Below are 63,495 nucleotides of genomic sequence, written 5' to 3'. Positions count from 1 at the left end.
AGTTGTAGATATTAGTGCATTGCATCTTATGAGGAAAAATCCATTTTAAGTCCAAGAGGACTCTTACCTTTTCATTTACATTTCCCCCACGATCTCATCATCGTTTTTTCTATTTCCTCTGCCCCCTTGCTTTTCTTTTCTCCTCAAGACAACTACTTGCTGATGAGCACAATTAATACCTGAGAATTGTCAAGCAGTAACTAGATGTAAATTACCAGCTGTGAAGAAGGTCAAGTAGGGCCAAACAAATCTAAGAGAGGAACACTGTGGTCTGTCTCCAAGAAAAGCAATGAAATTGGACTGTGCTGGGGTGCTTATTAGGCTCTGATCTTTTGTTACATTAATTATCACATAAATTGCAGTACATGAGCTTCCCACCTTGAATGTCTAGTATCTATCAAGACAAATTGGACATGAGTGACTGTCCTAGAGCTCAGGGTGCTTGGTGTACTCTTCATTGTGGTCTTCGACAGAGGGTGTCTCAGAGTCTTCCTGGAAAAAAAAAAAAAAAGTTGTGGTTGCTTCCCCAATGACAGGCTGGCTGCCACAATGCCGGTATGACTTGAGCTTTGGGGGTACAGAGGTGGAGATGATAGAAGACATATTTTCTGTGGCAGGATTGTAAAGGAAGGAACAAAGAAGAGATGCTTTTCAGCAGGAGAGATAAAACTGTTACAGGTCAATTCTCCTGGATAACTGATCAGGCTCGTTGTGGGTGAGATGGCACTCCCAAGAATTCAAGGAATCTCATCTGGCCTTGCTTTTGAGGTAATTATTGGAGAACTGTTTGGCATTCCTGTGGAGAATAAGTAGAGCTGAGATACAATCTGGATGGTGAGTGAGGTAGTGAGAGGCCTTTTGCTACGTAGAGCTGATGTATAAAATCTCGAGGGCTTCATCTGTTATGAGGATCTGGCAATACTATCACACGGGCTGAGATCAGTGACAAGAACTCTCAGCACGTGTTGTGATGTCTCCTTACTCCTTGTGGATCCCTACCACCAGCCTTTGTGTCTCGGATCTTAGCATGACAAGAGATCCTTGTGGACTAAGACAAAGATTGTTCTGAACCCAAGAGGAAACTAGTACTGGGAGGCAGCTTGGTTGCAGGATGCCTGGCTGGCATGGTTGGTTATCCCCTGGGAGAACAGACTTTCTTGTCCCTCCCCCAGCCTCTAGAATTGTCCTAGAGTTCAACTAGAGGCAGCTGTATTTTGCTGGCCTCCTCTGCCTAAACCCTACTGTTTATTGGTAGCTGCTGGGTTGGACATGACTTCTCCAGAGCAGGTCCTCCTCCCCTTCCCCTGGGGCTCCAGCCTCTCACAGTAGCTTTCATCCCAGCCACAAGGCATCTGGCACGGTGAGATGGCTTGGAACAAGCAGCCAACCTTGTACGGCAATAACCTAGCTCCCAGTAGCCGCTTTGGGAACCTGTGGCGGGCAGCCTTCACTCTCACGCTTCTCTTTAGGCTATTTGGCCTCTTCTGTGATCCACTTTCTAGAAATATAGGAGGTAAATGTCTTTCTGAATCAAGAATGGGCCTTTCTAGATCTAACTAATGAGGGATTTCTGTGAGCCTTCCTAGAAATGGTATTTGGTGGAGAAGCATTATGGGGGAGGTATTACTGGCAGGTGGGTAGGAGTAATAGTAGTGGCTGCACGCATCCATATCTATGGATGCTTAGACAGAAGCTGTGTGAGAAGACACCAGTTTCTCTCCAGCAAGAGGTACCTGAAATAGTCAATTCTTCAGACGATGCCTTGGGGCTCAATGTATCTCAGAGTATCTGGGCTCTCATGGATAACAGTGCAGCTCCCCCATTCCTGAGGCTAGAAGAAGGAGGACACAAGGAATGAGCAGCTTCCTAGGAGTGGGGGGGCTCTGCAGTCTGAGTACTGTGACCACTGCCATACTGCAGAATCCAAAAGGACATGGAAACATACTTCTTTTTTTGAGATTAAATGATTACACAAATTTCATGGTATTGTGGGATAGTGATGCTTAAAGTTACCAATACACTTATACCTTCACGAGGTACATTGTCATTATTGTGGTCTATAAAGCTTATGGACTCTACAAACTTTGACGCTACAGCTATTTGGAAACATACTTCTTGATCCAGTTATTTCAAAGCATCAAGTTAGGACATTTGCAAAAGAGCATTTCTGAGTCCCAGACTATTACCTTTAGTACAAACAGTTAAGTCTATGATCTTAAAAACTGTTTTTGGAAGCTTCCAGTTGGGATATTTGAAGCAGAGACTTCATGGGTCCAAGCTATTTCCCTTAGCAACGCTGACTACTGACAACTGTGCAGGTCCTTTATTGACAACTGCATCTCTTCTTCTAGGTATGCAGACAAGAGCCTGCAGCCTGCCAATGCCTAGTATCCAGAACAGTACCTGACTTGGATCCTGGTTGGTAGGAAGTAGTCAAAGGCAGGTGTGGACCCTCTAGAGATAAGAGCTAAGAATTCAAAGCAAATAGCCCCAGGGAGGAGGTAGAGAGCAGAATAGATTGATTAAAAAGGGCAAGCTTACATCTCAGGGACGAAGACTCAGGATCTCAGTCCTAGGTTCCAAGCACAAATGTCTCTCCACAGCCTGTTTCTAAGGAGGGAAACCAACCACTAAACCCAAAGAATGGGTTGATTCTTTTAGACCCACCCCTTCTCTTTCATATTCTCCTTTGACGTACAAAAAACACGTTAAGTGCGTGGTAAATATGAAGTCCCCATGCTAGTACTTGGAAATGGAAGAGACAGGGACTAGTTGGCTCCTGTTCCCACAGAATACAGTCACATTCATGGCCTTTCTCCCTTCAAAACTTGCTCTCTCATTTCGTCCCCGGTATAGTCTAGGTACTGATGATACATCATACATTTCTTCCATCTCTGATCTCTTCCCATTCTGCTTCTGCAGCCTGTAGAGAATTTTAGGTTTTGCAGGGAGAACAAAGTAATATTTGGTTGTCATATGTAGAATTCTGTGATACCCTGAGAGCTTGGACAGGAGGAAGTAAGTGCTCCAGTTCCTCTTGTAGATATTTTTTTTTAATGAGTATGTCTTGATCTAATAAATTCCAACTGACTGTGGGTCTTGCATTTACTCCAAGTCTTTGGGCTCTTATTTGCTTGATTTCACCTAAGGTGAAGTCAAAGGGACTTTGAAGGATGGAGGAGGCAGAGGAAGAGGAGGTGTGGGAGGACGCTGTATAATGGAGCTAAGTGAGGGTTATATGTCTTGCTTTAATTTTCCCCAACACTTTAGATTCTGAGGAACCTGAAATGCTTTCATGCCTTTGAATATTAAAGCAATTTAAGACTCTTTGCAAGCATATAGTAATCCTAAAATGTAAATATTCCTAGGAGAGGTTATATTTAGTTAACAATTAATTTGAGGGGAAGGTCTCATAAACAGGTGACTGAGACCTCCAAAGCCACACCACACCTACTTAGCCACTGTATTTATACCTATCCCTTGACTAATCTAGAGCTGATGACAATAGATATATTTTTTATCCAAGCATCTCCAACCTCCAGCTAGTACACATTTTGCCCTGAACCAGCTGCAACATAAAAACATATGGCTAAGATCACTTCAAATTTCCAACTTAAATTTTCTTAAGCATAGCGTTTTCCCCTTAATTTTCCTTTGAAAAGGACTAATAATACTAATATAAAGCTCCACAGTACTCACGTGTGTTAATATTCCAAACTGCACTCAAGTTTGGGACAGGTGTGTGTGTGTGTGTGTGTGTGTGTGTGTGTGTGTGTGTGTGTGTGTGTGTGTGTGTGTGTGTGTGTGTATGTGCGTGCGCACATTCACGTGCATGCCCGCATGTTTGTGTGTGTGAGAATCTGCATTTGCAGCATCTGTCAAAGGGCTCCCTCTCCCAACAGAGAGCCAAAGTTTCAGAGACTCTAGCGATAGAACTCCATCAGCATCACTCCCAACCTGAGGGAGAGTACGCACAGATCTCTTCCTCTCCTCACGGTCAGTTTTCTTTTTGTGATTAGTAATTGGCTTGGCTTGGTACGCTGTGATCTATTAAAAAAAAAAAAAAAAAGCCAAACATTCGGAAGGCTAGCTGCAGTAACACAATTTGGTTATAATTTATGTTGGCCCATGACATATATATTTTTTTTAATGATTTGGTCTCTAAGCAACTGATCTCTTAGCAACAAGAAGCACCTTTATAAAAGATGGCACACAAAGAGTGATTGCCAGAAAAGCTACCCGGTTCTTAAATCAGCCGCGCATCATTAGCAAAACTCACCAGCTTCGAGTCCAAAAACTAGACGTGACCAGCAGACGCAGGTAAACTTGCTATTTGCACATTTTTCCTGGAAAAAAAGACAACTCATGCAACTATTGAAAAGAACAAAATTCTTTTAAATATGCTCATTCTTGAGATCTTACTAGTTTGTTTTGGCTAACTTTTTAATAATAGAATGTATTCTTTGAAATAACTGCTTCTGGAGTTGTAAAAGTTGGGCATAAATTTTATTATCAGAAAACAGTTTATTCAAAAATTATTTCACTGTAATAAGAATGGAAGTTTTATTTCTGTAGAGTTTCATTTGAAGGGACAAAAGAAAATCAACATTGTAGGAAAAAGAAAGAAAAAAAAAAACGTTATCCCAAGTGGTATGCATTATTAAGGAGATGAGTGTATTTTTTTCTAATGTATTTTTAAATTTAGTGCTAAAGTATTTTAAGAGAAAATAACTGACTTTCAAACTTCAGCTGTTTAGAGTCATTTCCTATAGCAAGTGACAACCTTTTGTTGTAAATATTCAAGGACTGAGTTTTCTGTTTCTTAGCACAAAACCAAGTGTTTTTCTACTCATTTTCATTTTATTAAAAAAAAAATCATTCCCAAACTAAAGATAAGAGAAATTACAACCATCTATATCTTGTGAGCCTTTTTTTTTTCCTTCAGGTACTTAGAAGTTGAAGACTTAAAATGCTTTTCTAGAAAAATTGGAGCTAGAAATGTGAGATAATTATCTCATCTCTACCACTTCAATTAGTACTATATAATTACAGACTGACTTGGGGGGGAGGGGGTCTCAGAGCCCAGAAGAGAGATGAGGATTTTATGGAAAGGACATAGAAAGATCTTCCTAATTGAACTTGGAAACAATGTTACACAGAGATACTACAGATCTAAAAACAGACTTTATAGAGGATTGCAATTGTCCACAAAGACATATTTGAGATGGTGATGCTGACTTTTGCTTTATGTATAGAAACTGCTGTTTAAATAGAACCACATGCTGACATTATCTCCGGCCAAAAAAGGTGGGGGTACTTTGTTTGAATGCAAAGCTTGGGGGTTAGGGGAGTTACAATCAGGACAATTCCAGAACTCTACTAAGAAAAGTAACCTGAACAGTGCAATATAATTACACTTGATTTAGAAATCAGCTTATGATTTGTATTTCTGTTATCAAGACTAACTTCAGACAGAATTTCGTCTTTTGATGGTTTTGCGTAGCATTAATAATCTGCTAGAGAAGCAGAGGAACATTCAGCTTTGTCCTTTAGAACTAAATATATATTTTGTACTCACACTGTGGGTGATTGTTATGCAAAGGTGTTGATGGCTTTAAAGTTAAGGAAGTGGGATAAATTACTGTCCAGTTTGGTTGGTTGGTTGGTTGGTTGGTTGGTTGTACCCAAATATGTTTCCAGGTTTAAGGGCACCAGTCTCCTAAATATTCACAAGGATTAAAGGCAAGCAAAATCAGGGTAACATTCATATTCCAAGTGGCACCTAACATTTTCATGGTGGATTTTTTTTTGGGGGGGGGGAGAATGTTCAAATCCAGTCACTGTCCTTTGAGGTTCATAATCTTTTGAGTTGTGTTCATACATAAGGATTCAAAGGGACCAGTAGCATGTCATTTGGCTGCCTTTGTCATCTGATCGAGATGGACAAATAATTGCAAGACTTGAGATGATACTATGAAATGCTGTCAGCAGACTGTCCACAGAAGCCTAAGGCAATTCATTCTAATGTTGGAATTAGCTATGTCTGACACGCATAACATATGAATGAATGAATGAATGAATGACCTCACATTAAATGAAGGAATTAAAAATAGCCTCTCAAGCAGGGAGAGCTTTCCAGGAAAAAAGTTTTCGTTTCACAAATGACACTTATCACAATTCTTATTTGCTGTCTAAAAATCCTAGACAAACTTCCCTGCAAACCTTTGGCTAGAGTCAGTTTTGAGGCAAAGTGAGGGCAGGTAACAGTGGGCAGGTCCACTGTCAAAACAGTCCTGCCAGGTGAGAGTTTGATGCTGCCAATGGGTTCCTTTACTCTAGATCTCTTGATGTTGAAAAGAAATAATACTGGAAGGAACCTGATCAGTTATTACACAACTGACCTGTTGACAGAAATGTCTTGACCACTGGAAATAAGCCATGTTTGGAACAATGAAGTTTTTCTGTGGTGAAAGGAAAGTAACACTGGAACAGCCCCTCCAGATAGGGAACTTTCCAACTGTGGGACAATTCACAGGGTGAACTTTTGTTTAACCCTCATAACAACTGCGCAAAGAGATTGGTATCTCCCTTTTGCACATGTGTTAAACAAGCCAGGCTTAGCAGTTTGCCATGCTGTTAAGAGTGCACAGCAAAGTTAAGGTATAAATGCAGTGCAGTCTGACTCCCAAACCTGTGCTTTTTCCTTGGGCCACAATGGCATATACATCTTAAAATGATATATGAACCCGTCCCTTCAGTCTTAGTAAAGAATAATGGCTAAGGACTGGTGCTAGGGGGTAGATACTCAACCATCCTCACAAAAGAGACTTGGGCTGGAGTGACTCCGATCCTGCATTGTCAAAGTTGCCACAGTCTAGTAACTAGAGCTGACATTCCATTAGGCTGGGGCACCAGTGGTCAGGTGGCAATGTCACATGATGCACATCTCAAATGAAGTTAGGTAGGGCTTTTTAAGGTATCCTTCCGGTGAGAACAGTCTGAGACAGGCCTCTTAGGACATTTATAGGAGCTGAACTGACAGGAAACCACATTAAAATGCAGGGTCAAGTGCTATGCCACAAAGGAAAAGTGTAAGAGCCGAAGTGCTGAGGTGGGTAGGTGGGGGAGGGTGTGTGGTCGTAGGAGAAAGGGAGGAAAGTCTGAGAACACAGAGCTTTCTTTCTTCCAAGGATCTTGCTTCCAACTTGCAAAGCTGTAGTGCCCCCCCTCCCCACCCAAACTTACAGTGCTGCTCTCTGACTAAGGGATGAACCTTACATAGGTTCTTTAATAATATTTTCCTGAGACAGGATATGGGTACGTGTGGAGTCATGAGTAAGTGTAGGGCAGTAAGTAGTACCTAGCCTGGGAGTAAACTCCTGCAAGCACCCCTCTCTCGTTTCATGCTCACATCAATCAGCTCAAAGACTTTAAAAAAAGTCTTCCTGCCCAAAGCCGGCAGTTTATGTAGATGTGGTACTTGAACTCAAGACTTTTTTGAAAGAGTATTGGGGGGTAGGGTATGTAACTCTGTAGCTCTTTCTAGGATGGCCCTTGTGGGCAGATACAGACTGTCTCTGGTGCAATGTAGAAGTAGCCAGTCTTGAACTTGGCATGATCATCCAGTGAACTAAGATGCATAGGTTTACTTGCTACAGTTGAATCTATCTCCAGAAGACGGAGTAACACCCCAAAAAGGTTAAAAAGGTAACTTCTTCTTTCTTTCCGATTACTTCCCACTGAGAACTGGGTGATCCTTCTAATTATACACCAGATGGCTGATGGACAACTTAGGAAATGAACCTACTGGTAGGTTCCATTTTTTTATACAGAAATGAGTGAATTTTGTATAGAATGTCTAAGAAACCTTCATGCCTTTGACCTCTTTGGCTCTAATGTCCAACCAGATATGCCTAGTCTCTTGACTTTCCTTCCTGGCATGTGGTGCCATGACATCCTGGTACCATGGAGGACACATGCCACCACATCCCTCTCCCTAGAACAATACACACCAAGGCGCCTCTCAATCCACAATTCTAGGTAGAAAACAAAGGGCTGTCTAACCTATTTGACTTCTTTAAAAGCCTATAATTCAGACTTGAGGTTGCTAATTTGGACTTCTCATTTTGGAAAGGTGCTGATTTTCTTAAGTCTATGCAGTTAGAACTGAGGATAGATAGAGCCTAGTTTTCTTTGACTCCCAGTCCAGTGCTCATTCTTCTGTTACACAACAGTTGTTCCTCAGAAAAAGATAAGAATTCACTATTATCCCTATTTACAAGTGTAAATTACATAAAAATTACTAAATCTGTGGAACTGACATAACATCTCTGCAGGATTAACAATTTTTATTCTCCCTGCTGACTACAAAAAGGTAGAGATCAGTGTTAAACACAAGAGAGTATTCAAAAGCAGTTTAGTTTGTTGATCACATATTTACTTAATGAGGTATGTTGGGGGGAGGAATGTCCCTACCATTTTGAAGCCTAGTGTCCAGATTATACATTTATGGAATCCCTGAGAAAGCTAAATCAGTGGATACCCATATGGCTAAAATCATCATAGCCAAACCCAACACCAAAAATAAATACTCAAGGACCCTGAAGTGTACGAGTGGATTATTCTTCTGTTGGAACAAATGTGTTATACATACATACATTATATATATATATATATATATATATATATATATATATATATATATATAAACCTATAGCTAATTCTAACCTCTCATCATCATACTTGATCCTGGTAGTAGTTCAGAGGAGGATCTAGTTAAAATACTCTTAAGGAGCAAACCTGAAAGCTACAATTCTGTTAACAGTTCTATAAGCTTAGTGAAAAGTTGAGAACTTATAGGCAGAGTTCAAATTCTGTGCTAGAAACTATTTACATGGATCTTCTTATTTAATATCCGTAACCTGTGATATTGGGATTCTGGGTGCCATTTTCCAGGTGAGAAAGCTCAAATCCTCCCACACTTAGGGAACTTGCCAAAGAAGGGAAGACCATAAGGTGTTCATATGTACAACTGGTCTTTATTACACTCAGTTAAGGTACCTGACACTAGTCTAGAAGCTAGTGATATAAAGTTAAATAAGACATGGTCCTTGTCTTGAAGAAGCTCACGGACTAATGCTACTCATTCCCAGCTAATTTGGGAACTTCTGCTCTTTAGGGTTTCAGTTTAGTAATAAAGTACTAAATAAACCCTAACAGATTTACTCTAGGACACACATCTTGAAGTTGGGAAAGGTTAGGGAAGAAACAGGATAGGAAAACATAGTTATGGTTGGGAATAAGGAGAAAAGTCAAAGATGGATTGAAAATGGTCAGTTAGGGGAGGCAGAATAAAATGGGCGAAAGTATATAGGAAAGTATATAGAAAAATTACCAAACTCTGGGTTTCTTCTCCCGATTAAAGATGATCTCTGTGGAAGAATGATAAAAAGATGAGGTTGAAAGTATACAACACTGATAGAAAACCCTAAAGACCAGATTAAGCAATTTAGTAATGGAAAATAGGGATCTCAGTACCAAGTTATCTGCTAGTGCAGATTCCTGAATTTTTTAAAGATCAGAGTATAGATACAACAAACATTGCAGAGGAAAACATTTTTGTACATATAACATTGTTCCTATTTGGGGGAATAACGTAGAGACTCTGTCTTTGAAAATTATTGAAATAAAGGAAAGGGACAATAACCACAGAGGACAGAACTCAACCTGAGACTAGTACAGAAAAACCCATGTGCTGGGCTCGATGATCAGATAGAGGAGGAAAATAAAGGAAAAAAAAAAAAGAGTAAAGACTTGGTATATCTAGAAGTAAAGATAAATTTGGGGATTAGCTAACTGTTCAAGTAGAAAATGATACTTTGTCCATGAGATATATTTTTATATACCTTCATATATTTCCTAAATCTGTCCATCCTTGGAAATGTTAAATATGCACCCTCTCTGACTAAAAAGGGGAAGACACACTGGTCTATGAAAAACAAAATGTGTTCTCAGAGGAGATGGGGCGCAATCTTGAAAACATCTGCATGTTAAGATTCAAATTACCAGGGCATCAGAATGATTTCGTGGGAACAAGAGAACCATCCTAGACAATCCAGGCAGCCTTGTGGCAATAGCAGTCAGGTAACTGGTAGACACGGCAGGAGGGATCTCTAATGTCCCAACAGGTGCTTGAAAGGATATCTCATAAACTGCAAGGCAAAACAGAAGACTCAAACAACAGACTGAGTAGACAAAGAATTGGGATCAAAGATGGGTAAAAATATATAGCCTACCCTTTAGATGTGAACCAGAAACATACCTGGATGACTTGGTTCTTAGAAGATACAAAGACAGCAGAGAAGTGAGAACTACTTCAATTTGCAAAGGATCATCAGATAGAGTGTAAGCATGGTCATTGCTACCCACAGAGAGCAATCTGGCTAGAACAGAAAGCTGGAAAACCAAACTGGGTGGCACAGACATCAAAGAAGTCTACCTCCATGTGTTGAATGAGTGTAAGACAGTCAGTCTAAAGACCTGAGCCTCAGCAGAGACTGATTTTGGACTCTCTGCCTGTGTGGCTTTGAAATAGTCAGCTTAAGGTGGGAGGAGAAAGCATGAACTCTGGAGTCAGACAGATGGGACTGAGTCCTTCAGAAAGCTTTAGAAAGAAATCAACTATGACATGATAGCAGGGAAAGAAACGTACATTCTAGTTCACTTTTTACATTCAGAGACTAAAATGTGACAAAATGCTAGCAGGTAGGAAGGAGGTGCTCATTACCAACCAGCCCCCCTAGGATAGTAGTAACTGGTTAATCTATGTCTCTTGGAACCTTAGAGTTCTTTGGAACTAGCTGAAAGCTAGTTTTGAAGGAAGGTGTTCCAGACAGGAACTACAGATGACCCTGCTGCTCTCAGCACAACAGGATCCCTTGGAAAATGTTGTTAGGGAGAGTGAGGGGAGAGGCAAAGACAAAAACTACTAGGAATAGTAATAAATTCAGCAAGGTTTTAGGTAGTCATTCACTAGAAATAATCAAACAGAAAAGAAAAATAAAAAATGCCAATATTGTAGTCCCCCCAAACCCAAGAAAATACTTAGAGGAGTACTTTTCTCTTTTTGGGGGTCCAGTCATGGGGCCTGAACTCTGGACCTGGGCGCTGTCCCTCAGCTCTTTAGCTCAAGACTAGTGTTCTACCCCTTGAGCCACAGCGCTACTTCCAGCTTTTTTTCTTTTTTTGCTTATGTGGTGCTGAAGAATCGAACCCAGGGCCTCATGCATGCAAGGCAAGCGCTCTACCACTGAGCCACCTTCCCAGCCCCGTTAGAGGAATACTTCTGAGGAAGCTTTCACACTCCAATGCAGGGGAGACCTTGAAAGAAGACAAGGAAGGAAGAGCTGTGTAGAAAGGGTTTCAGATCACCATGTATGGGTTTGAGAGCCTCAAACAGCACTGAAGAGTGATGAAGACTGCCTGTTGAAAGATCCTGTTATTGGCTGCAATGACACACCCTAAACTCTATGTTTTTCATGTGTCTTCCCAAATGCCAGTAAAACAAATTACACAACTTAGAAAATAGGTTAAAGATAGTCAGTGGCCAGTAAGCTCATATTAAAACAATCATAATCATTAGATATCAGGGAAATGCAGTAAGATCACAATCCATTATTTCCCATATGGCTGAAATTCAGACTGGGGAGAATATGAAAGGAACTCTCACATACTGCTGATGGGAACAGGGTACACAGTAATTTGGAAGATTAATATAATATGGGTTTCTTAAAAAGTTTAAGCATGACCTTCCAAGTGTCTTAGCTTTTGTTTCTTTTTAAACCCCAGAACCAATAAAACACATGCTTACACAAAGAGCTTGTAACCTAGTTAGTGTATTAGTATTCAAGTCCTTATTTGAATTAACCAGACCTGGGAAACAACCAAACTATTCACTGGAGACATGAATGGGTGAACTGTGGGATCACTGTACAAATGCCAATCTAGGAGACAGGTCAGTGGTGGTCTGGGATAGAAGCAGAGGAAGAATGGATTGCAACAGGTTGATGAATGCTAACTGTTGGCCATGGTTCACAACTGTGAATATATACATGTGTTAAAACTCATAAAGCTGTAGCTGTACATGTTAAATATCTGGGGTTTATTATGTATCAATTACGCCTCAGTCAAGTGGTCCAAATGGGAGAATGTGAAGTGTGACTTCACAAAGGATATCCCTCCTTTGAAAGGTCTCCTAGAAGAAAACACAGTGGATAGTGAATCTGCCACTTTATTGTCCTACCTATCTACTTAGTATCTGGCCTGGCCCAACCGGAGGTGTCACCAAAGTCTTCCTTCAGTGTTTTAGTTTGTTTGGATGGGGTTCCCACATGAGGGACTCTACCCCATGAGTTGGCATTGGGGTATGGGCCTCAGAAGTGGAGGGGGGGAGGGAGAATGCTTGTGAGCTGAATGATCTGTAGTCCTTCTACTGAACATTTTAATTTCAATCTTGGAATTTGTGTTTTGTAAGTACGGTCCAATGGGACAGTAGACTGGCTCATCCTGAGTGGCCTTTCCTAATTTCCATGTGACAGGTTGTCTGCCACCGGATCCTCCTCTGCCAGGGGCTAGGCCAGGGGCCCCCAGCCATGAGGGAACAGTAAGGGTAGGCACATGGCCTTGGGACTGAGAAGCAGGATTGTTATTTGTCCTAAGCCCCAAAGAACAAAACATTGAGTAGCAAATGAAAGCCATTCACACCAGAGGAGAGAGATACTACTGGAAGGAAATGGCTCCCTTCCTGATCTTTGAATCGGAGAATCTACTTTTTCAGTTTGTGGCTGTGCGAACTCTGTGGGCGCCCTGGTTGCATTGTGGCCTGTTTCAGACCACATTGAAGTTCTTGTCTCAAAACAGACTAAAAGCTCCCAACAACCTCAGGGGAGGGGGGCATGAGAGCGGTATGACAATTCACTCCTTCCTGGAGTGAGAGAGCACTGGAAAGAGGCGTGTGGAAGGCCAGGCAGGCTTGTTCTCTAGGGCAAGAAACGTGTCCTGATAGAAGTGAAGAAAGTGCTGTTCTCATCGGGTTTTCTTAATGATGCTGACCTCTCTGTTCTTTGGTTCCCTATCCAGTGCGGAATAAGGGTCATGGTCCAAATACTATGCTTGGGAGTGGGAGAAGTAACCATGGCAACAGCCAAGTTCCAAGAGAGTAGTAAAAGACATGAAAGCTCACTCTCGATCCCTCCTAGCATTCCCTTCCACAATAAGCACCTAGTCAATGACCCCACAGAAACACAGACAGCAAAGGCAGACCAGACCTAGAAGCCCTCCTTGTGTCCCCCTAAGATTAGTGGCACCTCTTGATTTGTCAGTTCTTTACCTCCAGCTTCCTCTACACTTTCAGAACAGCTTAAGAAACCTCATCCTACAAGGACAGCAGACATGTTCTCCTTCTTTCAGGCAACATAGCCTACAAATCTACTAGAAGAAAAACTTAAATGTGGAGAGTTGGGTGTGAAGTGCCTAGCAGAGCCTGATAAGAAATTTTGCCTGAACCCTTGATAAGCAGAAGTGTGTTCACCACCATCCTGGTGAGAAGAAGGGCAGTGTTGCTCCTCTTCCCCTAGGCAGGAGGAAACACGTTATCATTGAGGGCACTGACTGGGAAGAGAAGCAGGTGGCTTCTGCCAGTAATTAGGGGTGAGACTTTGGATATACAGTGAAAAGTGTTTTCTGCAGGCTGTGCAAGTGTCTTTCCAGGAGAATGCACTTCATACGTCACATAGTGGTCACAGGCACATTTGCACATGCTCTTCTCTGCTCTTGTCCCAGCCTGGCGCTTTTGGGGGCAGCAAAAACTAAACCATTTCCTGTGCTGTATCCAGGCTGCACACCTGCCACTTCCTTTAATGGTGGATGAAAATAGAGTAGTTGTACCTCCAGCGGCTCAATTTATCAAGACCCCAAGGTTCAAGACAGTTGGCTCAGTGAAATGAAACTCAAAGAGTTAAAAAGAGAAAGACTGTCACCAGGGAGATGACAATCAAAGTGTAATGGACAATGGGAAACAGTTGGCACTGAGGTGAGCAGAGTCCCCTCCCAGTGGAAAGGAAACAGTCATGGCTTAGTAACAACTGAGGGCTACAAGGGAACTGGGAGTTCAGTGTGGCCAGATCTTCTTTCTTCTCTCAAGAGAAGATAGAAATTTGGGGGAGGGAATGAAGAGTAAGCAAGGCACCTCCCTTGGAGATGGAGAGGGCACAGAACCCTCGTTAGCCTGCCTTGCCCTGAGGAAGGTACATTCCAGGTTATGGCAGTGTGTAGTCGGGGGGAGGGAGGTGGTGAAGGAACATCTTCACACGTCTTGGAAGTCTGGATGGAAGTCATGTGCTCGAGCAGCTAAAGAGAAACCAGGACAGCTGAGTGTAGTATAGGGCAAGAGGCGGTGAATGATACTGGAGACACAGATGAAGTAGGATTTAACATAACCAAATGTAATTGGTTCAGATGCCTGATGGTTAGTTTTGAAAGGTTAGTGACTCGAACCCACATATGTTTTATGTAATTTATCAAAGTATGTACTTTAAAGAGGCGTAAGAGTTTTCAAAGAGCCTCAGAAACCATGTCCTGAAACCCATACCCATCCTAATTTGGTGATCAATTGTCCTTTCCTGGCAAGAAAAACAAATCCTGGATTTATTCACACCTCTACTGGAACTGACTAGAATTACTAGAGAACATGATACAACTTAGCCTTCAACACTGCTCAGGTATTCTTTACCATGTTTTTCTAGAAGCTCCTTTCGCCATCACTTCCCTAAAGAAGCAGCTTAAAAGGGAAAACTAATAGGTTTTATTGTACCACACCAGACTAGTTCACATCCCTCCCCTAGTCAACCCCGCCTTCCAGAGGTACCCTAGATCAGCCTAACCCTCGCTCCCTGCTCAAAGATCTGGTTCTAGGAGCTCTACACTCGCTTTTTCCAAATCTTCAACTTCTTCCTCACTACTGGGTACTCAGATCTTTGCTAAAAGCCTCCATTTCAAACAAAGCTGAGCAAGCAAATAGAATTCCTTCAACTCCACAAGTTCCCTGCAGCTTTCAACTATTCTGTCTGCTCTCCATTTGCAGCCCTATTCCAGGCCAAAGCACAGTCTCGCCTTTGGCTTTCTTCTTCTTTCCATTCTGGCTTCCTGAATATATCATCGCTTAAAGGAAACTTCTGCTCATATTGCAGTCACCGAGGGCATCCTTGCCATAGCCAAGGGAAATGTCCTGCCTTCATGTGCCACGCAGCACTAACGCAGATAACCACGTCTTCCTTCTGGAAACACTCTCCTCTTGCCTTCAGTGAAGACACAGGTGTCTCCTGTGCCTACGCCTCCTGATTGCTCTTAGAATTTTTACATTATATTTTGCCACTTCTTCCTCCTCCCAAATCCCTAATCCTTGAGCCCTTTGTGAGCACCTTTCAGACCAGACCACACTTTCTCTTTGTATTTCAGTTTCTCCCGTGGTCTTAAATACATCTCCACCGTGACTGCAGTTAGGCCCCTGGTTTAATGTTGACTGAAACCTGAAAATATTTAATCTGTCTTTCCTCTAAATGATAAGCTCTAGGGGCAGGAGTGTATAATTAATCACTTCATTTGGCTTACAAAAATATAGACTGACTGGGCATCAACATCAACCTCTACTTAGTGGGCCAACAATGAGCCTTTACAGGATTGTCTAGTGGCTAGGGTGTGTCACACTGGTCTTCACTCTAGAAGAAGGTACTTTAGGGACTCTCTGAGTAGGTCCGGCAATGGCCTAGCTCTCCTCACTTCCTTCACCGGAATCCTCTTCCAGTATCACTATGTCTATCAAGCTTTCCTTGACTTCCCCAGGAAAGTCTTTACCCAGTTCCAGCACTTTGTTTAAATGGCCAGGATCATGATCTACTTGCTAGATGGATAAAGGCAAATCGTCGTGCAGTTGGATATATAAAGGCTCTGTGCCATCTGTATGAAATGGTAAAAGCATCCTGTGGTCAAGCCTCTGACTCCTAAGAAAATTGGTCAAAGGATCTTTCCATCCTCTCTGCTCCCCAGTTTTTTAAGACACAGTTTTTGGAAGCATATGTTAATAACACTCATACCCCTTTCTCTGATATGAGTTATTAAAGGTCTTGGGTAATCCTGGTCTGTTACTTCCTTTAATTTTGGAATAAATAGTCTCTTAACTCCCAAACAGCCTAAGACATTACCATTAAGCTTTTAACCCTGCTTTATACCCTGAGAACCCATGAAAATCTTACAACAGTTCAGATGGTTCCAGTTAACCAATTCTCAAGCTGTGTGTGTGTGTGTGTGTGTGTGTGTGTGTATGTGTGTGTGTGTGTGTGCGCGTGTCTGTGTGCATGTGTGCGTGTGCATGTGTGTGTGTGTGTGCGTGTGTGTGTGTGTGTGTGTGTGTGTGTGTGTGTATACTTCAGAATGTAGGCTTTTAAACAAGACTAGACATTTTAGTCTTGTTAGATGTTTGGTTTAAGGCAGATATGCTCTGGGTTGGCTAAAACAGGGTTTTCCTTATATCCTGCTTTTCCTGACATCACAATTAAGGCTTCTAAGATTTCCCAGTAATTCTGGGAAAGCATTCAAAAGGTCTGAATTCATGTCCTATGCCATCACCAAGATGGTACTCCACTGTCTAGTTCCCACAGGACCCGAAGGATTGTATATGAGGCAGAAAGCCTGCCTATGTGGGAGCTAGTCCTGATTCCCATGGTGTGGGAGCTAGTCCTGATTCCCATGGTGTGGGAGCTAGTCCTGATTCCCATGGTGTGGGAGCTAGTCCTGATTCCCATGGTGTGGGAGCTAGTCCTGATTCCCATGGTGTGGGAGCTAGTCCTGATTCCCATGGTGTGGGAGCTAGTCCTGATTCCCATGGTGTGGGAGCTAGTCCTGATTCCCATGGACCTTCTCTGAGAGTCAATCCCCCTCCACTTCTCCTCTTGATAATTTTCTTGCTCCAGTCCGACTGAATTTATCATATAAAGCCGTGCTGTTTTTATTTGTATTCATGTCTTTCTCTTTGGCTGTATCATAATCTCCTTAAAGACATAGAACTATTCTCAAGGAGCCCTTTCTACCTGTCTGTCTCCTGAATCCTGGAAACAATAACATATATTGCATTTCATTGGAGTCTGGGGGTTCTAGAAAAGTTAGTAAATAACTGAATCATCAACATAATTTGGGCCATTTCTTTTTTTTTTTCTTCACAAAAAGCATTGCTTGTCCGTGCCCACATTGAAAGTCCTCAGCCTCTTCTCTGCCTACTCATACTGGCTTCCTGTGGTTTCTCCCCATCTGTCTGGCATTTCTCTCTACCTCTAAAGAGCTTCCCAGTCTGTGCAGACCAGGCACCTGCACTACCACTCCTCCTTTTGGCTTCTTTTTAAAGATGTTGAATCAGGCTAGGCTAGTTCTAGAGTTGAGTGCATTCCATTTGGAGAACTGTCCTGACATCTCTGGTCTCATCAGCCCTGGAAGACTCTGTGCGCCCCACAAGCAATCTTTACAGAGCTTTCCTTCCTTGGCAAAGTAAGTGTTTGTCTTAGAGCCAAAGCAAGCTATGTGCAGTGAACAATTCATCCCTTCCACTAAAAAAGTAAAAAGGAAAGAAAATCTCCCTTGGAACTGAGGAATTAAACACAAAGGAGTTTCTGGGTTCTTTCACTGAACCACGTTCCCTTGCATGTGGCCAAAACTAGGCACCTAATTGCAATTATTCCTAGACATAGTGTGCATGAGAAACATCCTTGTGTCGTAAGGGAGGGCACTATTGTCTTTCAAGCAGAAAAGGATATGTATACATTTTTGTTTCTGTGACTGACTCGAGAGCCTTGTAGCCGCTTATTAGGAAGGTGCTCTCTCACTGGAACCTCATCCCCAGCCCTTGTCTGGACTGCTTGACAGAAGTTCTTAGCAATAATAATTGCACTACATCCCCACTTTCCCCAGAACGTTGAACAGTTCCCTGGGTGGTTTCACTGCCCATTCTCTCTTTTAAGGCTGACACTATCCCATCCTGGGGTCGTTACCCCCATTTTACAGATTTCACAATCTGAGGCTGGGAGAATAACTTGACTAAACTGGTTTGGAGGGTGAATTGTGATGGGGTGGCTGGGGTGGGGGGTGGGGGAGGTAGTACTTAGTCCATAGACTCCTACAGCTTTCCTTTCCCACTTTCTCAAGCTTTTGTCAAATTTGTCGTGAGCACTATTTGCTGCAGTTGACTCTGATTCCTTGGAGAATATTTAATCATTTACTTAGGATGGCTCCCCTGTATTTTGGGTTAAAGTCTTCTAATTGAATATGTTTATTTAGAGACTTCTGATTCACGTTTTAAAAAAAATAAGAAGAAAAGAAAAACTCTTCTTACTGTTCTTTAATTTTTCTAAATCTTTGGGATAATTTCAACAAGGGTTTATCTTAGAATTTCAGGTAGCAGATAACTCTCCGTCCTGCTAGATGTGGGAAGATTGGTATAGAGGAGACAGATGGAGTAAAGGGGGGGGGGGGAGGAGAGAGAATGGGGAAAAGAAGGCCTGGAAGGGAGCCTCTCCCAAAGTTTATCCTCTCAAGGACAGAGTCTTTCTCTTAATACTATGCTCTCCATTGGCCAGTAGGGATTCTTCAAGGAGAGGCTAGAGGAGAGATACAAGATAGTTTACCAGAGTCTGTTCACACACATAAAGATTAGACAAGCACCTGGGCTACACGGGGATAAAGGCATGCTGGAAATATCACACCAAGCGCTGTAGATAACGGGAGCAAAAGGATGGGGGAGTTAGTGGCCAGCTGGGGAGCAGCAGAAGCTTTGTGGAGAAAGGGCTATGGTTTTACAAACCGTACAACCTTCACTAAAATCCAGAAGCAGTTCTTCCACTGACAAATACACAGAGTCCTTGAACGTAGGCAGGATATTATTATAGTCTTAGCTACCCAGCACAAAAAGGAAGAGAGACAAGAAAAAAAGAAGCAGGGGAAAGTATGGGCCTGGAATTGACTCCTGCTCCTACTCAACCGCCAGCTGACCTTGGGGGAGCTACTCTTACATCCTGAGCTTCTCATACCTTCCACATCCTAAAAGTTGATGTGAGAATGAAATGAGAACTCTCCCTCTAAAGTGCTTTGTATAGGGCTTGGCACAGAGTAAGTGCTCAATAAATGATCACTCTTTATTCTGACCATGTACGTATGTAAATATATAGATTCACGCATATTTATCAGTATGTACACAACTGTACAAAGTGCCTGTTTTGATAAAAAGCACTGTCCAGATGCATGAATCGAAAGCTAATATATGCTACAAGACATTATCTAAAAGTCAGGGGGAGAAAAATCTTTTGTCCCATCTTGCTGCTGTGTTTACATGGTTTAGCACTTTGGGATAGCATGTGGAGAAAAGCACTGTTACGGGAGGGCTACGTGGGTCTGACCTGAGGCCCATGGGTTCAGGTGCTCAAGTACAATTTCAAAAAGCTAAGACCTGTTTGGACTCCTCACACCATGGCATAAGGCAAAATGCACATTGGCTACCAACCCAAGAATCCCCAGTCCTCTGAGCTTCTCCCTTCTTGAGAGAGGTTCACAGTTCAGACCCTGGGGGTCATGGAAGACCATCAATAGTATCATTACTATGGGTATTGAAAGAGGCTCTTCTCAGACTTACACAGTTCACTACCTCTTAACCCTGCTCTGCCCTGCCCCAAACAAGATGGCCTGCAACACTTCCAGTCCTATATTATAGTACACTGGAGCCATTATCCCAACATTTACAGTTAGTGAAATTCAGACTCTACAGTTAAATTACTCCTGTTGCAAAGACATGTCTACAAAATACTATTAGGTATTAGAACAAAATCTATCTCCTGGACTGATTGTGGCCTTCTGATGAAATCTGGGAAGGCCTGGCACTCCAAGGAAGGAAGCTTCTGCCATTATTCTGAGCAGAAACGACTGTGGAGTTGTTACTGGGGGTGAATACTGCTGAGAGCACAATTGTGACTTATATACACCTGAGTGACCATAAATTTCTTGTCTAAACTTTTGAGCTATAATGAATTGTTATTAATAATGATCTGCCCATCATTCTCTATCCAATGCTCAGCCCTCATCTGACCTCTTGTGTTGGAAACATCATTCTTGTGGGATTCTTTTCATCTGCCTCAATGTCTTTTTGTTGCTTTTATGGATACTATTTTTCCATGGACTTTGGCTACTGGGAATTAGGGAGGGTTCTTAGCTTCTGTACTTGGGGAATAAGCACTAGGGAGACAGCCCTTGGGCTAGCTCTTAAAGCACGCATGCAACCATGATAGGGAGATGTTACCCCTCCACGACATGAACAGTTGTGGAAACTGAGGCTCAGGGAGGTTAAGTAACTTGCCCAACCAAGGTTGCAGCTCCCCTAATCCAATCTCTCTATTTTGGGATTCACCATATGCCACCAAACACTTCAGCAATTAGTTTATTTGATGACATAAATGATTTATGAGCTGTGTAGAAATGCTTCTCCCTACAAGCTGACTCTGATTCTGCTAGGAGGGGGGTAGAAGCTTTACCTGGCCATTCTGCCTTTGTTGGTGGGCGGCACTAACTCTGAGTGCCTGGTTGTATTTGAACATAGCTGGTGGTCTCATAAAGTTGTGCAATGATACTCTGAATTCAACTGAATCGTGTGGGGGCCATCATTTTCAATAGGATAGTTTCCACAGTGCCAGGAAATCACTGCTTCCTCTGGGACCCATGTAGGTATGAAGAGTCCTCCTGCTCATCATCCATCCTGAAAGAGTTCACACCACCCCCAGTGCATGCCCACAAGTACTCCAAGCTCCACATCCAAGCAAGGGGTGGGTCATATTCCCCTGCACTCCCTGACAGATTTCTTAGGGTCACTGACAACAACTTCCATGGAGAAATTGGGATCAATAGTTTCAAATCACAACTTTGTCTCAATTTACCTTGAGTGTACGGGAGGAAGGAAAGAGAGTACTTCCCTAACATGAACCCAGATATAAGAAGCAGAGTACAGAAAAGCCCACCCACTTGAACTCAATGGACTGAAAATGAAGTCTGCTCCCAATTATTCTGCTTAACAAAGAGGCCTGGGCGTGACTTTCTTTCATTGAGTTGCTATGGCGGCTGATGTTTCCCATGTTTGCCATGTCATAAAAGTCAATATTTTTTTTAAAAAAATGGGCAGGCTGTCAATCCAGCTATACCCTCCTGCATATGGGGCTACCTCTATAGGCCCCTTGGTCAAGAAACCAAGTGGTCGTTTGCACCCAAGGACCCCAACAGCTATAGAAGTAAAAGAGGGGGCTTTCCTGCTGCTGGTAGGATCCTACCTCATGGCTATCTCAAAAACTCCAGAAAGGGAGAGGGCTTAGTCTGTAAGGCTCTTCATGTCCCCTCAAGGAAGAACCTCCATGAAGGGAGGAACTTCATACAAGCTCTCGTCTCCCTGGAATTGAGGGCCTCAAAGGGACCCCTGGATGCTTGCTTGCTGTTGGAGATGCTTGTTGTCTGTCTTTCTAAAGACATTACATGGTTGAGTCTTCCTCATAATCTTCAGGAGTGTTAGAGTGAACCTTAGATATTATAAGCTCTTATCATTTATATATCATATCATACATAGACAGTTCATCAAGTTGTTTCAAGGCAAAGAAGGTATGGTTATCTCCATTTTACTGGCAAGTGAACCAATGGCTTAGTGTGGTATAGTAACTTGCCCCAAGTCACATGGTATGGAGCAGAGCTGGAGAGAAAATTCACCCCCCCCACACACAAAGTACATGACAATCAACAATACAATGACAAATATTAATAATACAGTAACATAAAAATTGTAGCTACGCTAATTTCCAGGTTCCAATGGGTCATTCAGAGTTTTTTTTCCAAATTATTCCTGTTACCTTTTAAGGATTCTCTTATCACCACTTTGCCAAGTTCACACCTTTCTGTAGAAATTTTTATTGTTTTAGTAGACTCTCATGTCTGGCTGACATCTCTATTGTACCCTACCGCTGGAAAAACACTGTGAGGAATTTGCATGTCTGCTTGTTTCTCTTTCATCTTGTCACTGATCTGCCTGGCTGGGCTTATGATTAGCACACTTGGGTCTCCAGGTATGTTATTCTTCATTTATTCATTTCCTGTCACCTCCCATATTTATCTCATTTAGCTCTGGATCCCTCCTTTGCATATGAAAGATAGTACATTATCATCACCAGGTCTGGTCTCATAGGACTGGTGAGCAACTAAAACATCAATCATCACAATCCTTTTGGAATTACCATTTGAAATTTGCAACACTGAATTTAATGCTATCAGGGAATTTTTGACTTAAGATGGGGGTCTAAACCCATGGTTAGACTTACTTTCTCTCTCCCAAATCTCGGCAACACACACACACACACACACACACACACACACACACACACACACACACACACACACACACACACACACACACACACACACACACACACACACACTCCATAATTGAACTATAAAACAAAGAGAACCTTCCACAGGCCACAACTCCAGAAGCATAAAAAAAATTGGTGGAATAAATTTGGTATAGAAACAGAGGAACACAATACACAGGAGAAATTGTCTTTCTCCAAAGGTGGGACAAAACTTTTTTTTTTTTTTTTGGGTCTGGTCGTGGGGCCTGAACTCTGGGCCTGGGCGCTGTCCCTCAGCTCTTCAGCTCAAGGCGAGCGCTCTACCACTTGAGACACAGTGCCACTTCCGGCTTTTTTCTTTTTGCTTATGTGGTGCTGAGGAATCGAACCCAGGGCCTCAGGCATGCAAGGCAAGTGCTCTACCACTGAGCCACCTTCCCAGCCCGGACAAAAATATTTAAGAGGACCCAATGGAAATAGTGGACTATGAGAGCAGGAGGAAAATGTGTAGCAAACAGGTTGAGAAACTGGCTTTAAAGGTCCCTCCACCTCTTCCTTCCTTTACCCAGCCTAACTGAAGTTGAAACTATGACCAAAGAAGCTGTGGAGGAGAGTGGGTTGGAGCTGGAAACAGAGTCATGTACACAATCCCAGAAGCCTCAGATACTGATACTCAGACCAGTGGTGCTTCCCACTTCTTCCTCAGTCTCTGAATAAGGATGCTTGTTGTTCTTTCTTCCTCTTTTCCCTAAAAAGTGGACAGAGGCAGCCAAGTGACTGATAGGAAATTTTAGCCACAAAAATGAGCACATACTTAAGAATCACTGAACATTTGGTATTCACCAAAACTACGAAACAAACTGGAGAAGCAGAAGTATTTACAGCTGAGTAAGTTGATCAGACTTACTGATAAATCAACACAGTTCTACTGTACAGAACATACTGACAGCATCAGAAACACCAGCAGACAATGAATCCTTGAAAAAAATGAGCAGAGGAATCGAACCCAGGGCCTTAAGCATGCAAGGCGAGCGCTCTACCACTAAGCCAACTTCCCAGCCCCGAAAAAATAAGCAGATTGACACCAGTATTTCAATATTTGAAATAAAATCTAAACTGATGGCTGAAATGACCAGTAAATAAGATGATAAGCTGGGAGATCCAAGAAAAAATATAGTACAAAAAGAAAAGAAATAAGAACTACAAGGAACGCAGGTAAAAAGAAATATCTGCTGAACTGATACTCTTGGAAACAAAAGTTAGTGAAGATGGAGACGGAGGCAATATTCAAAGAAATATTAACCAAGAATTCAAGGGAAGAACAAGAATACTTAGCAAAAACAATGTCCCAGATAGATATTTCAGTGGGGTACATCTTCATCCAGTGAAGACAGACTTGATATGAAACCAAGTGGAAAAATGGATGATAAAATAATTTAACAATGATAAGTAAAGTTAGCAGGAAATTGAAGCAAAAAAAAAAAACGCAAGGCTCACAAAATAGTTCTGAAGATGCCTGATTTTATTAGTACCCACAGTTCGGCTAGTCGAGTTTGCTCTATTTTCTCAAAACTTGTCCTGATTTTTGTACAGCACAGCTTGAGAGTACATGAGCAAATTAGAAAGCGAGGCCTCTCCTGAGTCCCAACTTATCATTATGAACCCTTATTTACAGTTCCATCATAGATAGAATGCTCCCCAACAAGAGTCCAGCTTCTCAGGCTATTACCCTCAACAGTTTTACTCATTCCTACCACCTGGCATTAGAAACTCCTAAGCTCATTTCAAAGCCCAAACAAATCCTACCTCTCACAAAAAGGTTCTTTTGGCCATGTCTGAATGCTGATGTCTCTTTATCATCTGTGCTTGTTTAGACTTCAGGCTACTCTAGAGCTTTAGAGTGCCAAACATGTACTTTGTGCCCTACCAAGATGTGCCATGGACATCTGTAACGAAAATATCCCCAGAGAAAAATATATATTGGAGGGTTGGACCTTTGGACAACAATTCTTTGCTGAGATCATTGCTTCTGGCTGGGGAAAAGGAAGTGGATATATAGAAAATTGGGGGGGGGAAGGGTGGGCATCAGAGACAAATGCTATTTCATAACTCTGTTCAGTTCATCACACATCACTATATTGATGACAAGGTCATAGAATCACTGAGCAGTAGGGGACTTATGAGACTACCTTCCTTTCCAGATCCCTTTGAGTAACCAAGAGAAGTATGTTGGTCTATTTCCAAGTTCACAGCTTGTTAGCAATCCCTGAGAATACAATTCTAGTCCAGAGACATGGTCCCTTCCAACTATTTCCAGGACTCCCCATTATGTAATCTATGTTCTCCTTGGCGACTGAAACTGACCAATAGTAATTTGATTAAACTCTTATTATATGCTGGACACTCTAGTTAGGCTATCTCATTCCCACGGTAACCATATCAAGCAGCACTATGATTTCCCCCCTGAAGACAGTCTTCTCTTCCCACCTCTTGGTGAACACTTCTGCCACCTGACTTTTCTTAGGGTTGTATGGTGGTACTGTCTTCCCAAAATGAACTCCTTAAGGAACAGAATCTCATGTTTTCTATTGTTGAAACATGAGAATAGTGAGTTGGATGCTTCGTAAGTTTTTTAAGTGAAGCTAGCTTAAACAAGCATGTGCACTCTATGAGATGAGATCTTCTGTGGCAGAAGCCCAGAGATCTTGGTGAGCTCTGGCTCCAACTGCAGGGCACAGCATCAGTCAGGGATGGTGCCCAGATGGGAATTCAGTTATCAAAGATGCCCCTTACATTCCTTTAATTTTTTTTAACTCTTTGTGTCCATGGACCAAAGACTTGTGACCTTATCATCAAGTCTTTATCTGTGCGTCTGGGAACCCTGTATTATGTACAAAGCATTGCCCAAATATTTCTAAGAGCCTCTGAATGGGCCTAAGGCTCCAAAGAGAATGCAAAGAGCTAGAGATGGTGGCCAAAGCTGGCTATTTGCATCATAACCTCCCTGATCTCTCAGTCCAGCTCTGGGGTCTTGGGCTTACAGGTACCACTGGCTGGCATAAAGCCAGGAGTACAGATGAAAGGAACTGGGAAAGAGGAAATTAAAAAGAAGCACTTGGGAAGACTTAGGGTGGGGGACTTAGGCCAGAGGCTAAACATGTTGGGCATCATATTCAGAGCTAGAAGGGGTCATGTAGCCCAACCTCCTTGCTTTATAGATAAGGAAGTAGAATCCATGGAGGTTAAATAACCCCAACACTTTAGGGTCGGCCACTGATTCCCTGCCAGAGAGTGGCCCTGCTCTAGGACATCTCTGTGGCCTCACAGTCTGTTCATTAAACAACAGATAAGCTCACAAGGAAAGGCCAGGGATGCTACTGCTATCTGACTGTTTGGGTGATAGCTATGGGCCACTGCACTGCTAGAACTTGGTATTTAGAATCACAGATAGGAAAAGGAAAATATTTCTTGGGATAAGGGCCAGTGTATCCTTGTTTGGTGTGACCCCAGGCCTAAGAAGTTTAAGAAGCTAACCTTTCACTCATTCATTAACATTTACTGAGCATCACTGAAGCCTTAGTAGGAGCTATTGATAGGAGTCCCCAACCTTTGAGGTATGTGTGTGGTGGGGGGATATGCGGGGGTGTTTATGATAAATATCCTACTGCAGAGGCAGGGTGTTCTGAATTGGGGGGAGGTGTAGTAAAAACTTACTGTACCCAGGAAAGACCATTTGGACCTCATGGTAACAAATCTTGCATACAGAGGCTCAGCTCAGGTGTAGCTCGAGTTTGCCATGGAAAGAGGCTCAGTGGCGTCTCTGGTATTTGGGCCCACTCAAGGATTGTGAATTCCTGGGGACCTTCTTCCATCCTTGCTATGATTAATGGATCACACAATTCCATGTGTCATGGAGGCCCTAAAGCCTAAAGAATGATAACATATGTGGCTCATAGGTTTCTCCTTAACACATCTACTCTAGTGTTCCGTGGCAGTGGGTTATACGGCTTGAACAATAAGTGAGATCACAGCTGCTTAACTACAGAGCTGACACTTGCATACGTGTCTTCTGGCCCCAAGTCCTACCCTTGGAATGCTGTCACTTCTGCCTTTTCCTCTTCAGGTTAAAAGCCAACATCTGGCTAAAATTCTGTTGAAGTTAAGTCTTATAATAAAAGTCAAGTGGTAGGAAATACCTTAGAGACAAGAAATAGCCATTAGTGAGAAATGCTAAGGTGTTAGGGTGTCAGGTAGGTTTAATTCAGTAGGATCTGGTTCCACACTGAACTTACAGTTCTCAAATATTCCCTCAACTTGAGACCTGGAAAGCTTTTTAACGATCACAATCTAGAGGTACTCACTGCTAACTCCCCTTGGGAGGGATACCAGGTGCGGCACGCTGGAAAGGGAAGGGACCATGTATCAGGGACAAGGGGCACTGCCAAAGGGACACAAATGAAAGCTGAGGCCCCACACCTGCTGCTTCCAGGGGCTGGAAAGCTATTATGACAAACACACATTGAGCATCTACTGCACAGTTATGGTGTCAGAAGTCACGGGACCTCAACAGTGAGTAAGAAAGTACCAATCCTCCTTGATGGGAGCCCAAAGAGCTTTGGTAGTACCCATTCATGGGCACAAGAGATTCATTCCCTGTCAATATCTTCCCTGCATGAATAGAACCCAGTGGGTGAGGTCTCCCAGAAGTACCTCACCATAGGCATATCACCAGTCAGGGACTGTACCAGGGGCTGGGGGCACAAGAGTGGACCTGCCCAACAGGTGTCTTGGGCCAACCACACAGCTATCCGACTAGGGTATCCTTGCTGTTCCCTGTTGTCTCTTGTGAGAAAAGCCATCTTTTCTATCTAAGTGGGTTTGGTTGCTTAGAAGTGAAAGTTCCTGCTTTGGCCTGGTGGGGACTCCTGCTGACAGTGTCCACAAGTAAAGAAAGGGAAAGCTGAAATGCTTTGAGATAAGGAAGGACTTTTTGAAATGTAAGGTTGTTTCTTCACTGGTTATTCCAAAGTGGAAGGGAATTAAGACACATCTCAGATTGTTCAAGAAACTAGCAGAGGATTGGATATTAAAGAATTCAAGGTAGAATAATTTGGGGCGAGGGTCTGAAAGAATATACTTGGTTCAGTATAGGGACCTCAAAGGAAATACTTTCATACAGGGATAAGAATTGTAGAGAATATCCCTAGAACTCAGATTAGACACAAAGATGCTGTGACAGGAGAGGGGTCCAGGAAGCAAAGAGGAATTAAGTCACACCTCAGATTGCTTACGTAGCAGAGGGCATATGTTTCGAGATTGCTTGCATCCTATTAATCTTATCTTAAAAACTTTTCATTGTCACTTTATAACTAAGTATGTAAAAGTGTACAGTGGATACATCCTAGCCTCTTCAACCTAGCATCGTGAGCAAACTTTGAACCTGAGCCTGGACAATTCGAGCAGAGGAGCAGTGCCTGAAAAGTAAGCAGCATTCCTGCTCTGTGTGCTTGCTTGCCAGATTTGGGGCTGATGGCACACTCTTCTGCAGAAGTAAACTTTGCCTTGCCAACTTCCTTTCAAGTTGGTGTCCTTGTTCATACATGACACCCCAACATCCCAAGCCATATCTAACACTCTTGTTCCACCAAGAGTTCATTCCCAAGGAATTCCTAGGGACTCATTTGGAAGCTTACTGGGAAGAATGACCAGAAACTCTAGTATAGTGTCATGACCGTAGATATGGAAAGTGGATTGCAAAATATGACCATGGATAAATAGTCCCCACTTTCAAGTAACCATGGACAATTGACTTTACTTTCCTGAGCCTTGTATAGCTGCTGTGTGTGTGTGTGTGTGTGTGTGTGTGTGTGTGTGTGTGCGCACACGCGCGCACGCGTGTTGTTTTGGTGGTACTAGTGTTTGAACATTGTGGGTATTTCTACCACTAAGCCATGCCTCCAGCTTAGGAATGCACAATATGCAATCCATTTAGTTACTAATCCATTTAGTTATCACTCTTTCTGGTAGCTTGGATATTAGGTGTACCACCATGTCTCGCTCTTTTTTGTCCTGGGAAAGCTTTGAACTACCACCCCAGTAATTTCATCCTCCTAAGTAGCTAAGATTAAAAGTATGAGCCATCAACACTTGGCTAGCTGGTTCTTTTTAAAAGAAGACTTTTAGAAGATCTCAGGATTTATTTCCAGCTCTGATATCCTGTGATTCCTCATTGTAGAAGTTCTTGGACAGCTCTGTCTATTGTTACAGAAAAGTGTGACCTCCTTAAGATGATCTCACTTACAGTACCTTCAGCTTGCTTGCCTTACTGCCTCTCAAGTTCCAAAACAGAACTGAGTATAGACTTGGCTAAGCAGTGTCCTTAATAAAGGTCTGTTTAATGAAACCCTTCAAGTATGTGATGCATGTAGTGTCTTGGCAGTCAAAGGCAAAAGGACCCAGGACTTAAGTCAAAGAGAAAAGGATGAGTATTTATAGCAGGTAAGAGATGGCGGGGAGAAGAAGCAGCAGACTCCTGGAAGGCTGGGAATGAGGAAGACTCAGAAGAACAGGGAGATGTGGAGGAGGACCCCAGCAGGTAGGATGTTTGTGGGTCAATGAGGAATCAGACTGAGTGGAGAAAGCCAAGAAATAAGTCTGGATAAGAATTAGCTTGGAAGTAAAAGAGTTTTAGTAGGAAATTGATATGGATCATCATATGGCAGCCGTGTCCAGGACAAAGTGAACTTCTCTGAAGAAGGTATTAGAGAAGGTACCCTGGGGAATACAAAATGAACAAAAGTACAAACAGTGTTAACCCAGATAAGCCTAGATCCTGTTCTAAAAATGGAATATAATCCTGAAGGAGAGAGACACAGACCCCATCCATAGGAAACTCACCTGCTAAAAGCAGAAGAAACAGAAGGAAAGATAACCAACTTCAATGAATTAATGCTCCATTTTAAAGATAGTTGAAGGAATTAACAAAAAATACATGCACCTCAGAAGTATTCTACTGTTATTTTGAAAAGGATTGGATATTAAAGAATTTAAGGTAGAATAATTTGGGGTGAGGATCTAAAAGAATATACTTGATTCCTTATGCAAATTAAGCTGGAGACCTCAAGGAAATAATTTGCAGAGAATATCCCTAGAACTCGGACTGAACACAAAGTTTCTGTGACAGGAGAGGGACACAGGAAGTGAAGGAAGAGCCAAAGAAGAAGGGAGAACTCCAAAATGCTGGAGTTCAGAGAGTGAGACAAAGCTTTAGGGAAGCGAGGGAGCAAGGAAGAGGACGGCTTTGGGGTTAGAGCCAACAGCAGAGTGACAACCAGTAAAGAATGATGTGAACTTGGCAGCTGGGGCTTCGGTGATGGACTGGCAGCGCCAAGAAGGGAGTGGGGGAGACACTCACACGGCGGGGAGAGCTACAGAAGTAGGGGGCCTGGCAAGCAAGCACGGAGGCTGGAGAAATGCTCCTGACTGGGGAGCTGGAGAATGACCAGGTTTAGAGGAGTAAGGAGAAGAGAGCTGTTCCTAACAGCTACAGGAGAACAGGAAATAGCCACACGAGTCTAATGCCCTGGAGTGAGCCCAAGAAAGCTGAGTGGCTTCCTCAAATGGCATCAAGTGGTTTCCTTCGATGGCCTATGCCTCTGCTCGGAGCTGCTCATCTTCAGCCACTGGTTGTACATTTTGTAGTCTGCAATATGTCACCACTTTAGTGGTTTTTTTTCTTTTTGTGTGGTACTGGAGCTTGAATTCAGGGCCTGGGTACTGTCCTTAAACATTTTCATTCAAAGCTGACACTCTACCACTTGAGTTATATCTTTATTTCTGGCTTTTGACTGATTAATTGGAGGTAAGAATCTCAGTCTTTCCCATCCAGGCTGGCTTTGAACCTTAAGACTCATGAGTAGCTAGGATTTACAGGCAAGGGCCAACAGTGCCTGGATTATCTCTTATTTCAACAGCTCCTTAAACTCAAAAATTTCTAAAGTCCAGAGTTTCTCCCACATGATTAAATTACCCTCAAAGGGCAGTGGAGACCTATCAAGGTACTGGAGATGGCCCTTGAAGGCCCATGAAGGCCATGGATCTGTATATGCAGGTTTGCAGGAAGGAAAGAGTATTACTGGCAAGGGGCTTGCAATACTGTAAGCAATCTATATGAAGTTCTAGGTCCCCCCTAAATTCCTGTGCCAAAATCCAGTCTGTTTGTGTAACCAATTGGAATTTTCTGCCAACCAAGAAAATCAATGTACAATGAGAAGGCATCTCAAAGAAACTTTCCAGCTTAATCCTTTAGAAAAAGCCTAGGAATGCTCACAAATGATCAGAAGTCCATGAAAGTAGGAGACAAATGAATTCTATAATAGGCTATAAACTGACACAATGAGCTCCTGGGCTGGGATGTAGCTTGGTGGTAGAGTGCTTGCCTAGCATGCACATGGCCCTGGGTTCAACCCCCAACACTGCAGGTAGGGAAAGAAACACTTAAAAAATAAAAAGACTACAGCATTTGAAGACACACTATATTATTCCTATCCCAGCTTTGTCACACAAAGGCTAGACTTGGTTTGTTCACTTGTAAAATACTCATAGTTGGCCCACAGGATTGTTGTGAAGATGCATGGCTTAGTATTTGGAAAGTGCTTAGAACAATGCCTGGCCCAAAGAAAATATTTTCTAAGTATTAAAAAAATGCTTATCTTGTGGCTGGAAGTGTTGCTAAATCTGTAGGACAACTACAAGAGTCCAAGCCTTGAGTTCAAACTCTAGTATCATAAAATAATAATAAAATATTTTTAAATGCTTATTCTGTTGTGTCTTCAAATGCTGCTCTCATGGGGGCTTTCTGACGTACTCTTGAGGAAGGTGAGGGACAAGACTTCTTAGCCCCATCAAATACTTGCACTCTTGTTTGGCTTTTTTGTTCAAGACCACTGCTCTACTACTTGAATTACAGCTCCACTTCCAGCTGTTTCAGGAAATTGGAGATAAAAGTCTCACAAACTTTTCTGCCCATGGTGGCTTCCAGCCACGATCCTCAAAAATCTCAGTCTCCTGAGTAGCTAGCCACCAACGCCTGGCTTTCAAGAGATTTAAGATTCTCATTAGAGCCGCAGCAGAAAGACCATCCTGCATAAATCATTAGGAGAGGCTCTCTGAACACTTGGCTAATAGTGAAAAAACAAGTTTTTGATACAGAAACGTATTATCTGGGGGAGTCATTTTGATAAAGGAAGAGGACTGAGAGATGGCTCGTTTTGGTTTTAATTATTTGGCTTCAGAGAAGAATGCCTGAACTAAAATCTAAAATCTACCAATCTACCAATGAAGACACACACACACACACACACACACACACACACACACACACACACACACACACACACACACGAATCCACCTCTGAAATGAGCTTCATTTTCTTATGTTTTGGTAAGAGACTTGGCTCTCAATTGGGAATGCACATCACCCTACCCACTCAAGGGCAAGATGATAAGGTTCTATCAGACCAAGCGTCGAAGAGAACCTGAAACTCTACCAAGGTCAGAAACTTCACGCCAAAAGATCACTCTGAAGCTTGCTTGTTTTGACTTGTAATGACAAATTTGTCTTGTCTAAGTGTTCAATCACATTATAAAACAATGTGCCAATCCTTCCAGTGCAGCATCCTTGGATACCACGGGAGGCCTCACGCCAACCTGTGAAGGGATTTGCTAACTTTTCTGCTGCTTTGATTTCCATAGACCTTTGGAAATTGCTGTCTGTGAGAACAAGACTGAAAGATGATTCTGGAAATGCTGAACCCAATGCAGTATAATGTCACCAGCATGGTGCCGGAAGTTGTACCTGTTGGGATCATGCCACTCCTGCTGCTCATAGGCCTCCTCCTGTTGATTTGGAATTATGACAATACATCCTCAATACCAGGTAACGCCACTTGTTTATTTCTGTGTCTAAGGAGATTGCTTCCTTGAGCTTTTTGTCCACAACAGTAAAGAAATTGGATCTCTTGAAGACCATTGGTGTTGATAGTAAAGGAAGACTAAAGTGAAAAAATTGTAAACCAATTCATTATCTGCATATATAAAATGAAACCAACTTTTTAAAGTATCTGAGATAGGCTCTTCCATTCTACATCCCGTCTTGGTTAAAGGGACCTGGCAAAGGGTCCTTTAAACAAGCTTGAGATGAGGCAGAGTAGGGCACAATTCTAAGGTGTCTTTTTTTTTAAGTTTTAAAAAAGTGGGTTTGAATTCATTCCAACTTTCTTTGAAGATGGAACTGGAATGTCTCCTACCCTCCTTTCCTTCTCCCTTCTCCTTCTCCCCTGTGCCTCATTCCACCCTCTCCCTTTCTCTTTCGTTCCTCCATCTCACCCTTCCTTTTCTCTTATTGTCAGCATGGTGATGGTGGCAAAAGGCTGAATGGGATCTGGGTGCCAGGAGAAAGGGGCCACTACTGTTTCCAGACATAATCTTCAACAAGGCTGTTACTCAATAAAAAGTAAAGAATGGTGCTTCACACCTTTAATCCCGGCTGAAATCTTCAGATTCTGAAGATTTCAGATCTCACCTAGGATTAGAGCGGCCATGGAGACTTATCTCCAGTTAACTAGCAAAAAGCTAGAACTGCAGCCTTGAGTAAAAAAAGCCAAGTGAGAGCATCAAAGCCCTGGGTGCAAGCGCCAGTGCATGCACGCATGTGCATCTGCACCCATGCACCCATGAAAGCACACACAGGGTATTAGAGAATAACGTAATTACCTAGATAATTCCAACGGAAAAATCTTATGAGTCCATCACCAGTTCTGAAACTATCATATGTCAGATAAATTCAGAATAATCAGATTTTTCTTTTCAGCATAAATTCCTCATGGTGGGCACTCATGTCCAATTCCATAATATCCACAAAGGCTTTGTTTCAAGAGCATAAGTTTTATACGCTTCTAAGTGTGGTGAGCCTCACTACAAGGTGATTGAGAATAGTTGGAGCAGGGGTGAGTATAAAATGCTGTGAGTGGATTCTTTTCAAAGTTTTCCAGATAATTTTCCTCACCTGATTTAGCCTGGAGCTTTAGGTTTACTCTACTGTCCAAGTTAATGGAATGTTGAGTTCATGTGATTGTCTCCAGGGAAAGAAGGCTCAGAGCTTCGGGAAGATTTTAACTCCCCTTCCAATGCTCTGTTCCTCCCCATGGGGGGGGGGGGGGGGGGCTCTTCAGGCAGGGTCAGAGAATGGTAAGAGCCAGGTGTTTGAGAAGGGGGATGATGCTTTTTCCTCCTTCTTGTCATAAACTTAAGTGCTACTGTCCAATTCACCTGTATTATCACAGCGTCTACAGATAGTGAAAGGCCCATATTGCCCATACAGCTAGTAAGCCCTATGTTCAAGTATATTTGTTACAAGAATCTTCCAGGAGGTGGGAGCTTATCGTTAAGATTCCTGAGCCATACCCCACAGTTTTTGAATCACACTGTCCAGGAATGTGCATTTTAACACCCTGCCCCCATGCTTGCATGTCTATGCTGCATGCGCTGGTAGTATCCCTGCAGATCACTGAGTGAGAATGACAGCTAATGGAGGATCAGCCTGACCACCCTTGAAGCCCTAAACCAGGAGACAAGTTAGAACCTTATCTGTCTACCACTTCTGAACCAGAGTAGCATGCTGTCATATTCTGACAGCTAGATTTCACAGACAGATTAGGGGACTTCAGTCCTGTCTGTGGTATGCCCCCTCGGTTAATATTGTAAAAACCCAGGGGATTGCTCATGAACAATCAGAGTTGAGAACTACAGAGGTGATGAGATCCACCACTTCATTTGACAAAAGAGAAACAAGACCCCAGCAGAGCAAGTAGCCAATAGCTCTTGCCTGTAATGCTAGCTACTCAGGAGACTGAGATCTGAGAATCCAAGAGCCTTCTCTCCAATTAACCAGTGAAAATTGGGAAGCAGACATGTGGCTCAAGTGGTAGAGCGCCTGCCATATGGCATTGAGTTTTATGAATTTATGAACGACCAGTTCTTCTGAGTTGTCTCCAGTCTGGGACTAGGAAGACAGTCTTGCTATGAGCATCTGTGTACACAGGTTTCTCTGGAGTGTATATCCAGTCATGGAATGCAATAGCTTTCTAATTAGGATGGCCGTTGTTGGCTCCAAAAAGGCTGCCTCTGCCCAAAAATGCACTGAAATATTTACTGCTCCTCTCTGGGTGTGAGAGGTTCCTGCAATTACTACATGCCTAGATAAGCATTCCCAAGTCTGAGTAGAGAATAACCTAATGTGGTTACAACTTGAACGTTTCTCTAGATTTTTTTGTTTGCTTCTTTTCCTTCCACAGCATTCTTCCTTTCCAGCTGAGGTGGGGAGGATGGTGTAAGATTTTCATATAAATGAAAGGCATACATATATGTACATATTGCATGGTTATAAATTATTTCACTGTTATTTTGCATATCCTCTCCTCTCCTACCATGGGAGCTCTTATACAGCCATTATATTTATCATGACATTTCCAGTCTCTACCTTGGTACCAATGCTTAAATCTAGTACAGATTCATTATGTATTAGCTGGATGAAGTAAGATAACACACAGTTGATCTGTAAGGACTTAATCTTTGATACTCATTTGAATAGAAAATTCAGTTTCTCAATCTAACCAAAGAGCTTACTGTATCTCTCAGTACAGCTGTCCCCTGCATTTTCTTATTTTTTACTTTGACAATATGCATATTGTGCAAAGCTTTTTTAGGGGGGGGAACTGGGGCTTGAACTCAGATCATCACACTCTGGGCATTGATCTGGAGCGCTAACAGTTGAGCCACTCTTCCATTCTGGCTTTTTGTTGGTTAATTGGAGATAAGACTCTTGGATCTGTCTGCCCAGACCAGCTTCAAACTAAGATGCTCAGATCTCAGCATCCTGAATAGCTAGGATTACAGATATGAGCCAACAGTACACACACACACACACACACACACACACACACACACACACACACACACACACACACACACACACACACACACACACACACACACACACACACACACACACACACACACCATGTTTTAGTTAGCTTTTACCACCAAAATAAAATCAAGTTACCAAGCTGGGTATATAGTGGTACACACTTGTAATCTCAGTAATTGAAAGGCAGACACAAAAGCATCATGAGTTTGAGGCTGGCCTGGGATACATGAGTTCCAGGATAGCTTGAGCTACAGAGCTAGACTTAATTTTAAAAAACAAAACAAGGATGGGCTGGGAATGTGCTTAGTGGTAGAGTCCTTGCCTAGCATTCAGGAAGCCCTAGGTTCGATTCCTCAGTACCACATAAACAGAAAATGCTGAAGTGGCACCGTGGCTCAAGTGATAGGGTGCTAACCTTGAGCAAAAGAAGCTCAGGAGTTAGAATGAACTTGTGACTTTGAAATTATGTAATCACTTAATCATAATAAAAAAAAAAAAAAAAGAACCTCGGGGAAGGGAGGGAGGGAGGGGATGGTAGGGGGAAAACAATGGAGGGGGTAACAATGTTCAAGAGGAAGTGTACTCATTACCTCACTCATGTAACTGTAACCCTCGGTATAGTATCTTTACAATAAAAAAAAAAAAAAAAAGAAGAAGCTCAGGGACAGTGCCCAGGGCCTGAGTTCAAGCCCCAGAACTAACAAAAAAAATTACAAAATCAAGCTACTAATTATGTTCTTTGGCATAAGCTACATTAAATTCCCCAGTTGTTCCTGGGATTCATGTTCCTGACATTATTTACCTAAGCAAGGATGTGCATGGCGTGGCTACTGCTCTTGTCTAAAACCAGATCACGGGACCCAAGATCAAGTCTAGACACTGAGCAGACTAGTTGCCTATTTCCTCAATTCATGGCTTTTATTCTATGTCATGAGACTTAGCTTAAGGTTCTTTTCCTATACTGACTTCGTTTTTGAAAGGAAATAAAAAACAGAAGTGATGCTCCTAGATAAGAAATCAGCATCTTTGCAGACTTCAGTTCTAATTAAACTATAACCTGCTTCTACTCTACCTGTTGCATCCACCAAGGCATTTGAATCAGAAGCTTCCTGATAAAACCAGGGAGCCAGATAGTTCTACCAGCTTGCCACTTGTTTCCATGCTTGAAATTCATTGATACTGCTTAACTTGGAAGAAATAAGTGCACTTCCCCTATTCACTGAGACGGAATTGACCAAGACAAAAATGGAACCCATGTGAGATGGCTACTGATATACTTCATATTCTGGGAGGGGCAAAGAGCCTCGTGTTAGCTTCTTTGTGTTGTCTTGTTTCAAATCACTCTATAGACTTGATTCAGCTATAAAAGAACAAGTGTTTCTGATGTTGCTAAGTTGCTAACTGTGTTCTGATGACTCAATCTAGGTCCTGGCTACTGTTTGGGAATTGGGCCCCTTATTTCCCATGCCAGATTCCTGTGGATGGGAATTGGCAGTGCCTGTAACTACTACAACAAGATATATGGAGAATTCATGCGAGTCTGGATTAATGGAGAGGAAACCCTCATTATCAGCAAGTGAGTCTGTTATTTAATAGTCACTGACAACAGGGCTGGGAATGTGGATCAGTGAAGAGTGTTCAAGGTTTAATTCCCAATTAAAAAAAAAAATAATAACAATAATAACTGGAGATAAACCTTTAAAATCAAGACTGGAGTTTTTCCTATTTTAAAAATAAATCTCATTTTGAAACCTTGATATCTTTAAATGGCTACATTTTTCTTGCTGAAGTATAGGTATGGAGTTCTCAGCTCTGAAGACAAACAGAATAACTGGTTTCCTTAAACCAAAGCTAGGGGTACACAGATAAATAACTCTAGAAAGTTGGGAAATTCCTCAAAACTTCTCTGAGCAGTGAGTGTGGAAACTCTTAGAAGTGCAGATGATCTAGTTTTTGATAATGCCTCTCCCTGAATTGCTCTTTTTTTTTTTTTTGGTCGGTAGTGGGGTCTGAACTCTGGGCCTGGGCGCTGTCCCTCAGCTCTTCCACTCAAGGCTAACACTCTACCACTTGAGCCCCAGTTCCACTTCCAGTTTTCAGGTGGTTAATTGGAAATAAGAGTCTCAGACTTTCCTGCCCGGGCTGGCTTTGAACCATGATCCTCAGATCTCAGCCTCCTAAGTAGCTAGGATTACAGGCATGAGCCATTGGCACTTGGCCTTCCCTGAATTGTTTTATCTTTCATGATCTCCTGATATTGTGATTTTACCATAGATAAGTAAACATTAAAAATCCCCTTCTGGGGCTGGGAAGGTGGCTCACTGGTAGAGCGCTTTTCTTGCATGCATGAGGCCCTGGGTTCGATCCCTCAGCACCACATAAGCAAAAAGAAAAAAGCTGGAAGTGGCGCTGTGGCTCAAGTGATAGAGCGCTAGCCTTGAGCTGAAGAGCTGAGGGACAGCGCCCAGGCCCAGAGTTCAGGCCCCACGACTGGACCCCCCAAAAAAAATCCCCTTCTGAAAACAACAACAAAAACAGGGACCACAGGTGTTTGACCAACAGTTTCCTAGTATGTTTCTCATGTTCTTCCTTGGCTTTTTCCACTCAAGACTAGTGCTCTACCACTTACACCACATCTTCACTTTTTGCTGGCTAATTGAAGATTCTCACAGACTTGTCTGCCCACATTGGCTCCAAATTGTAATCTTCAGTTCTCAGACTCTAGAGTGGCTAAAATACAGGCATGAGCCACCAGCACCTGGCTCTTTCACTAGACTTCTAGCAAAGCTATCTGCCAACACTATCTCAGAAGTTTCTATACTCACAATTGAACATTTCACCAAATACTAGGGTATCCTCAAAGCCCTTCCCCCCCCTTTTTTTTTTGGTCAGTCATGGGGCTTGAACCCTGAGCCTGGGCACTGTCCCTTAAGCTCTTCAGCTCAAGGCTAGCACTCTACCACTTGAGCCACAGCACCACTTCCAGTTTTCTGAGTGGTTTATTGGAGAAAAGAGTCTCATGGACTTTCTTGCCCAGGCTGGCTTTGAACCGTGGTCCTCGGATCTCAGCCTCTTGAGTAGCTAGGATTACAGGTGTGAGCCACCAACGCCAGGCCAAAGCCCCCCTTTTTGTGGTTTTCTTCCAGTACTTGGGCTTAGACTCAGTGCCTCCCGCTCTCTTAGCCTTTTCCCCTCAAAGCTGATACTCTACCGTTTGAGTCATACCTCCATCTCTGGCTTTTTGTTGGAAAGATGGAGGTAAAGAATCTCCCAAATTCGTCTGCCCAGGCTGGCTTTAAACCCAGACAGAATATACTTAGACATAAGATACCTAGGTCACCACATCAATTCCCCAGATGCCCAAGACAATTCCTGAGACAATTTCGTATAACAATCAAGGTAGCATCTGAGTGCTTCTGCCTGGCTTCATTAGGAAAGTGAACTTAGCACCTGCGACCAGCTTGGGCACTGATTCACACCGAATGGTGGACACGATATCCCCACCGTTGGCCCAGCTCTCCCAGTTCTTTTCTTGTGCTATCCTCCAGGCTTTTTACTTGTTGGAGGCTTTGTGTTCCCCTTAATTGCCTCAGAGCCACTCCATTTTGTTGTTAAAGGCTGAGCTCCTATCAGGAAGAGAATATGTTTGTCCCCATCTCTTTCCTTGCCTGCTCTTCAAGTCTCTTCCAGAACGAACCGTACCTCTTGAACAGACCCAGACCCCACTGGGCCTCAGGAAAGCTTTTGATTTTGATTTTAATAGTGGGCCAGATTTCTTTTTCTTTTAAAAAGTTGGAATCTTTACTCATTGACGACTGTGTAGACGTTGCAGTCCAACTTTCCTAACCAGCGCAGTCAGTCCCAAAAGGGTAGGGAGAGGCTGCGCAACTTGAGAAGAGGAAGTCAGGTGCAAATCTGCTGGCCTGCTAGGTGGACCTTGTGGCAGCTTTGAGGCACTCTCCTTTTATCCTGAGATACGCATGCATAGCTCCCTATGGAGCTATGCTCTATGGAAGGGTCCATGCTATATGCTATGTGATGTGTGTGTCCTCTGATATGCATGCATTAGTTTTTGTTAGAAACATGAAAAAGATTGAATAATATCCATTAAGAGGAATTAGCGGTTCTCATGCTAACAAGGGCTATGTTTACATACCTGCTAGCTAGTGATTATGATTATTACTCATGATTACTGTTCACATCTTTATTTTTTTCCTTTTTTTTATGCTGGCACTGAGGCTGGAATCCCAATACCTTGAATTCTTGCTCACCTTCTCTCTTCCCCTCCCCAATTGAGCCAGATCTCCATGCTATATCCTGCAGGCTGTTGTAGCAACTATGACTCTTACCCTGTATGAGACAGAAAGCAGAGGAAGGGCATGGCTAGTTCACTCAAGTTTTACCATAAAGAAGAAATAGATAATGGATGAATGGGATCAGAAGAACCATGCAGGCAAGAGATAATAGTAATAGAGGTGATAAGATGATGAGGTGAACTTCTGGTCACATTCTGAAGGCAAACCTAACAGGACTTGACAGATTGGATGTTGGGTGTGAGAGAAAGAAGAGTTGTGATGTCTAGTTTTTGTTGTGAATGCCTAAAAGAATGAGGACATCATCACCTGAGCTAAGTAGGAACAGGGAGAAATGATCAAGAAATAATCAATGTCCAACTCTAGACATTGGATTTGACACACTTAGTGCATGGACATCTGGACATGTTGAATGGCGGAGGCGAACACTGAGCTGAGGCCCCCCCCCCCATTCCCAATATCAAATGTTCAAAACTGTCAGAGGAAACTAAGAAGGGACAGCCAGGGGAAAGCCAGGGGCATTTAGTGGTCTGGAAGACAGGTAAAGAATAATATTAGAGGGTTGGGAAGGTGGCTCAGTGGTAGAGCGCTTGCCTTGCATGCATGAGGCCCTGGGTTCAATTCCTCAGCACCACATAAGCAAAAAGAAAAAAGCCGGAAGTGGTACTGTGGCTCAAGTGGTAGAGCGCTAGCCTTGAGCTGAAGAGCTGAGGGACAGCGCCCAGGCCCAGAGTTCAGGCCCCACAACCAGACCCAAAAAAAAAAAAAAAGAATAATATCAGAGAGAAAGGAATTGTCAAATCCTTCTAATAGGCCAACTAAAATCGATGGGAGATTTGAGCATTGCTTTCAAAGAAGTCACAGGTGGCCTCTCTGAAAAAAGTATTTTCAATGGAATGGTGGGAAGGAGGGGAGTGAATCTGAGTCAGCAAGTATAGACAATTCTTCCAACGAGTTTGTCATAGAGAGGCAGGAAATGGAACAACAGCCAGAGAGGAATGTGTGATCAGAAGGGCTCCATTTTTATGATATGAGCAATCGGAGTAATGACTTCTTTCTGTGGTAGAGATGATTAACCACTGGGGGTGGGGGGAGGGGGGGGAGAAGAGAAGAAGAAATTGCTGAAGGGAGAGAAATGTGGTATGCTAGGTGGGATGTGAAGCAAAGGCTGAATAGGGTTCTGGTTTTGGAGCTTATTGGGACTTCTTTCCTAGTTGATCCCATTTTCTCAGGAAAATAGTAAATAAAATCTTTAGCTGAAGCCTCACACCAGTGGCTCACGCCTATAATCCTAGCTACTCAGGAGGCTGAGATCTGAGGATCGCAGTTCAAAGCCAGCCCAGGCAAGAAAATCTGTGAGACTCTTATCTCCAATAAACCACCAGGAAACCAGAAGTGGCGCTGTGGTTCAAGTAGTAAAGCACTCGCCTTGAGCTGAAGAGCTGAGGGACTGCGCTCAGGCCCAGAGTTCAAGCCCCATGACCGACCAAAATTTTTCCAGCTTTTTTTCCCCCTGCTTATGTGGTGCTGAGGAATCGAATCCACGCCTCATGCATGCAAGGCAAGCGCTCTACCACTGAGCCACCTTCCCAGCCCCCCCACAAAAATCTTTAGCTGAGGATTTGAAGGGGAAGAGGATAATAGTCATCCAAAAAAGGGGGAGAGAGAAAGGGCCAAGGAAATGAAATAGAACTGCAGCTGCACCAAGGGCCACTGGAGTTTAACAGCGACCTCAACATGTGTGTGTGTGCACATACACACACATGCACGTACACGTGTGTGTGCATGCATATATGCATGAGCTCAGTGCAAAAACTAAGTAAGTTAAGAGTTGGACTTAGCCAGATTGAAATCTGATCACTTGGTTAGAACGGCTACAGTGGAAAGCCCTCTGTTCTGATCTACAGAATTTAGGTTGGGTTAGTATTATGGGACAAAGCTGGACAAGGGAAAAGGTTACAGGCTGGACTGGACTTTATATTCCAACAAACTACACATCAGCAAGTGCTTGAAATGTTTGTTGCCACATACTGCATTCACTGTGACAGCCTTTCTCAAACTATTGATAACTAATCTGCCCACTGCCGTGAGTTAACTCAGAAAGTAGGTACAGCCTCCACGTTTACACTTGCTTACATTTCATTCTGAATAGGCAGTGGTTTTGAATAAGACAGCCAGCATTGCTGCAGGACCCATTTGGTCTGTCTGATGGCCAAGAACAGTGTGAAATGGGTCCTAGCTCTCTCTCTCTCTAGCCTTTTTCCCCCTCTCTCTCACTTCTCTGCTTATTAAATCCAGCCTCACATTGATGAATGACCCTGGCTTAAGTCTTGGCCAGTCACACTTCTGCCTGATTCCTTTTGTCATGGCTGATGCTCGGATGAAAAATAACTAAGATGTTGGCACCCCCTACCGGACGCATGGATTTAAAAACTTAACTATAAATGAACACTTAAGAAGGGCTTGTTTGTTCTTGTGGTTTTTTAATTCTCTCTTTTAAAAATTGATTAGCAATTTCTTCAAAGAAGTTGGTCAGTATGAGCAGAAAAAATAGTTTTCTGCTTATCCATTAAGGACTGAACAATTTTTAAAGAAACATCAACATCAAAAAAGGTAACACTATGCATCATGAACTTATACCACTGGGCACCATAGAAACTGTATTATCTAAAGGCTCCTGCTCAGACCTTCTCGTGGAACTCCTTGACCGTTGAGACTGTAATGACAGAATGTAGAGATGAGAAATAACTTCTCTTAATCATCTTAGTGGCCCTCCTCCCGCCAGCCCATGCAGGCCCAGTGTCCAAAGCACTCTGCTAAAGATACCCCACTAGAGGCCTGAGGGATGAGTGATACTAGGCAGAAATGTTGGTTCCAAGCTAACAGCAAGAATTCAGTTAACCCAGTAGCTTCCAGTTCTGTGGCTCACTCTTGCACTGTCTGGAGAAGAGCTGGGTGGTACCCATGAGGCCAAGAAGATCATGTTTGGAGGTTAGTTCAGGCAAAAAGCTAGTGAGATTCCCAACCTCAACAAACAAGGTGAGTATCTGGGGAATGCATACCTGCAATTCCAGATATGCAGGAGGTAGAGAAAGGTATTGGGTCTGAGGCTAGCCCCAGGCAAAAACTTCAGACCCTATCTAAAAAGTAACTGAAAGCATAAAAGCTTGAGGGGGTGTGACTCAAGTGGCAGAGCACCTGCCTGGCAAGTAAGAGGTCCTGAGATCAAACTACAAAAAGGGAAAAAGGAAGAAAGGGAGGCAGCTAGAGAGGGAAGGAGAGAAGGAGGGAGGGAAAGAAAAGGAAATAGGAATAAGAGAAGGAAACAAGGAGTCTGGAAAAGGGAGTCTTCAGGCTAGGGATTAACAGTGCATTTGGATCAACATGCATTTGCTAAGACAGCCACGGTGTGGTCAATGCATGACTCTGAATTTTCCCAATGGTGGACTAAGGTCTGCTTTCATTTCAGGTCGTCAAGTATGTTCCATGTAATGAAGCACAACAACTACATCTCCCGATTCGGCAGCGAGCGAGGGTTGCAGTGCATTGGTATGCATGAGAAAGGCATCATATTCAATAATAATCCAGACATCTGGAAAGAAGTACGACCTTTCTTTATGAAAGGTAAGCAGGAACCTTTTTCTGGTCTAATAATGTGCTTTGTTTTGCAATCATATTTTAAGTTCCACTACCTTACAGTTTAAAAATAGTAACAATGAGATGAAGTAGGATATTTTCATATCATGTATCCAACATCCGCAGAAATATTAGGAGGTGAATACTCGTACCATCTGCATTTTACAGGTGAGAAAACTAGGCATAAGGAGGTATAATTATAATATCTTGGCCAAAGTTCTAGCATTTGTAAACAGTTGTCTCCAAAGCCTACATTTATAATACTCACAAATTCTCTGCCTCCTGTTGATGCATGAAGCAATTTCATGAACATGAAGAGATGAGTCTGTCATCATATGTCCACCATATGTTTAATTTAAACATGAACAAACAATGCATTTGCTGAATCCTCGACTGACAGCTCAGATGTTTTAGGAGAAAACAATTTGCGACTGAAATCAGAGATGTTTAAGGTAGGGAAGGACTGTATATGCTGACCCCAGGGGTTGTGATTTTGGCCCAGGTGGTACAGTGGCGCTGGCTTCCAGGCCTCGCTTGGGCCTTGGACAACTCACCTCCATGCTTCAGCTCTCTTATTCGCAGAAGTTGATTGGTATTACAGAACCTATACTCTTCTAGAACTATTGTTAAGAATAAATGAAAAAATGCTGAGATCCCACAAAGCCAGGTGCAATGGCTCAAGCTTATCATCTTAGCTACTTGGACTCACAGGTATGGGGATTTCTCCCAGATTAAGGCTAGCCTGGGCATAAAAGTATCACAGTCCGCATGATTTAATAGTTAGGCACAGTGGTATATGCCTGTTATCCCAGATATTGATGGGCACAGTGGTACACAACTGGTATCTCCAACGACTCAGGGAAGCACAAGTAGGAAGATGGCAGCCTAGGCCATCCCGAAGATGACACAGAGACTCGAACTTGAAAATAACCAATGTAAAAAAAGCACTGGAGACCTGGCTAACAGCCACGCTGAATAATAAAGGACATGAAAAGTGAGATGACTCCTAAAGGCGTTTTAAACCAAGTGAAGACAACGAGGGAGATGAGGCATTATGAGTTGGACTCTTATGCTGGGCCATCAGAAGCCTCTAGCTACTGCTCAGAGTCAGCTGCAGAGCCAGGGGAGGGCAGACACAGTTCCCCCTCCCTGTTTCCATGCATTCATTCACTCACTCATTCCTGCCTTTGACAATCTGAACCAAGGGCTCCTATGTATTGCTAACTTGGATACAGTGCTAGTAAGTAGTGCTCAGTTCTCTGAAGGAGACTGCGAAGCAAATAAGGAATGGCTCAGTGGGCTATGGGTTCAGTAAAATAAATTCTGAAGTAATCTGGAGAGACTGAAATTAGGAGAAGGATACCTTTAGTGACTTGTAAGACTAGCATTATATAGCCACAGCCTATTGTTAAATAGGAAACAACTGAAGCCAAATGGTTTAGGACTAGTCTCACTAGCTCTAAAGCAATATCTTGCTACCTAACGAAACAAAATAAACACAACAAGGGATAAGCACGAAAAGAAATCATTCATCTGTTGACGGTGGCCATAAGCTCTAAGTGTTTCCCTTACAATTACAAAAGTAATTTACCAGCATATGTAGGAAAGCTTAAACCTGAAGTCTGTTTAAAGTAATATTCACTGATTCTTAACCAGAAAGGTAAGTACATGCTTGTAGAACAGAAAAGTAGAAGGAAGAATATGAAAGTATCCATGTGATTACTGGATGCAAAATAATGAACAAATAAGTTTCAGATATAAAAAGTGAAAATAGTTCTGATCACGGGCCCCTGGAGCTTGTGATGGCTGATGTTCTGATATGTCCCACTCAGCTCTGACAGGCCCAGGCCTTGTGCGCATGGTGGCAGTTTGTACTGAATCCATCATTAGGCATCTGGAAAAGTTGGAAGAGGTCACCAACGACATGGGCTACATCGACGTGTTGAACCTCATGCGACGCATCATGCTGGACACCTCTAATGTACTCTTCTTGGGAATTCCCTTGGACGGTACTGAAACTCACCCTCGTGCCTCCCTTCTACCCTTGGCTGAACAAGGGCAGCAGTAAAGTGAACAGATGCTGTTCCATAATATTGCTCAGTATTCCTGGGTTTTATTTTTCCATGTTCCTGCCTTGTTTCAGCCCAGTACATGACTTATAATCTATAATTCCAGCTACTGGGAGATAGACATGGTTTATAGTTTGAGTCAACTCTCTGGTTAAACAAATTCCGATACCAAGCAAAAATCAAAATAAGTTAGGCTCTGGTGACTCACACCTGTGATCGTAATTACTCAAAAGACTGATACCTGGAAGATCATGACTGAAAGATTGTACTGCCAGAAAAATTCAAGAGATACCATCTCCATTAACTAGTAAAAGGCTGAGCTGGAGTTGTGCACAAGCAGTGGAGCACCAGCTGAGCATGCAAACAAAACAAATGAAAGCATGAAGTCATTAATTCAAGCTCTCAGTGTGTGCCCACACAAGTATGCATGGCCACACAAGTGCATGTGCACACGCGCACGCGCACACGCGCGCGCACACACACACACACACACACACACACACACACACACACATACCCCAATGCCACTCAGCTTATGTCATGGCATTCACATGGCTAAATCACACCCTGAGGAAGAGACTGCTCAGGTTAGAACTCTATTGTATTTGGGGAATCTGCAGGGAATGTTCTCTGCTCAGAGCATTTTGTTCAACAACTCTTGTTTTTGTTTTCCAGAAAGTGACATCGTGAATAAAATCCAGGGTTATTTTAATGCATGGCAAGCTCTCCTTCTGAAACCTAACATCTTCTTTAAGATTTCTTGGCTGTACAGAAAGTATGAAAAGTCTGCGTAAGTAACCCAAGTTTGGGAGATTTACAAGTGCAATTGCACCATTTATTTTTTTATGGCATCTTCATTGTTGTTGGCCTCTTTGGTATATTTTATGCTCTCCAAAGTCCACAGAGATCTGTTGATTAAGTTGCTGATGAAATATTTATAGCAATAGAGAGAGCTTCTTTAGGCCAGAACGAAGAATAAAATAAGCTTCTCAGCAAGGGACTGGGTATGTGGGCTGAGTTACATCTCTGTAACAAGGACAGCCAGTATACTTAGCTAAATCTTATAGTTAGCTAAATCTTATCATGATATCTGAGAACTCTTTGCATAGATAGAAAAGTAAATGTGTAGCTACGTTGCTTCTGGATGGATTTGACACAATTCAACTTGAAGAATTAGCAGGACTCGAAAAAAACATTTTTTTTATAATGAGTATAATGAACTTGAATAACATATCTGATTTTTTTCAAGTCACATGTCTTTTGGAGTCTTGGCTTTATTTTGGTCTTGGACTAATGCAGTGGAAAACCGTAAAACATGTCCAAATCAATGAGGTTTTATAGTGCAAGTAGCCAGACATTAAACACTGCCTGCTCTAGTTCACTGGGCTCATGGAAACTTACTGCAGTAGACTGCAGAACAATCTAATTTCTCCTAGGAATCTAGATAAGTTAGTGCAGCGACTTTCTCTGGTTAGTGCTCTAATATGTGACTATACTCTTGTGTACTAAAGCAATAAAGATCTAGAGAAATCTTTGCATGTCTTCTCCCAGGCACTCAAAATAATACCAACACTTCTTAAAAACACGTTTATGGGATGTACCTACCCCCACCTCTATTCAACTTTCTATTTTTGACTTTTTAAAATTCCAAATATTGTTTTCTACTTTTTATTTTAACACATTTAAGGTTTTTTGGCCACTTAATACCGTCAACAAATGTTTGGTATGATCTGGTAGCCTAGCCATTCTCTCGTGTGCGTGTATGTGCGGCGTGCGTGCGTGCGTGTGTGTGTGTGTGTGAGAGAGAGAGAGAGAGAGAGAGAGAGAGAGAGAGATGGGGGGCTTGAACTCTGGGCCTGGGTGCTGTCCCTGAGCTCTTCAGTTCAAGGCTAGCACTGTACCACTTGAGCCACAGTGCCACTTACAGTTTTCTGGTGGTTAATTGGAGATAGGAGTCTCATGGACTTTCTTGCCTGGGCTGGGGCCTGGGCCAGCTTTGAACTGTGATCTTCAGATCTCAGCCTCCTGAGTAGCTTGGATTACAGGCATGAGCCGCCAGTGCCCAGCTAGCCTAGCCATTCTTGTTTCGCTGAAAAATGTGTTCACAATTCCAAATAACAGACTCCCAAAGGTACATGCTTAAAATATATGCTTATAAGTCATAGAACTCCCCTTACCTGTCATTGAATTCAATTCTCACAGATTTAAAGGGCATATATCACTTCAGATACATATATTTACTTATGTGGGGCCAACTTTTAACTTGAATAGGCAAGATTCGACCGGCATTCACAAGGTACTGATATGAAACCTCAGATTCTGGCTCAGGAAAGTAGTCTGTGCTCAGTCATGGCTCCAATTAGTCCTATGGAAGAACTCTTTATGAGTTCAGAGTCTAGGGGCATTCCACCAGCCTTCAAGCCATTTTAGGACCCAGTGCTCAAAATATCAGCAATCTACTAGCAAGGGAAAGTTCTAACCTGCCAATGGAATGTCAGACCTTTGTATATATTGCAAAATATTCTAAAGAATTATTTATTATATACAAGCCTGAAGAGTATCTCTCAAGAATGTTTAAAAATAGCCAAAGAAAACTTCTTAAAATAAGTGTGCTCAAAGTTCTTTCTTCTACTTCTTTTGATGATACAGAGGGAAAGAGACCATTGATGTCAGCAGCATCCACAGGGTATTTTAAGTCTGTAGGGGGCATGTCAATCAGAATCTGGTAGATTCAGTGTATACTTAAACCTGTAATACACAATTTCATCCCCTGTGATAAAGGAACACATACATACACTTGAACATAAATGTATTTAAGAACTGTGCTAGAATAGGAGAATAATGTAGATCTCAAGGTCACCTTGCTTTTCCTCTAGTCTGATCTTCTCACTGCAAAAGTAATACTAGAACACAGAGAGGTGAAGTTACACTGGTTACCTATGTTGCCTAGCCAGGCTCTAAGCCACACAGAAGAGAACAAACTGGGCTTGAGCTTCACCTTATGTCCAAGGGGCTTCGCCTACCATACAGACACAAATGCATACATAAACTATGCAGCTAGACATCTTTCCAACAAATATTTACCTGGTGTTGTAGTGTGGCCAAGACCATAGTTTTGGTATTAAGAATAATAATTATGTGAATTTACTGTGTAGAACAGGAATCACAAACTCAGTAGTTCTCAAGGTTAGCCAAATGAAGTGGCTATATGAAGACAGGAAATGGAGGTACATGCAGCATTTAGGTGTTACCCATTTTTTAATGCTGCATTATAAAATCACAGCTTTGATTTTTGCCACCAGAGTCTAAGAATCCTATCTAACACTAGGGCTTTAACTTCATGTATCATTATAATTTATAGGTATTTATATGTAATTTATAGGTATTTATTTACCAGTGATGTCAATTAAAGCAGAGGATCTTATTTAAAGACACAGCAAATGAACCTATTTTGCCAGATGTCTAAATTGAATACAAGTACATTCTATTTTGACTTTTTTCCCCAGCAAGGACTTGAAAGATGCCATAGATCTTCTGGTAGAAGAAAAAAGACACCAGCTTTCCACAGCAGAGAAACTGGAAGACTGTATGGATTTTGCCACTGAGTTGATCCTTGCTGAGGTACTGACCTGGACTAGCCATGTTTTCCACCTACCATATGTTCTGGATGTTTAGGCCTATGAAGATCTTCTTCCATACTTAAGCTTCAGATTTCTTCTGTTAACTATTTCCTCTAGCACACCAAAACAAAGAACCCACACATTAGACATTCTAGTAAGCCCTACCTCTCAGATCAAACCCCTTCTGTATCATAATACAAACTGTCGAAACAGAAAGTGGGAAGGAGACCCAAGACACTACAAAATGTCATCTCTCGATATCCATTGGGGTTGGTTCCAGAATCCTTCCCAGATACATGAGAAGAGGCACAAATCCTTTCTGTAAAATTCAATCATATTTACATACGATCTACATATACCTTGCCACATACTTAAACCATCTCTAGGTTGTTTATAACATCTAATATAGGGTAAATGCTACATAAGTAGTCCCTACTCTGCATAATTTAAGGAATAATAACAACAATCAAGTCTGTACATTGTGAGTACAGATGTAATTGATTTTTTTTCTAAACTACTTTATTGTTTTAAAGATGTCATACAGCGGGGTTATCTTTACATATATCAGGTCATAAGTACATTTTCTATTGCATAGTATCATCTATTCCCCTCATTCTTACCTATTCCCTCCCTCCCCTCTCCACCCACAGATTGCATAGTTCACTCTCCTTGATGGTCTGTGCAGCCAGTGTGTTCCCCTGCAGTACTTCATTACCATTTTGTCTGATTCTGTGCCCTCCCCCCACCTTCCCCAGATGTGCATGTGAATACACTTTATGTAAGGTAAAGAAGACAGCATACAGCATCATCCACAAATGAAAAAAGTGAATTATTAACAAAAAGTCCTTTGTTTCTATAACAGATGAAATTAAAAATTTTTTTTTTGATACATGGAACCACTGGACACAGGATCAATTGTAAATAGATGACTGGCTAAATTGTCCATATTTCCACTGAAGATTGTAATATAAAAGGTTCAAAATTGGTTACAGAGGTCACTAATTCATTCAGCTGAGTTTCTTGATTCTCTTTCTCACTGTCTTTGTAACTTTGTTTCTTGTGTGTGTGTGTACGTGCCAGTTGTGAGGCTTGAACTCAGGGTCCCATGCTGTTGCTTAGCTGTTTCATTCAAGGCCGATGCTCTACCATTTAAGCCATACTTCCACTTCTGGCTTCTTGTGGGTTAATTGGAGCTAAGAGTCTCACAGATTTTCCTGCCCATGCTAGCTTCAAACCACAATCTTCAGATGTCAATCTCCCGAGTGTTAAGATTATAGCTTCAGCTGTTTTTGAAACTTTAATTTACTTTTACAATTTACTCCTCTCTTGTAATTGTTCAGAAACGTGGAGAACTGACAAAAGAGAATGTGAACCAGTGTATACTGGAGATGCTAATCGCGGCACCTGATACCATGTCTGTCACTGTGTATTTCATGCTCTTTCTCATCACAAAGCACCCTCACGTTGAGGCGGAAATCATGAAGGAAATCCAGACTGTGATTGGTAAGAATTTATCAAACAAATTATAGAGCATTAAAAAAAAAAATCCCTCCTGTCTGAATGCCAACTTCTTATGTCCTAAGAAGATGATGACACAGAATCTTTTAGAATCCACTTGTAAAAATCTAAAGCAAGTAACCATGCACACTATATAACAGATTGAAAGATTGTTCGTTCTACATTATTTAGGTATAAAAATAATATATGCTCATTGAAAAATTCAACTTGTAGAGAGATATGTAAAGCAGAATATAAGTCCCCCTTTTCACTCTTCTCATACTCCCAAGATGAAACTACTGTTAATTGTCTGCTATACATTTTTCAAGAAGCTTTTCCTTGTTTCTTTCTTCTGTGTGTGTTCCAGTACTGGGGGGTTTGAACTTGGGGCTTTAATATCTTGCTTGGCAGTTCTGCCTGAGGCTGGTGCTCTTCCACTTGAGCCACAAATCCCCTTTTGGCTTGTACAGGTTAATTGGTGATGAAGAGTCTCTCAGTGTTTGTCTGCCCAAGTTGGCTTTGAACTGCCATTCTTAGACCTTGGCCTCCTGAGTGGCTAGGGTTACAGGCATGAGCCACCAGTGCCTGGCTCATTTCTGAACTTTGATAAACACTATGGCTCAGATATGTTACATCAGATGGCTGGTGTGCAACAGAATTACAGACAGAATGTTTTTTCAGCCAGTAGGAAATTGTGCTGTAGGAGTCTTGATGCTTACCATATATTGAAACTAATATTACCTTCCCTGTCCTTTCAATCTGTCTCCATAGGTGAAAGAGACATAAAGATTGATGACATACAAAAGTTAAAAGTCGTGGAAAACTTCATCTATGAGAGCCTGCGCTATCAGCCTGTGGTGGACTTGGTCATGCGGAGAGCCTTAGAAGATGATGTGATTGATGGCTACCCAGTGAAAAAGGGAACCAACATTATCTTGAATATTGGAAGGATGCATAAACTGGAGTACTTCCCTAAGCCGAATGAATTTACTCTTGAAAACTTTCAGAAGAATGTAAGAGTCCTTCCTCAAAACCAAGTTGCTATCCTTGATGATATCTACTGTTAAGTCTATTCCAGTTCTGTGTGATTGTACCATACATTTCCTTCCTTTTACTTGTCCCCCTCTGCCACCCCTTCAGGAGTCCAGGTGTTTCAGAGGCTAGAACATGCCTTCCATATTCACCTTCAACAAAGAGTCTGAGTCTCCATCTCTGGGAAACAGCGAAATGGTTGCCACTCTCCAGGCTTTTAATTTGGCTAATTTTTGTTAAACCCCTCAAATCTACCTTTCTATTTCAACTTGGCACCTTGGCACCTTCTAATTTGAGCTTCAGAACCAACTAAGCAAAGGAAAACCATTTCTATTTTAGAGAAATCAAATGAGACCAAAGGATGTAATTTTCACAGTCTTTCTTTGGTTCATCAAATGGACCCTCTTTCTCTAAAGAGAACTCCATAATCAAAGGAGATTTAGATTTTTCTTTTTCTATGATGTGCAGAAATGCTTCCTTTATGTCAAAACAATATTTGTCTTCTCTTCCTTCCTCCTTTCCTTTGTGACTTAAAATGCTGGAGTAAAAGCTGGGTGCCGGTGGCTCATGCCTATAATCCTAGCTACTCAGGAGGCTGACATCTGAGGATCGCGGTTCAAAGCCAGCCTGGGCAGGAAAGGCTATGAGACTCTTATCTCTAATAAACCACTAGAAAACCGGAAGTGGCGCTGTAGCTCAAGTGGTAGAGTGCTAGCCTTGAGCTGAAGAGCTGAGGGACAGCACCTGGGCCCAGAGTTCAAGCCCATGACCGACAAAAAAAAAAAAAAAATGCTGGAGTAAGATTGTGGCTACTTTACAGAGCTAGATTTATCTCCTAACATTACCTATGGTGAGGTGATTTGCATTGCTCTACCTCATTTACCAGGCAAGAGTGGAGACTGCCTGAGGTTTGATCTGTATCATAAGAGGTAGTTCACAGTGAATGAGAAAAGGGTTCGTTTAGTCACAATATGACTGAGACCCCAAACAGTGTTTTCACTGACCAGCTCTTTAGATGGATCTGAGACTGTCCTGTATGACTCTGGCTAATGGTCTGATCATTTCCACAGGTTCCTTACAGGTATTTTCAGCCCTTTGGCTTTGGGCCCCGTAGCTGTGCGGGAAAGTACATTGCTATGGTAATGATGAAAGTCATCCTTGTCACACTTCTGAGACGATTCCACATGGAAACACTGAAAGGTCGGTGTTTGGAAAACATGCAGAAGAAAAACGATTTGTCTTTGCACCCAGATGAGACCACCGAAATGCTAGAAATGATCTTCGTTCCAAGAAACCCAGCCAAATGTCCCGAGCACTAAAGCAGATTGGTCTCCTCTAGAGCAGATCACATGGAAAGCATCACCCTCGGCAGATACAATCAACCTCAGCGAACCTATAACATACCTCCTAAAGGTTGTCAAGAAGGTGGGAACCACTGGACATGCACCCCTTGACCAAGCCAGAGAACAAGGATTCAAGTAAAAGAGTTTGTGGTCAGTAGACAAATTACTTCCCTAAAGGACCACTTCCACAAGGAAAGAACAGAGCATCAGCAAAACCCAAGTCTCATTTCCCACCACAGGTTCTCTCCAAGGCCCCAGGACATCTTCCTGTCTGGGTCAGCACCACTCAAACTGATTAGAAAGGCCAAGGCCAATGTCTCAACTACCTGGGACTAAATACATGCTAGTGTAAATATGTGAGTTGGTCCTATTTGTGGTTTTGGTGGGAGTGGATCAGTGACTTGCTAGAAAAACAGTCCCACATCCAACATTGACTTTTTTCCCAAGTTATGCCCGTTACCTCTTACGTATCCAACTGAGACCTGTCTGCAGCAAAAGTTAAACCAGAGGTTCCCCTTCCTAGTCTCTCAATCCACACCTCCGACATACACCTCACCTACAGTAGGTATAGATTCAGTTAATAAACACATACTGATATAATTCGCTGAGTTAGCAAATAATTAGGACTCTGTATGTAGTATGGGGGGTAAATCACATGGTAAAAACCTAATTCGAATAAAAATCCTTTTTGCACATTTGCATTATTGCTTAGCTCCATTTCTGTGGCTAACTGAAAGATGACTGCAAATAGTAACAGACCTTTCATCATGGACAGAAGTCTTCATTCTAAATCCATATCTAGACCTTTAGCCCAGGGGTTCTACCTCCTAAGGAGTACCCCTCACACCCTATTATCTTTCTACCTTGACATTGTCTCCCTCTATTTCTTTCTATGACCCAAAAGTCAAGGGCTTTGAAAGTACATGGTCAGGGTAGAGCTCTAAAGTCATTATTTTCCTTTCCTACCTCAGACTTAATCATTACATTTGGGGTTTAACAGTTATCTAGCTCATCCAATCACTGCACAGTTATAGATAAAATTTATCCATGTATCACAAGATTTAGTTTTAGATAATGTTTTCCAAACATTACTTTGTGTACCTACTAAATACCACTTAAAAACTGAAAACTCAGACTCCTTTACAAGTATCTCAACAATCATCACATCCCATTTGAACGTTCTTTTCATCCAACAAAGCAACAAGGCAACTAGATCCTAGTTTCCTCTACAAATCCCTTCTTCCAGTCAACTCAGTCAAGATCAGCTCTGAGTAGAAACTCTTGCTCAGAGAACTCACACTTGATCCATAAACCATATAAAAAATCAGATATTCAAAACAAAGTAAAAAAGGAAATAGTTGAGCTTGAAATTACTTATTTGGACTACCTATACGGTCTAAAGATACCTGGAATATGCCTAGGTTCCTGAATATGTCTGCATCCAGGTGCAGAAAGTTATCCAAATAATTTAGATCCCAAAGAACAAGTCAAGAATTTGAGAATCACTATATACCAGCTAATTCATTTGATTCTTAATGCACTAGCATAGTGGAAGGAAGACGACTATGCATCTGTGTTCTTTACCCATCTGATACCCTTGAAATATCAATGTGTACTTTATATGTGTATTTGTGTCCAAGGCCTAGGTTCATTCAGTGAAGTGAAAGGTTGAAACAGTTGTATATAGGTAATGTGGATGCAAACATACATTGGCAGAAAACTGGGATTTGGGGGCAGGGAGACCCAGAACGAAAAACAGAAGGGCAATGCTAATTTGAATGGGCCAAGAAAATGCTCCTAGAATCAAGCTATCTGGGTAACTGTTGAACTACTCACTCAGCTTGGCCTGTGTAGACAAACTCCCTTTGTTATTACAGGGTTGGCTGACTTTGGCTTACCACTGGCTTTTCAGGGAGCTGATGGACACATATTTCAAAATCTAGCTATCTCTTCTGAATTTCTGCTTTGCTGTTAAGTACTTAATTGTCATTGTCAAATATGCTGTGAATTCTAATTTTATCAGTTCTCAAAGAACTAGAATGTGTAATTTATCAGTGAAAAGTATGGCCATAAAGACTCAAATACGGTCAAATAATGAGGAGCACTGTACCATCCTACCTCTCTGGCATACCAAACCTGCCCTCCCCTACCATGCCTTCACTGAGGTCCCACTTCTCACCCAAGTGGAAAATAATCATCTTCAGAAAGTTCTCTCGTGTTGAGAGATAATAGCTGGAAATTGTCTTTTTATTATTATTATTTCTGTAGCACTATTTAAGGTGCTAATAGTCCACGCAACTGTGTGGCATTGACCTACCGAATGCTGATTGGACCCTCATCTGTCTCCTGTATTGGTTGGGCTCTAGGCTAAATCTGTCCTACAGCCCAGAAAGTCTTGGTAAATTAAACCTGGTGATGAGTTGAATGGAGTTTGTGATACTTGCTGTTTATCTAATCATTTCATCTAATTCTCACACAATACTGTGATTACCTCAATCTATGGATTAAAAAAAATACTCCTTACATTAATTTTCATTCCTTGTTACCTCTGGTTAGAATTTCCTTTTCTGTCCACATATATCAACATACAGAGTCAATCTCTAGGTTCTTTTTTTTTAAGATTTCTAGGTTTTATTAGCAAAAGACAACTCATCTACATTTTTTTAACCTGCTGGACTTAATCTAAGTTATAAAACATAGTTAAAACTCAAAACATTATCCTTGCTGGGTACCGGTGGCTCATGCCTGTAATTCTAGCTACTAAGGAGGCTGAAATCTGATGATCATGGTTCAAAGCCAGCCCAGGCAGGAAAGGCATGAGACTCTTATCTCCAATAAACCACCAGAAAACCAGAAATGGCACTGTGGCTCAAGTGATAGAATACTAGCCTTGAGCTGAAGAGCTCAAGGACAGTGCCCAGGCCCATAGTTCAAGCCCCACAACCGACCAAAAAAAAAAAAATCCTCCATTCCAGTAGTTCCCCCCCTACACACACACACACACACACACACACACACACACACACACACACACACACACACACACACACACACACACACACACACAGAGGAATTATACAAAAGAATCCTAGGGGGGCTGGGAAGGTGGCTCAGTGGTGGATGCATGAGGCCCTGGGTTCGATTTCTCAGCACCACATAAGCAAAAAGAAAAAAGCCAGAAGTGATACTGTGGGTCAAGTGGTAGAGCGCTAACCTTGAGCTGAAGAGCTGAGGGACAGCGCCCAGGCCCAGAGTTCAGGCCCCACAACCGGACCCCCACAAAAAAGAATTCTAGGCATCAGCAGGCAGGGCTTTGGAAGAAGAGAAGGGAGAGAAGGTAGTGCTTCCTGGGTACCCCTAACATTGATCCCACATCACCCACATGTGAAACTTGTCCTAATCATATGATGAAGTTTAGGTTATAAGTGATCAGATCGTTAGGCCAGCTGTAAATAGGACTTGGGATGGGGGAAATCACACCTAAACTCGTGCAGGTTTCAAAGCCAAACCGCACTCCTTGAGCTGGATTGAGCCATGGTGTATGATCTCTAACCTCACCTTCACATTCCAATCTGTCATTTGCACCCTCCTCCACACACCTATCCACTCAGTTTCACTGATGGAATACTTGAGAAGGAGGTTGAATGCTTCATTCAGACACACAGCAAGTGCCAGAAGGACTCCTTCCTTCCCAGGAAGTCCAGGAACTGTTTGGCTCCCCTTCATAGCTGGGCATTTTCATTTGGATGCCCTTTCTCCAATCTGGTCCTCTGTAGAGCCATCTGTAAATGTGGATCACACCAAAGGAGCTCTACAGTCATCTCCAGGCCTTCCTTCAAATTCCCATTTGCTTCCCTTATGTATCAGTCTCATGGCAAATTTAATATACACAACACTATCTCTTCCAGGCCAAACACACAATTTGGTCACCAATAGGGTAAGTGGGCATCCATTGCTCATCAATTGGCAGAACACAGTTCTCAAACAAACACTAACAGGTCGGCATGAAGCTCTAACTCATTGCCCCAAATCAATGAGGAAGTTCACAGAAAATATTCCACTCTCTATTTGAACTGCTGGGCAAAACAACGTTTTGCCAGTAATCTTTGAGTGCTCCAGTCTAATCAACCAAAGTGCCAAGAGTGCAATTTCAGCAATTTCACTGCTGAAATGAACACTTTTTCTGGGCAACAATGATTGGTGTAGCATACTTGTTGCCATCCCCCAAAGTAGGTGCTGCTTTCACTACTCATGTAGCTCTAGAAACTACCACAGTCAAGCAGAGAATGAACTCGTGCTTTGGAGAAATCCCTAGCTAGGATAATGTACACATTATTACATGTACACATTATTAACCTGGAACATTATTACATGTGGTGCTTGAACAAGTGAAGAGGAAAGAGTTAGTATAAATCATAAATGCCATAGACTAATTTAGTTTACCAAAATTCTGTAAATAGCTTATTTTGCAGGTGATAAAACTTACTTCAAAAAAGAAACTTGTCTACACTCACCAAGCAAGTTAAATTATATTGATATATACTAGATCAGTGATCAGGTCTCATGGATTTTTCTGCTCTGACTGTCTTTGAACATTGAGTCATCAACACCCAGCTTGAGATCAGTGATCTTTCCTGTATGCTACACTAAGATTGGGAATTGGCCCTTTTTAAAATCAAATACTGTATAGAAAGAAATGTCGGTAAGTGTGAGTTTTCATTGATCAGTGAATTAAGTACTAAAATTGGATAAGGTTTGCCAAATATTAAGGGCTCTGACAAACAGCTTAGTACAAACCAGCTACTCTACCATGGGAATACATCTAAAAACAGTGACTTTGGCCTGTGTCTACAACCACCAGCCAAAGGTGGCCAAATTAGTCATATTGATTAGGCTATATTAAGTACCCCAAGTAAACTGATCAATACACTCTGTCTCTAGTCATCTATGTTTTATTCATCTCAAGGTGTCTGGTACACAGCATGTCCTTAACATATGTCTGACAAATGAAAGAGAGAATGAGTCTTTGAGCCAGTAAGAGGAGCCATCTATTAGACTCACCAAAATGATAGTTGTCACATGTATATATGTGCCTAATGCCACGCCACCAGCCCAAGATAGACAGTGACTATCTGTCTAAACACAAAAATATGGCCAGTTGATGTTGCTGGGGAGGCCTCCTATAACACAAGATCCACTCTCACCTTACACAAAGGTTAGCTATTACCCAATGTTCCATCTCTAGTGCCCAGCAAAACCCATACCACTATCAGACACGTTGGGGTTGGTCTTACCAGTGGGTCAGAGGAAGGTAAGCCAGATACAAGGAAATACAGCCCAGCTCACTTTCTCAACCTTAAGAGTCTTAGCGAATGTGAGCCTGGGGGCCCATAGCAAAGTGCCATTCCAAAGAAATGGGCAGCACTGGGCGCCAGCACTGGACAGCTCTCTGTCTAGGGAGGATACAGGCTGATAGGGGCATGTGCTGGGAATGAGGGGTTAGGAGGAGGCTTGGAGTGCGAAGGAGTGACCCTAGAGGGACAAACACTAAAGAATTAGCAGATGGAGATTCAGGACTGTTCAGCCATTGTGTAGTCTGACCCTTTACGTTACAAATGAGGGAAGAGGTAAAGACAGAACACTTGCCCCCTGGAGAAGTGACCCTCTTGGGGCTAGATCCAGAGTCTCTTGACCCTTGTTTCTTAAAATAATGACCTTTACTTCCCTTACTCTCTTTCTCTCTCTCCACCCTTGACCACGCAGACTACACTTGCCAGGACAGCGACCGATTTTGTACAACTTATCCTAAGACATTCCTACCTGTCAAAATATGGGTCCCAATTGGGGGGTTAGACTAAAATACACTCCCCTAAGTCGACCAAAGGTAAGCCTCCAACCTCATTCACCAAGGATGTTCTAATGTTCTAGCCACAAGCTCAAAGCATGCAATGCTCATACTTCCCAGCAGAGGGCAGACATAGGAAAGGCTTGTCATCTAAAGTCTGCCAGCTCCCAACTGATCTGAGGGCAAGGTGCTTGGTTTTCAGCAGTCTCTCACTAAAAGGACTGTCAGCCAGGAGCTAGTAGAAGAAGCCAGGCTGGTTGGCATTTCTGACTGGTAGAAATTTAAATACCCCTATGAGCCCATTTTCTCTATCATTTCAGATTCCTTGGTGGCTGACTCCCATCAGAACTGTTTAAACCCTAATGTGGCCATTGGAGGGCTGTAATCTTGACAGTTATTTCCTGTGCTTTGGCTTATAGATTTAAAAACGAGAGGAGCTATATTGTCTACCTATTGGAAACAAATTGGAGGGTACTTGCAACACAGCAAGTCCACAATGTATACTAGCCAGGAATAATAGTAGTACTTTTACTTTACTCACAACATTTAGGCAAATGCTTATTGAGCATCTCCTATGCTTAAGACACCAAGGCAGGTGTTTAGGCAACAGAATGGTGAATGACAATCTTTCAAAAACATTATAATTATTTTGTAATCTCTTACCTAATATCACTTACCTAGTGTGCTAGTAACTTGTAATGGGACTTGAACCCTAGGCCTGCTATTTTGTTTAGGGCTGGTATTCTGCCACTTGAACCAGGTCTCCACTTCCAGCTTTTTGCTGGTTAATTGGAAGTAAGAGTCTCTTGGATTTATCTGCTCAAGATGGCTTCAAACCACGCTCCTCAGATCTCAACCTCCTGAGTGGCTGGGATTCTAGAAGTGAGCCACAGCATCTGACTGCATCTATTATTCTTTCCATTGTCCTTGTTACAGGTCAGCTCAACACTGAATCTGAAGGCTGATTTTTGCTGCTAGTTTGATCCTTACGGCCCTCATATCTGTATTCTTCTTTCTAACTGGTCCTCATATTTTGTTCACACTTATACTTTAGTAAGTCACTGTACAAATCTTTCACCTATTATACTGTTCCATCCAGTGGCCTAAACTTACTGCCCTACATGGAACACTTTGAATGAGGGAGGTAAAAAAATACAGATAAGGAAGTGATGAACAGGGCATGAAGGGAAGGTACAGAAAGCAGTTACAGCAATGGTCAAAACTCCTCTGAGGAAGACAGGAGGGATCTTGGGCACTGGAGAGAAGCAAGTAATAAAAATAATGAGCTGTCAGGAGCCAGTCTCCTGAGGACAGAGCAAAGGGGAGAGAAGCCAAACGGCAATAGGTTCTCCACGGGAGGCAAAAAAAAAAAAAGAGCAAGAACTAGAAGCACTGCTTCCAGAGTGGAAAAACACTCAACAGCCCTAGAGAGAGGCAGACCCCGGGAGCAAAGATTCCTGGGAAGCTCATACTAGCAAATGCTGAACCAGGATTAGAACTCAGTATCTCATTGAAAACTGCGGCTTCCCAAAAAAGAAGGAAAAGACATTCTTGAGAACTGGAAAATAGCACAGAGGAACAATCCAGAGGCTATCACCCCTATGCAGGGAAAAGGATAAGATCGAGGAATAGGCAGAGGAGATTAGGAGATGGTTTTATGGAAGTGAGGGTACTAGGGTTTTGAACTCAGGGCCTTATACTTGTTAGGCAAGTACTCTACCAACTGAGCCATACCTCAACCCTTTTTCTTTTCGTTATTTTTCGGTAGAGTCTCATATTTTTTGCCCAAGATGTCCTCATATTGTAACTATCATACTTCCACCTTCCAAATAACTGGGATTATAGATGTGTACTACCATGCCTAGATTGCTCTTTGAGAAAAGACTCACTTATTGAACTGGCCTCAAACCATGATCCTCCCCAGCAGCTTGGATTACAGATGTGAGCTACCATACCCAAACCTAAATTGAGTGATTGTCTCAAAATTCTAGGGCACTGTCTTTCTTTGCCTTTTATTTTGTAACCCCTATAAATTATAAGTAACTAAGAACAATGCAATTAGTTCTTGGTGATAGACATGAAAATAAATTCTGCACATCTCCAAATAGTAAAGCAAGTTCCAAGTAAATCTGTAAACTTGTTCCCATGTAAATTTGTAGTTCGACTTCTCCTCTGAACACATTATAACACCTTATCATGCTGTCGGTAAATAAATTAGCAAGTTAAATAAAGTCTTCAATGTATCCTCATTTTACATTTACACAGAACCATGATTTTTTTTTTTCTGTCAGTTGTGGGGCTTGAACTCAATGCCTGGACACTGTCCCTGGTCCTCTTTGTGCTCAAAACTAGTGCTCTACCACTTGAGCCACAGTGCCACTTCCAGTTCTTGAGTGGTTAATTGGAGATAGAAGTCTCACAGGGACTTTTCCGCCTGGGCTGGCTTTGAACCACGATCCTCAGATCTCAGCTTCCTGAATAGCTAAGATTACAGGCATGAGCCACCGGTGCCTGGCTAAAACCATGATTTTAAAAAAAATTGCCGGGGCTGGGAAGGTGGCTCAGTGGTAGAGTGCTTGCCTTGCATGCTAGAGGCCCTGGGTTCGATTCCTCAGCACCACATAAGCAAAAAGAAAAAAGCCGGAAGTGGCGCTGTGGCTCAAGTGGTAGAGTGCTAGCCTTGAGCTGAAGAGCTGAGGGACAGCGCCCAGGCCCAGAGTTCAGGCCCATGACCAGACCCCAAAAAAAAAAATTGTCATCACCAGTGGATCATGTCTGTGTAATCCTAGGTAGTCATGAGGCTGAGGTCTAAAGGATCAATGTTTGAAGTCAGCCCATACAGGGTAGTCCATAAAACTCCATCTCTAAGACACCCAGCCAAAAGCTGGGCTAGAGGCATGGCTTAAGTGGTAGTACACCAGCTGAATGAACAAACTGAGCAAGCACTGGCCCTCAGTTCAAACCCAGGGAACAGGAAAAAAAATTATCCTTTAACACATGGGAAAAGGTCAGGTTTGGAACTTGAGTTTCCTGAGGACGGCTTATTCTGTTCTCCTGAAATCTGCTGGCAGGAGGCTGAGCGGACTTCACAGGGCAGGCATGAGGGAATGGCCGCAGGTTTGGCCTAGTGTTCTGCTTCTTTGCCAGGGCTGGCAAGAGCAGTAAAAGGCTGCTGGACTTTGGAAGGAATTGCGGCCTGTCTGAAGGCAATTAACAGTGAGCAGTATTCTGGCAGGGCTAGCACTGTAAGCATCACCTTAGGCTGTCTAGTGGCTCAAGGACCAGACTGGACCACTGGAGTTTCACAGACAAGAGGAACAGTATTCTAATGTGGGTTCTGACCTCAATAATCTTTCTGGGAAGGCCCTTGGTTAGAGTCTCCAAGATAATTAATAAGTCCTCCACCTTGCAAAGAAGTCTTTCTGGGCTAGGCCCAGGGTCAGGGCACCGTGCCTGATCTTCATCCCTTCAGATTCTGAGTACATCTCTGAGCTATGGAGCACTAGGCAATGAGCACCATAAGCTCCTCTATTCCCTCTGATATTTGTCTCAAAATTGAGGAAAATGTCACTAGAAGCATTTGTTTGTGGGGTTAAAAACTACCCCAAAACCCAGTAACATAAAACTATCATTTATTAGTTCCTCGGATCCAGTGGGTCACTCCATTAAGACTGTATGGGGATAACTCATCTCTGCTCAATCATGTTTAGGTATTGGGGAGAGAGAAAAGATGGGTCCAAATTAAAGCAGTAATCATAGGTCAGTGGCTGGAGAATCTGGGAAAGAAATCAAGCCGCAGGGAAATATCTGAGGGACAAAAAACAGTCTAGCCCTAAGTCCCTCTTCTTGTAAGTTCTAGAAGCCATGAATCCAGTGCTTCTGTGAGTTGCCAACTGGCAAGGGGCGATGACTGCTAGCTGAGAAGCACCAGTGGTTGCAGTCTTCGGCATGGGCAGGAGACAGGACACTCCTTGTGCCATACTGGTCGGATTCCAATCCTGACAGCACTTACAGGTATCACTTCAACCTTTCAATCTGTTCATCCACTTAAACCATCTCCCTACAGCTGAGGAGCCCTCCCAGCAGTGAACAGCATTGAGAATGTGTTTATTTTCAAGATTTCGTTTGTGGAAAGCATTTAAACAGCACTGCTTAGAAGAAGACAAAAGTCACCAGATGGAAGACTCCCCAAGCAATCTAGGCAAAGTGACCGCTGTTATTGTCTTGCTGTTGTGAATAATGCAGCTGTATTGGAAAAGCTTTGACAGCTTAGAATTTTCAACAGGGAACTGAACACAGGTCAACGAAATTCTGTGCTACACTGCACTTCTTGAGAAAGTTTTACAAACCTGTCCCTGGAAGAAGAGACCAACAGTAACTTGGACTACCATAAATACTGAGTTTTTCTTAGAATAAGGCCTTCTAGTTGGCCTCTGTCTTTATTGGACAGGCCTGATACTCAAAGGCCTAAGAGACATCCTTATTAGCCACTGGCAGTTAGCTAAACCAGGCTGATAAGAAAACAAGAAAAATGGCAGCTAGGGAGTAGCTCATACCTATAATCCTAGCTACTCAAGAGGCTAAGATACGAGGAGCATGATTCAAAGCTAGCATAAACAGACAAATCCCAGATTCTTTCTCCAATTAACCAGCAAAAAGCTAGAAGTAGTAATGTGGCTCAAGTGGTAG

The 63,495-nt window shown here is 42.4% G+C and overlaps 1 protein-coding gene across 1 annotated transcript; it reads left to right on the top strand.

Annotated features, from left to right (window-relative positions):
- The first annotated feature begins 32,258 nt into the window (after positions 1–32,258).
- LOC122114579 (aromatase) lies at positions 32,259–52,937 on the top strand. Its single transcript, XM_042687837.1, has 9 exons — positions 32,259–32,403; positions 36,877–37,027; positions 43,234–43,388; positions 45,233–45,409; positions 46,145–46,259; positions 48,976–49,090; positions 50,430–50,592; positions 51,358–51,599; positions 52,689–52,937. Exons 1-9 carry the CDS (start codon positions 32,259–32,261, stop codon positions 52,935–52,937), a joined length of 1,512 nt encoding a protein of 503 aa, XP_042543771.1.
- The last annotated feature ends 10,558 nt before the right edge of the window (positions 52,938–63,495 follow it).

The sequence above is a fragment of the Dipodomys spectabilis genome, unplaced genomic scaffold (genome assembly GCF_019054845.1).
Source record: "Dipodomys spectabilis isolate Male_0828 unplaced genomic scaffold, ASM1905484v1 ptg000108l, whole genome shotgun sequence".
NCBI lineage: Eukaryota > Metazoa > Chordata > Mammalia > Rodentia > Heteromyidae > Dipodomys > Dipodomys spectabilis.
Note: the sequence above shows the minus strand (reverse complement) of the source record. Positions and strands in the feature narration are given on the sequence as shown.

What these genes read in the sequence shown, in the direction of transcription:
- LOC122114579 (XM_042687837.1), top strand. Translation starts at nt 32,259, where the DNA reads ATGATTCTGGAAATGCTGAACCCAATGCAGTATAATGTCACCAGCATG. An exon ending in CTGAGTTGATCCTTGCTGAG is followed by an intron (nt 49,091 to 50,429) that starts GTACTGACCTGG and finishes GTAATTGTTCAG; the next exon opens with AAACGTGGAGAACTGACAAA. An exon ending in GGAAATCCAGACTGTGATTG is followed by an intron (nt 50,593 to 51,357) that starts GTAAGAATTTAT and finishes CTGTCTCCATAG; the next exon opens with GTGAAAGAGACATAAAGATT.